Below are 67,408 nucleotides of genomic sequence, written 5' to 3'. Positions count from 1 at the left end.
AACCAGAATATGTGAGACTACGAAATCATACATAGATATATTCATGTCAACACCAGGGCTATGGATCCAGGATAGACCAAAAACTTTAGACTTCGAGTCTGACCACAGAGCCATAATGTTACAATTATCGGCAGTAACAGAAAATCAACAGATAAATAAAATTTTTGATTACAATAGCCTAAATAAAAGACTATTTATCAACACTCTAACTAGGCAGCTACAAAACTTAACACTTCCTATTGATATGAACATTAATAGGGAGCAAATAGACACAGCAATAGAAACATTGACAGATGCAATAAATATAGCAATGGAAACGGCTATGACTCAATTCGTCCCATCTGGAGACACCTTATCAAAACTTCCGCATGATATTTTGCATTTAATTGCCCAAAAAAAGACAACTCGAAGGAGACTTCACAGAATAGTTGAGCCACAGGAAGCAATGACGCTGAAAGCAGTTATGAAGACCATGAGCCAATTGATTGGACAAAAAATAAAGCTATTTGAGCAACAAAAATTAGTTGAAAAAACTAGAAAAAATAAAGCCGAATAATGATATGTTCAAACAAATAAAAGGGCTAATTGGGAAACTATATACAAATAAAGTAGACTACCTAGATGGAAGACAAATAACTTCAGAGACGGACAAGGCTAAAGTCATGGCAAAATCATTCGCTAATATCCAAAGCTCTAATTCATGTAATATAATTACTCCAGATTTACTTGTTTCAAATGAGCCCATGACGCAGTTTGGAATAAATTATATGGCAGATGGAAGAAATCTGAATTCCAACAATAGTCTACCTATAAGACTCACTAATTCAAATGAAATAGGAAATATTTTAAAATACATGAATAATAAAAAGTCGACAGGAGACGACAAGATCTCAAATTACATTTTAAGAAAGCTGGACCATAGGACTTGTATGATAATAGCCATATTGTTTAACCAATGACTAAACATTGGCTATTACCCAAGGAAATGGAAAACTTCAAAGGTTATCCCTATTCTAAAACCAGGAAAAGATCCCACAAAAACTTCAAATTATAGACCCATTTCGCTATTATCCTCCTTAGGTAAATTATTTGAAATAATAATATTAGACGGATTGAATGAACATATCATGCATTGTAATATTCTAAAAGCCAATAAATTTGGCTTTCGAAAGCGATAAAATTATAAATGTGTTAAACAGCAGAAGTGCAACCATTGCAGTTAGCTTAGATTTTAATAAGGCATTTGATACGGTATCCAGAGAGGGCATAACCAAAAAAAATGCAAAATAAGTATAAATTCTGCCCATTGCTTACAAAAATTATCCAAGACTACCTACAAGATAGACAATTTTATGTATGTTTTGAGGGAGCAAAATCTCAAACTCAATCTGTAAGAAGTGGAGTTCCTCAGGGTTCGGCACTGGGTCCAGTCCTCTATAATTTATACTTGGCTGATATTCCACAACCCCCAAATGATATGCTGCTATTACTCATGCTAGAGCTAGAATAGCCAATAACAAATTAAATTAATATCTTGAAGTACTAAAGCAAAACTTTGATAAATGGAATTTATCAATTAATACTGAGAAAAGTATGAAGAAAAGAAAAGTAGTTAGACCAACAATGAGTACGCCTTCCCTGTGTGGGCATTTATATCCTCTCATCAAATGGAGAGGATTAGAATTTTTGAAACAAAAATATTAGCCCACTGCCTTGGTCTGGGCAGACAGCTCTCAGAGCAGCGATATTACAAAAGCCCATCAATTAAATAAAATTATAAATTAAGCAAAATGGATAGATTCGATAGGTTCACTGTAAAAATTGCAATAGAATTTCTAAAAAAAATGCATAAGTCACAGCAATCACTTAGTAACAAATTTAACAATAAGTAACATAATAAGTAATAAGTAAACAAAACTTTGCTGTGAAAAAGATCTGCCAATAGAACTTGAGTCGAACCTGGAGAGTTTCTAGTGTATAATTCGCATATGCTAATTTGCAATAAGTTCGAAATATATACTACTTTCCAGAGAACGGCCCTTGTAAGCCATCATCCACACCAAATATGCCTGATGAGCCGCTTAACCAACGGCGAAACGCGTCGCATAGTGGTGAGTGTGTGATAGTGTCTATCTGGCTTTCCTTTTCACTGCAAATTTCAGATCATTAAGCTCGTCTCGAAAGAGAAAACAAACACATAATAAGTAACGAAGATTTTATAAGACTTAACGAATCAAATAAATACCTCCCACCTCTGACTTTATTACATTTGCATAACTCTGGTGGATTATATAATACAACAGGACAGCTAATGTTCTACCATAGACGACATAAATCATATAATATCAATGATATGGTATATCGTTATGACCAATAAAATAAAAATATATGTCAATTAAAAACTGTACATATTTTATTCTTATTTTGTTTATTTGTTATCTTAGTTTTAAGTATTCGTATAACTTGTGCTTTCCCATTTTCACAAGAAAAATAAATAAAAAACTATAATTAAAAAACTTAATATTGAACGGGCTGGCCTTCCACGTAGCTTATTCCATACTTTAATTAAAATTAAAAAATCTAGATACGTGTGAAAACACGTTAGATATAAGATATATAGAAATACGACTAGAATAAGAAATAAATGTAAATGAATTTATTGGGAAATAAATAAATTGCTAAACAAAATGGCAGGCAACGTTATTACAGTGTTAACAGTGTTTGTGTGCATATCTCTAGTGAAGTGAAAAATTAAACTGAAAAATGGCTCGTACTAAGCAAACTGCCCGTAAATCGACCGGTGGAAAGGCTCTCCGTAAACAACTAGCAACCAAAGCTGCTCGTAAGAGCGCCCCAGCCACCGGCGGTGTATAGCCCCCATATAACGGTACCTCCCGATATTCGGTATTTTGATGATTTTATCGACATTATTCACGGGAATTGTTTCAAATTTGGTATTTGAAGTTCAAAATGGATACTACACCCTAAGATAGAAAATTGTCTGTGCAGGTCCACGTCTTCGTATAGCCCCCATATAACGGTACCTCCCTATATTCGGTATTTTGATGATTTTAGCGACATTATTCACCGGAATTGTTTCAAAATTGGTATTTGAAGTTCGTAATGAATACTACAGTCTAAGATAGAAAATTGTCTGTGCAAGTCCATGTCTTCGTATAGCCCCCATATAACGGTACCTCCCGATATTCGGTATTTTGATGATTTTAACGACATTATTTACGGGAATTGTTTCAAATTTGGTACTTGAAGTTCAAAATGGATACTACACCCTAAGAAAGAAAATTGTCTGTGCAGGTCCACGTCTTCGTATAGCCCCAATATAGCGGTACCCCCTATATTCGGTATTTTGATGATTTTAGCGACATTATTCACCGGAATTGTTTCAAAATTGGTATTTGAAGTTCGTTATGGGAACTACAGTCTGTGGCAGAAAATTGTCTGTGCGGGCCCAGGTCTTCGTATAGTCCCCATATATCAGTACCTCCCTATATTCGGTATTTTGACGATTTTAGGTACAATACCCACCGAAATTGTTTGAGATGTGGTATTTGAAGTTTGTAATGGATGCTACAGTCTGTGACAGAAGATTGTCTATGCTGGTCCAGGTCTTCGCACAGCTCCAATTTAACGGCACCTCCTTATATACGATATTTCGATGATTTTAGCTACAATATTCACCGTTTATTTCAAGTTTCGAATTTGAATATGGTAATGGCTTATGACAAACAATGCCTATGTATGTCCACGTCGCATAGACCCCAATATAACGGCTATATTCAGTATTTTTAAAATTTTAACAGAATTTTTTAATTTCCAAATTCGTTGCAAATTGTGGATGGTATTAAAAAAGCCGGACTTACTGCTTTTTAACTTGTTCACTTTAGTTTATTTCACTTATCACTTCACGAACTGTTTGAGCACTAATGTTGTTTCCGGATGATTTCGCTCGTATTTATACAAAATTTGAGACTATCTCCAGCATTGAACACACATGTAAAGTATGTACAGTTATATGTGTGTGTGTGTACATTTGCCGTTAGTATTGTATGTTCTCTTTTATGTATGCGTGTACATTTGGTATACCGATAGGTAAGAATTCACTAACATATCAACCCCGAAAGTTGATGCTAACACCACAATTTTCTATAAATACCCGCTATAGTCAGCTAGGCAACGTTATTCTATTTTGTGGTATCGTGAAGTGAACATATAACAGTGAAGTGAAATAATAAGTGCCTAAAAGTGAAGATATTCATTAAACTTAGAAAAATATTGAAACTGTGCCATAATTCTTGTGTTGTGTGCCTTGAATATAAACAGAAGCAATTTAAAGAGATAAAATTTTGTTTTAAACTTGGGCAAGGCATTTTTGCCAAGGTCCCTGAAAACAAAAGAAGGCATAAAAGGCTGCAAAATGGAAAAATCTGAAATCAATACCGACAATGGTAGCGCTACTACTACCGAAGATATGATAAGTGAAACCGGTAAAAAGAAACATAGAACCAAAAGAAAAAAGGACAAAAATGGTATTAAAGATAGTGACACGGAAGCACAATACGAAATTATAAAACTCAAGACATTCGTAGATGAAATAATGAAAGATAGCGAAAGGTGTTACGCCCGCATTAATGAACTTGAAAAAACTCTAAAAGCAAAGAAAGATAATTGCCAACAACAAAAAGAAAATAACCAAAACGATGAAAGCAAGTTGATAACAGTGAAATCAATAAAAGAAATAAATGAAAATAAGAACAATCAAAAACAAGAAACGAAATATAATAACGATGAAAGTAAACAAATCAAAGGAAATAATCAACAACTAAATAAAACAACATTTAACAACAACAACGTATCAACACATAACAACGAAGTGGACACTGATGACTGGATTGCAGAAGTAAGCCGTGAGGAAACCGCAACAACCCCTGGGACTCAACTATATATACTATAAGACTCACTAATTCAAATGAAATAGGAAATATTTTAAAATACATGAATAATAAAAAGTCGACAGGAGACGACAAGATCCCAAATTACATTTTAAGAAAGCTGGACCATAGGACTTGTACGATAATAGCCATATTGTTTAACCAATGCCTAAACATTGGCTATTACCAAAGGAAATGGAAAACTTCAAAAGTTATCCCTATCATAAAACCAGGAAAAGATTCCACAAAAGCTTCAAATTATAGACCAATTTCGCTATTATCCTGCTTAGGTAAATTATTTGAAATAATAATATTAGACAGATTGAATGAACATATTATGAATGATAATATTCTGAAAGCCAATAAATTTGGCTTTCGAAAGCAACACATGCACTCTTATCCCTTAACGATAAAATTATAAACGGGTTAAATAGCAGAAGTGCAACTATTGCAGTTAGCTTGAATTTTAATAAGGCATTTGATACGGTATCCAGAGTGGACATAAGCAACAAAATGCAAAACACGTATAAATTCTGCCCATTTCTTACAAAAATTATCCAAGACTACCTACAAGATAGACAATTTTATGTATGTTTTGAGGGAGCAAAATCTCAAACTCAATCTGTAAGAAGTGGAGTTCCTCAGGGTTCGGAACTGGGAGCAGTCCTCTATAATTTATACTTGGCTGATATTCCACAACCCTCAAATTATATGCTGCTATTAATATACGCAGATGATATACTGATAGCAGCAACTCATGCTAGAGCTAGAATAGCCAATAAAATGAAATAGGAAATATTTTAAAATACATGAATAATAAAAAGTCGACAGGAGACGACAAGATCCCAAATTACATTTTAAGAAAGCTGGACCATAGGACTTGTACGATAATAGCCATATTGTTTAACCAATGCCTAAACATTGGCTATTACCAAAGGAAATGGAAAACTTCAAAAGTTATCCCTATCATAAAACCAGGAAAAGATCCCACAAAAGCTTCAAATTATAGACCAATTTCGCTATTATCCTGCTTAGGTAAATTATTTGAAATAATAATATTAGACAGATTGAATGAACATATTATGAATGATAATATTCTGAAAGCCAATCAATTTGGCTTTCGAAAGCAACACATGCACTCTTATCCCTTAACGATAAAATTATAAACGGGTTAAATAGCAGAAGTGCAACTATTGCAGTTAGCTTGAATTTTAATAAGGCATTTGATACGGTATCCAGAGTGGACATAAGCAACAAAATGCAAAACACGTATAAATTCTGCCCATTTCTTACAAAAATTATCCAAGACTACCTACAAGATAGACAATTTTATGTATGTTTTGAGGGAGCAAAATCTCAAACTCAATCTGTAAGAAGTGGAGTTCCTCAGGGTTCGGTACTGGGAGCAGTCCTCTATAATTTATACTTGGCTGATATTCCACAATCCCCAAATTATATGCTGCTATTAATATACGCAGATGATATACTGATAGTAGCAACTCATGCTAGAGCTAGAATAGCCAATAACAAAATAAATCAATATCTTGAAGTACTAAAGCAATACTTTGATAAATGGAATTTATCGACATGGAATTTTAGCGACATTATTCACCAGAATTGGACTTACTGCTTTTTAACTTGTTCACTTTAGTTTATTTCACTTATCACTTCACGAACTGTTTGAGCACTAATGTTGTTTCCCGATGATTTCGCTCGTATTTATACAAAATTTGAGACTATCTCCAGCATTGAACACACATGTAAAGTATGTACAGTTATATGTGTGTGTGTGTACATTTGCCGTTAGTATTGTATGTTCTCTTTTATGTATGCGTGTACATTTGGTATACCGATAGGTAAGAATTCACTAACATATCAACCCCGAAAGTTGATGCTAACACCACAATTTTCTATAAATACCCGCTATAGTCAGCTAGGCAACGTTATTCTATTTTGTGGTATCGTGAAGTGAACATATAACAGTGAAGTGAAATAATAAGAGCCTAAAAGTGAAGATATTCATTAAACTTAGAAAAATATAGAAACTGTGCCATAATTCTTGTGTTGTGTGCCTTGAATATAAACAGAAGCAATTTAAAGAGATAAAATTTTGTTTTAAACTTGGGCAAGGCATTTTTGCCAAGGTCCCTGAAAACAAAAGAAGGCATAAAAGGCTGCAAAATGGAAAAATCTGAAATCAATACCGACAATGGTAGCGCTACTACTACCGAAGATATGATAAGTGAAACCGGTAAAAAGAAACATAGAACCAAAAGAAAAAAGGACAAAAATGGTATTAAAGATAGTGACACGGAAGCACAATACGAAATTATAAAACTCAAGACATTCGTAGATGAAATAATGAAAGATAGCGAAAGGTGTTACGCCCGCATTAATGAACTTGAAAAAACTCTAAAAGCAAAGAAAGATAATTGCCAACAACAAAAAGAAAATAACCAAAACGATGAAAGCAAGTTGATAACAGTGAAATCAATAAAAGAAATAAATGAAAATAAGAACAATCAAAAACAAGAAACGAAATATAATAACGATGAAAGTAAACAAATCAAAGGAAATAATCAACAACTAAATAAAACAACATTTAACAACAACAACGTATCAACACATAACAACGAAGTGGACACTGATGACTGGATTGCAGAAGTAAGCCGTGAGGAAACCGCAACAACCCCTGGGACTCAACTATATATACTATAAGACTCACTAATTCAAATGAAATAGGAAATATTTTAAAATACATGAATAATAAAAAGTCGACAGGAGACGACAAGATCCCAAATTACATTTTAAGAAAGCTGGACCATAGGACTTGTACGATAATAGCCATATTGTTTAACCAATGCCTAAACATTGGCTATTACCAAAGGAAATGGAAAACTTCAAAAGTTATCCCTATCATAAAACCAGGAAAAGATTCCACAAAAGCTTCAAATTATAGACCAATTTCGCTATTATCCTGCTTAGGTAAATTATTTGAAATAATAATATTAGACAGATTGAATGAACATATTATGAATGATAATATTCTGAAAGCCAATAAATTTGGCTTTCGAAAGCAACACATGCACTCTTATCCCTTAACGATAAAATTATAAACGGGTTAAATAGCAGAAGTGCAACTATTGCAGTTAGCTTGAATTTTAATAAGGCATTTGATACGGTATCCAGAGTGGACATAAGCAACAAAATGCAAAACACGTATAAATTCTGCCCATTTCTTACAAAAATTATCCAAGACTACCTACAAGATAGACAATTTTATGTATGTTTTGAGGGAGCAAAATCTCAAACTCAATCTGTAAGAAGTGGAGTTCCTCAGGGTTCGGAACTGGGAGCAGTCCTCTATAATTTATACTTGGCTGATATTCCACAACCCTCAAATTATATGCTGCTATTAATATACGCAGATGATATACTGATAGCAGCAACTCATGCTAGAGCTAGAATAGCCAATAAAATGAAATAGGAAATATTTTAAAATACATGAATAATAAAAAGTGGACAGGAGACGACAAGATCCCAAATTACATTTTAAGAAAGCTGGACCATAGGACTTGTACGATAATAGCCATATTGTTTAACCAATGCCTAAACATTGGCTATTACCAAAGGAAATGGAAAACTTCAAAAGTTATCCCTATCATAAAACCAGGAAAAGATCCCACAAAAGCTTCAAATTATAGACCAATTTCGCTATTATCCTGCTTAGGTAAATTATTTGAAATAATAATATTAGACAGATTGAATGAACATATTATGAATGATAATATTCTGAAAGCCAATCAATTTGGCTTTCGAAAGCAACACATGCACTCTTATCCCTTAACGATAAAATTATAAACGGGTTAAATAGCAGAAGTGCAACTATTGCAGTTAGCTTGAATTTTAATAAGGCATTTGATACGGTATCCAGAGTGGACATAAGCAACAAAATGCAAAACACGTATAAATTCTGCCCATTTCTTACAAAAATTATCCAAGACTACCTACAAGATAGACAATTTTATGTATGTTTTGAGGGAGCAAAATCTCAAACTCAATCTGTAAGAAGTGGAGTTCCTCAGGGTTCGGTACTGGGAGCAGTCCTCTATAATTTATACTTGGCTGATATTCCACAATCCCCAAATTATATGCTGCTATTAATATACGCAGATGATATACTGATAGTAGCAACTCATGCTAGAGCTAGAATAGCCAATAACAAAATAAATCAATATCTTGAAGTACTAAAGCAATACTTTGATAAATGGAATTTATCGACATGGAATTTTAGCGACATTATTCACCAGAATTGGACTTACTGCTTTTTAACTTGTTCACTTTAGTTTATTTCACTTATCACTTCACGAACTGTTTGAGCACTAATGTTGTTTCCCGATGATTTCGCTCGTATTTATTCAAAATTTGAGACTATCTCCAGCATTGAACACACATGTAAAGTATGTACAGTTATATGTGTGTGTGTGTACATTTGCCGTTAGTATTGTATGTTCTCTTTTATGTATGCGTGTACATTTGGTATACCGATAGGTAAGAATTCACTAACATATCAACCCCGAAAGTTGATGCTAACACCACAATTTTCTATAAATACCCGCTATAGTCAGCTAGGCAACGTTATTCTATTTTGTGGTATCGTGAAGTGAACATATAACAGTGAAGTGAAATAATAAGAGCCTAAAAGTGAAGATATTCATTAAACTTAGAAAAATATAGAAACTGTGCCATAATTCTTGTGTTGTGTGCCTTGAATATAAACAGAAGCAATTTAAAGAGATAAAATTTTGTTTTAAACTTGGGCAAGGCATTTTTGCCAAGGTCCCTGAAAACAAAAGAAGGCATAAAAGGCTGCAAAATGGAAAAATCTGAAATCAATACCGACAATGGTAGCGCTACTACTACCGAAGATATGATAAGTGAAACCGGTAAAAAGAAACATAGAACCAAAAGAAAAAAGGACAAAAATGGTATTAAAGATAGTGACACGGAAGCACAATACGAAATTATAAAACTCAAGACATTCGTAGATGAAATAATGAAAGATAGCGAAAGGTGTTACGCCCGCATTAATGAACTTGAAAAAACTCTAAAAGCAAAGAAAGATAATTGCCAACAACAAAAAGAAAATAACCAAAACGATGAAAGCAAGTTGATAACAGTGAAATCAATAAAAGAAATAAATGAAAATAAGAACAATCAAAAACAAGAAACGAAATATAATAACGATGAAAGTAAACAAATCAAAGGAAATAATCAACAACTAAATAAAACAACATTTAACAACAACAACGTATCAACACATAACAACGAAGTGGACACTGATGACTGGATTGCAGAAGTAAGCCGTGAGGAAACCGCAACAACCCCTGGGACTCAACTATATATACTATAAGACTCACTAATTCAAATGAAATAGGAAATATTTTAAAATACATGAATAATAAAAAGTCGACAGGAGACGACAAGATCCCAAATTACATTTTAAGAAAGCTGGACCATAGGACTTGTACGATAATAGCCATATTGTTTAACCAATGCCTAAACATTGGCTATTACCAAAGGAAATGGAAAACTTCAAAAGTTATCCCTATCATAAAACCAGGAAAAGATCCCACAAAAGCTTCAAATTATAGACCAATTTCGCTATTATCCTGCTTAGGTAAATTATTTGAAATAATAATATTAGACAGATTGAATGAACATATTATGAATGATAATATTCTGAAAGCCAATCAATTTGGCTTTCGAAAGCAACACATGCACTCTTATCCCTTAACGATAAAATTATAAACGGGTTAAATAGCAGAAGTGCAACTATTGCAGTTAGCTTGAATTTTAATAAGGCATTTGATACGGTATCCAGAGTGGACATAAGCAACAAAATGCAAAACACGTATAAATTCTGCCCATTTCTTACAAAAATTATCCAAGACTACCTACAAGATAGACAATTTTATGTATGTTTTGAGGGAGCAAAATCTCAAACTCAATCTGTAAGAAGTGGAGTTCCTCAGGGTTCGGTACTGGGAGCAGTCCTCTATAATTTATACTTGGCTGATATTCCACAACCCCCAAATTATATGCTGCTATTAATATACGCAGATGATATACTGATAGCAGCAACTCATGCTAGAGCTAGAATAGCCAATAACAAAATAAATCAATATCTTGAAGTACTAAAGCAATACTTTGATAAATGGAATTTATCGACATGGAATTTTAGCGACATTATTCACCGGAATTGTTTCAAAATTGGTATTTGAAGTTCGTTATGGGAACTACAGTCTGTGGCAGAAAATTGTCTGTGCGGGTCCAGGTCTTCGTATAGTCCCCATATATCAGTACCTCCCTATATTCGGTATTTTGACGATTTTAGGTACAATACCCACCGAAATTGTTTGAGATGTGGTATTTGAAGTTTGTAATGGATGCTACAGTCTGTGACAGAAGATTGTCTATGCTGGTCCAGGTCTTCGCACAGCTCCAATTTAACGGCACCTCCTTATATACGATATTTCGATGATTTTAGATACAATATTCACCGTTTATTTCAAGTTTCGAATTTGAATATGGTAATGGCTTATGACAAACAATGCCTATGTATGTCCACGTCGCATAGACCCCAATATAACGGCTATATTCGGTATTTTTAAAATTTTAACAGAATTTTTTAATTTCCAATTTCGTTGCAAATTGTGGATGGTATTAAAAAAGCCGGACTTACTGTTTTTTAACTTGTTCACTTTAGTTTATTTCACTTATCACTTCACGAACTGTTTGAGCACTAATGTTGTTTCCGGATGATTTCGCTCGTATTTATACAAAATTTGAGACTATCTCCAGCATTGAACACACATGTAAAGTATGTACAGTTATATGTGTGTGTGTGTACATTTGCCGTTAGTATTGTATGTTCTCTTTTATGTATGCGTGTACATTTGGTATACCGATAGGTAAGAATTCACTAACATATTAACCCCGAAAGTTGATGCTAACACCACAATTTTCTATAAATACCCGCTATAGTCAGCTAGGCAACGTTATTCTATTTTGTGGTATCGTGAAGTGAACATATAACAGTGAAGTGAAATAATAAGTGCCTAAAAGTGAAGATATTCATTAAACTTAGAAAAATATAGAAACTGTGCCATAATCTTGTGTTGTGTGCCTTGAATATAAACAGAAGCAATTTAAAGAGATAAAATTTTGTTTTAAACTTGGGCAAGGCATTTTTGCCAAGGTCCCTGAAAACAAAAGAAGGCATAAAAGGCTGCAAAATGGAAAAATCTGAAATCAATACCGACAATGGTAGCGCTACTACTACCGAAGATATGATAAGTGAAACCGGTAAAAAGAAACATAGAACCAAAAGAAAAAAGGACAAAAATGGTATTAAAGATAGTGACACGGAAGCACAATACGAAATTATAAAACTCAAGACATTCGTAGATGAAATAATGAAAGATAGCGAAAGGTGTTACGCCCGCATTAATGAACTTGAAAAAACTCTAAAAGCAAAGAAAGATAATTGCCAACAACAAAAAGAAAATAACCAAAACGATGAAAGCAAGTTGATAACAGTGAAATCAATAAAAGAAATAAATGAAAATAAGAACAATCAAAAACAAGAAACGAAATATAATAACGATGAAAGTAAACAAATCAAAGGAAATAATCAACAACTAAATAAAACAACATTTAACAACAACAACGTATCAACACATAACAACGAAATGGACACTGATGACTGGATTGCAGAAGTAAGCCGTGAGGAAACCGCAACAACCCCTGGGACTCAACTAAATCCTAATCTGGAAAACATCAACACGCAGCTAAACAAAAATACCAACAAAGCTAATACAGGTAAGGCCATCCCACCTATTATTAAAATATCAAAAACTAATATTAGGGAATTAGCACTAAATCTCAAAAAAATCTAAAAAATTACCATTTCACTATAAATACTTTACAAAAGAAAATGATCGAACTTAAAGTAACTAAAATAGAGGATTTTTATACTGCAAAAGAATTTCTTGAAAAAGAGAAGATACCGTACTTCACGTACACACCTAAAGATTTAAAACCAAGAACATTAATATTAAAAGGTATATCTGAGAACTGGAAAAAGGAAGATATAGAAGGATTCATATTTGACAAAAAACTCAATATTGATATAAAATCAATAATTAAATTAAATGGTGATCGATGGCTTGTGCAGGTAGATAATTCTACGGACTTGGCAGTGTTTAAAAAACTTCAATATTTTCTGTACCAGAATATTACAATTGAAAAATATAAAAAGAGGGTCTTATTCAGTGCCGTAATTGCCAGGGACATGGACATATTTCTACGAATTGTAGAATGCCGCACAGGTGTGTCGAATGTCCTGGTAATCACGGACCAGGGGAATGTCCAATTCTCCCAAAAGAACTCAATAAAAAGGAGAAAAAAAATTTTGACCGAGTAACAGGGGAAATATCAAAAACTTATGGCATTCCTGTATACTGCTGCAATTGCAAACAGACAGGACATTTTGCAAGCTCATAAGTGTGCCCTGTAAAGGGCTATTAGAAAAGTTAAAAGAGAAAAACGGTATCCCGAACAAACAAGCCACACTGTTCTAGAGAAAAAAATGTTTAAATGTCAACCAACAATAAATCAACAGGCAAGTGTGAAAATAACTTCACCAAAAGTAAATAAATATGTATTGTATTGCAGCATTGCAAAGACGGGTACAAGAGTACCTACAAACACACCGTCACAGAATACAAAATCGGACGAATTTATGAAAATGTTGGATTCAGACTGCAAACGGCTACTTGTCTTTACTTCTTTACCTGCCTTCAAAAAGTAGGTTCGCATGTACAACACTATAAAAAATTAAATACGGACGAAGAAAGGACAAGATCTCTTTACCAACTTTTTACAAGCCTTAAATTAGATGACTAATCTAAAAATAATTTTTTTAAATGCAAATGGAATAGTGTCTACGATAAAAAGACACTATTTAAATATTTTTGTGCTAAAACATAAACCAGACATTCTCATGCTGGTTGAACATCGTCTCTTAGCCAAATATAAATTAAGCATTAATTAAATTACCAAGGGTGGGACAGCTATTTGTATTAAAAATAAACTAAAATGTGAAAGAATTTCTATAAACTTCACTAAAATGGAGGGCACTGTGGCCAAGGTAAGGGACATAAATGGAAGGAATATTATCTTCATGTCACTTTACCAACGGCCTCGAGGATTAAACTTATTAGACTTAGAAACCATTAGCGGAGTAATAGCGGCAAATGAAGCAGTTATTGGGAAAGACCTAAACGCAAAACATATAGAATGGGGTGGTAATGAAACTAATGCTAGTGGTAGATTATTAAGGGAATGGCTAGAAAATAATCCAAGCTTAAGTATTAGAGCAACAAATGAACCAACCAGAATATGTGAGACTACGAAATCATACATAGATATATTCATGTCAACACCAGGGCTATGGATCCAGGATAGACCAAAAACTTTAGACTTCGAGTCTGACCACAGAGCCATAATGTTACAATTATCGGCAGTAACAGAAAATCAACAGATAAATAAAATTGTTGATTACAATAGCCTAAATACAAGACTATTTATCAACACTCTAACTAGGCAGCTACAAAACTTAACACTTCCTATTGATATGAACATTAATAGGGAGCAAATAGACACAGCAATAGAAACATTGACAGATGCAATAAATATAGCAATGGAAACGGCTATGACTCAATTCGTCCCATCTGGAGACACTTTATCAAAACTTCCGCATGATATTTTGCATTTAATTGCCCAAAAAAAGACAACTCGAAGGAGACTTCACAGAATAGTTGAGTCACAGGAAGCAATGACGCTGAAAGCAGTTATGAAGACCATGAGCCAATTGATTGGACAAAAAATAAAGCTATTTGAGCAACAAAAATTAGTTGAAAAAACTAGAAAAAATAAAGCCGAATAATGATATGTTCAAACAAATAAAAGGGCTAAGTGGGAAACTATATACAAATAAAGTAGACTACCTAGATGGAAGACAAATAACTTCAGAGACGGACAAGGCTAAAGTCATGGCAAAATCATTCGCTAATATCCAAAGCTCTAATTCATGTAATATAATTACGCCAGATTTAATTGTTTCAAATGAGCCCATGACGCAGTTTGGAATAAATTATCTGGCAGATGGATGAAATCTGAATTCCAACAATAGTCTACCTATAAGACTCACTAATTCAAATGAAATAGGAAATATTTTAAAATACATGAATAATAAAAAGTCGACAGGAGACGACAAGATCCCAAATTACATTTTAAGAAAGCTGGACCATAGGACTTGTACGATAATAGCCATATTGTTTAACCAATGCCTAAACATTGGCTATTACCAAAGGAAATGGAAAACTTCAAAAGTTATCCCTATCATAAAACCACGAAAAGATCCCACAAAAGCTTCAAATTATAGACCAATTTCGCTATTATCCTGCTTAGGTAAATTATTTGAAATAATAATATTAGACAGATTGAATGAACATATTATGAATGATAATATTCTGAAAGCCAATCAATTTGGCTTTCGAAAGCAACACATGCACTCTTATCCCTTAAACATATGAGGCGTGATATTGTCCAATACTGAAAAATTAAAGTATCTGAAGAAGATATGAGTTACATCAGGCATGTAGACTTAGTAAATAAAAAGCGAAGGATGGCTTATCAAGGCTATCAATGGCTATTAGGCAAAAAAAGAGGATTAAGTACTAAAATTAAACTACAGTTAGTTAGACCAACAATGAGTACGCCTTCCCTGTGTGGGCATTTATACCTTCTCATCAAAAGGAGAGGATTAGAATTTTTGAAAGAAAAATATTAGCCACTGCCTTGGTCTGGGCAGACAGCTCTCAGAGCAGCGATATTACAAAAGCCCATCAATTAAATAAAATTATAAATTAAGCAAAATGGATAGATTCGATAGGTTCACTGTAAAAATTGCAACAGAATTTCTAAAAAAAAATGCATAAGTCACAGCAATCACTTAGTAACAAATTTAACAATAAGTAACGAAGATTTTATAAGACTTAAAGAATCAAATAAATACCTCCCACCTCTGAGTTTATTACATTTGCATAACTCTGGTGGATTATATAATACAACAGGACAGCTAATGTTCTACCATAGACGACATAAATCATATAATATCAATGATATAGTATATCGTTATGACCAATAAAATAAAAATATATGTCAATTAAAAACTGTACATATTTGATTCTTATTTTGTTTATTTGTTATCTTAGTTTTAAGTATTCGTATAACTTGTGTTTTCCCATTTTCACAAGAAAAATAAATAAAAAACTATAATTAAAAAACTTAATATTGAACGGGCTGGCCTTCCACGTAGCTTATTCCATACTTTAATTAAAATTAAAAAATCTAGATACGTGTGAAAACACGTTAGATATAAGATATATAGAAATACGACTAGAATAAGAAATAAATGTAAATGAATTTTTTGGGAAATAAATAAATTGCTAAACAAAATGGCAGGCAACGTTAAACAACTAGCCACCAAAGCTGCTCGTAAGAGCGCCCCAGCCACCGGCGGTGTTAAGAAGCCTCATCGTTTCCGTCTGGTACAGTTGCTTTGCGTGAAATCCATCGTTACCAGAAGAGTACTGAGTTGTTGATCCGCAAATTGCCCTTCCAACGTTTGGTTCGTGAAATCGCTCAAGATTTCAAAACTGACTTGCGTTTCCAGAGCTCTGCTGTTATGGCCTTGCAAGAAGCCAGTGAAGCCTACTTGGTTGGTCTTTTCGAAAATACTAACTTGTGCGCCATCCATGCTAAGCGTGTCACCATCATGCCTAAGGATATCCAATTGGCCAGACGTATTCCTGGAGAACGAGCTTAAATTCTTGACGTTTTAAAAGCAACAATTTTACAACAAAACAATCGGTCCTTTTCAGGACCACAAATATTTTACAAAAAAGAGATAATTTTTACTCAATCTACAATTTTTAGTATTTTTTTTTTTTTGAAATAAATAAAAATAGTTTAGGGCTTTGATTATTTTTTTCAACAATTATTAACATTTTTTAAAATAAAGACGTATTCCTGGAGAACGAGCTTAAATTCTTGACGTTTTAAAAGCAACAATTTTACAACAAAACAATCGGTCCTTTTCAGGACCACAAATATTTTACAAAAAAGAGATAATTTTTACTCAATCTACAATTTTTAGTATTTTTTTTTTTTGAAATAAATAAAAATAGTTTAGGGCTTTGATTATTTTTTTCAACAATTATTAACATTTTTTAAAATAAAGATATATTTTTTGATGTTGTTTTTTTTTTCGTTGATGATTTTTCGACACTTTATTTTTTTATAATTTTTTTGATTAATTTTAATTTCTTTTCTTAATTTTATTTAAAATTTTTCTTATTTATTTTTTTTTTTTCAGGAATGATGTATGAAATATATATTTTTTTCTTTTTCAGCAAAATTTTTTAATTGTTTTTACGCATTTTAAAACATTTGAGTATAAATTTTCTCCGTATGGAATCACAAAATTATTTTTGCATTTAGAGAAATTGGTATTAATTTATTATTTTCAAAAATTGAACAAGAAAATAATTGATTGGTTGAGAATTTTGATGTAAAATATAATTAAAAGTATTATAAAAAGAAGTGCCAATAATATCTGCATTTTTATAAAACGCAATTAATTTCATGACATTTCCAAGTGTTCTGGGTGATATTTGGCTGTAAAGAGGAATTTCTTTTTGGGAATATTTTTTAAAGAAATTAAAAAAATATTGACAAAATAACGTAGAAAATTGCTTTTAAAAAAAATTAAGAACAAAATATGTTAAATTTCATAAAAAAAATATTGCAAAATTAAATACATAACCGTTTGTCACTGAAAGCCTGTACATTGGTAGTATGAAGTATTCTGGGGATTTTGTAACTTTTCCCCGTAAATTATGACTTTTTGTGAATAATGTTATATTTTGATGTAAATATACAAATTCCGAAATGTTTTTTAAGAAATTTTTATAAAACTTATTAAGATTTGAGCTTTCAAATTTATTTCAAGAAAAACTTTTTTTCATTGAAATTATGCCAACAAGAGGATTTCTGCTGCCATAGACCACATAATAATTTCAATTTTTTCACATAGTAAAATATCAAATTCCATCGATATTTTTCTTTGATCCTAAAGTAAACATATCAGGCAATATTTTCAAAAAGAAGTTTAAATTAATTTTTCATAAAAAAATTGATTTTTTAAATTTTAGTTGGAAATTTGTGATCACATTTTTATAATCACATTTTTATAATTCACAAACGGCAAGTGATAATTACACCAAACATTCTTTAAAACATAGCCTGAAATCTATACTTTAAAGGTATAAAACATTTTTAGTGAAAATTATCAAAGCTTCTTCAGGAAAATTTAATTTCTCCGAAAACTTTTGTAAAAAATTAAACACGCCTCCACACAATCTTTCCAAAAATTTACCAATTGACTACTACACTTTAGCCCGCCGCTAACAAAATAATAGTACACATAAATTTGTGAGTGTATTTGTGTTAACAGTGAAATATAAACCAAACAGTGAATGACCATGTCTGACGCCGCCGTTGTTGAAGCCACCGCCTCCCCAGTTGCCGCTGTTGGGAAAAAAGGCACCAAAAAAGCCGCTGCCAGAGCAAAGAAGTCATAAGCCTCTCTCCAACCCAGCAAATGGTTGATGCCGCCATCAAGACCCGGAAGGAACGTGGAGGTTCATCATTGCCCGCCATCAAGAAATACTTGGCCAGCACCTACAAAGTAGATGCCCAAAAATTGGCCCCCTTCATCAAGAAGTACTTGAAAGGTGCCGTTGTCAGTGGAAAATTGATCCAAGGTAAAGGTAAGGGTGCTTCTGGTTCATTCAAATTGTCTGCTTCGGCCTCCAAGGAACTCAAAGCCAAGACTGCTGAAAGAAGAAGAAGGCCCCAGCCTCTGGTGACAAAAAGAAACAGTCTGCCGCCCCATAAAAGGCTGCTGGTGAGAAAAAGGCAGCTGCCAAAAAACCCTCTGCCGCCAAGAAGACCGCTGAAAAGAAGAAGACCGACAAAACAAAGGTAAAGGCTGCCAAGAAAACCGGTACAGTTAAAGCTAAACCAGCAAAGACCGCCGCCAAAGCATCTGCCACTAAACCAAAGGCACCCAAGGCAAAAACTGCAGCTGCTAAGCCCAAAAAGGCCACAGCAGCAAAGAAGCCAGCTGCTAAGAAAACCGCCGCCAAGAAGTAATTTTTCCCAGAAAGATTAATTTTTCCACAATATTTTCGATATTCGAAAACATACTATCTAAAAGCCCTTTTCAGGGCTACAAATTAAATTAAAAAAGAGAAAAATATTTATGTTCAACATCTATCGTATATATTAATTACCTAAATACATAAAAAATACTATCGCTAGTTACTGTTCTTATTAGGTAATTTTATTGAGCCAATATAATCGTGGACGCCACTGAATTATTTCTTAACCCAGGTCATAAAAGATAATAAAATATTTAAAATTTTTCCTAATTACCCACAGGTCATAATTCTCGAAAATCCCCATAATTTGGTCATTTTTATAATTTCTACTTAATTTTGAAAAATTTGCCATTTTCATATTCTTTGTCAAATTTCACAAATTTCATCCAAAAATGACATTTTGGCAAAATATTAACATTTTCCATCAATACATATTTTCCTTTGAAAGTTTCTGCCTCAGCCTTATATTTCGTTGCTTTGCCGTTGTGCTGAAATAAAATGCTCACACATACATGATGCCCATTCGATGTTGATCAACGACGGCAAGGCAAAACATCACTAACACACGCACACATATACGACGACGATGGCTGTTATAGCATATCGCACAAGCAAGCATAGAACCCAAGCAAGCAAATGCTAAACATGGGTACATAAGCGAGATAGCTAAATGCATGAAATAATCTTTGTATAGAGAAAAATATATATCCTATGGAATTTTATTTGTTTATTACTAAATATCAGCAAATAAGGGGTTTCAACAAAAATATGATCTCTCTTGAAATGTTTTTTTTGGCCCTGAAAAGGGCCTCTTAAGGTAGTATTTCGAAGCAAAATGAAAAATATCAAGATATTTACTTGGAGCTGGTGTATTTAGTAACAGCCTTGGTCCCTTCACTGACGGCGTACTTAGCCAATTCACCGGGCAACAATAGACGGAGGGCGGTCTGGATTTTCCGACTAGTGATGATTGAGAGCTTGTTGTTCTGCGCCAAACGAGAGGCTTCGGCGGCAATACGTTCGAAGATATCGTTGACGAAACTGTTCATGACACTCATGGCCTTGGAGGATATACCGGTGTCGGGATGGACTTGCTTCAACAGTTTTTAAATGTAGACAGCGTAACTCTCCTTACACTTGGTACGTCTCTTCGACTTATCGCCCTTGATAATGTTCTTTTGGGCTTTGCCGGCCTTTTTTGCTGCTTTACTACTGGTTTTAGGAGGCATTTCCACTTATCATTTATTTATTTATTTTATTTTTTGAATCACACAAATGATAAACAAAACGGCAAGCTATACAGAATTTGTAGATTGTAGTTGACAAGAATTTCAGGTAGTCACAACTGCTAGGCACACAGAAGCCAAACCACCCCATTATTGAAGAAATGTGTGTGTGAGAAAAGTATAAATAGCACATTGCGTCGGTCAATTTTTCATAAGCCAGATATTTTACTATTGGCAGAACATAAAATGTCACATAGGCATAAGCTGCAAGTTGAGGGATATGCACTTCGTGGACAATGTAGGGTAGACAAAAAGGGAGGTGGAACAGCCATTATGATAAGAAGTTCATATAAGTATGAAGAAATTACAATAAATACAGGTAACATAGAATCTTGTGCAATTAAATAATACAAGACAGAAGGCCTGCCTATAATATTTATATCTATGTATCTTGCTCCTAAAACTTCTTTTAGACCCTCCGGTCTCGATGAAATTTCAAACTTGGGTGCAAACAATGATATTGTCATTGAATGTGACCGAAATGCGAAACACAGAGACTGGGGAATAAGAATAAACAATGTAAATGGTTGTGAACTTAGGGATTGTCTATTATGTTGCCCCACATCAGTCCCTCAAGGCTCAATAGAGTTGAAGACTCTTACATAGATTTCTTCATCATAACACCTGGTGTTGTAAGAACAGAACATGGTCTATTAGCAACGAAGGATTTTGAATCGGATCATAAGGCCGTCGAAATAATAATCAATATTAATAATATCCAAGCAAAAGAGATCATGACCCACTATGATTATGATAAAATTAATATAGAAAGGTATAAGGGAAGATTAGAAGCAAGATTATTAGAACATGAGTTGCCAATATATAGAAATGCAACAATATCAGAAATAGACATTTCCATAGAAAGACTAAATATCGTTTTTTAAAGAGACAATAGAAGAATGTGTCCCAAAAAAGTATGTAAGAATTATACCTTAGGAAAATTACCAAATAACATCATAAATCTAATGAAAGAAAGAAAAAGATTAAAGAAAATTTTAAAAAAGACACCAGACCCAGAGAGATATAATATAATTAGCGCTGATATTAGAAATCTCGGCACAATATTAAAAGAACTAATAACAAATTTCGAAAATAACAGGTACATATCGCATATAGGCAAAATAAAAGTAAACCCTACCACTTTTTCTAAAGTAAAAACTGCGGCAGGCCTATCTCTAAAGGGACCAATAAGTAGTCTATTCAACGATAGAGGTGATCCTATAAACAATAATGAGGAAAAAGCCAATTTATTTGCTAACCATCTCCAAAACATACAACAAATAAGGGAGGGTGAAACAAACTCCACCTTCCACAATTTTGTAGTTGAAGCTGTGGAGGGAATTGAGGAACATAATCTCCTGCTAAATTTTGGAGAAGAAATTGCAGCTGATGGCTCAATTATAGGGGATGAAGCTAAATGGAATGAGGGTTGATTTGTTAATCCTGCAGCAGTCTTAGATGCCATTAAAAAAAGATCGTCTAGAAAATCTAGTGGAATAGATGGAATTCCGGATATAGCCATAAAGAAAGCCGGAAGTGCAATATGCACTTTCCTGGTAATTCTATTTAACCAGGCTTTTAACCTTGGTTACTTTCCAAGAGAATGGAAAAAGGCCTTGGTAATACCAATTAAAACAAGTAAAAAAGCTTTAATATCGGCCGGGCCGAACTTTGAATACCCTCCACCATTTGGTACAAATTTAACAATTTTCAAAAAAATAAAATCCATTAAAAATCTGTTAAAATCTTGAAAATACCTAATGTAGCCGTATATTAGAGTCTACGACGATGTGGACATGCATAGGCAATTTTTGTCACAAGCTATTACAATATTGAAATGCGAAACTTGAAAAAAAAATCTGTTTATAATGCACAGGCAATTTTCTGTCATAGGCTGTAATATCGAACTTCACGAACTTTAAATGCGATATTTGAAACAATTCCGGTAAATATTGTCGCTAAAATCATGAACATACCGAAGATCGGGGGGTACCGTTATATGGGGGCTATACGAAGGCGTGGACCTGCACAGACAACTTTCTGTGATAGGCGGTAGCATCCATTATGAACTTCAAATGCAAAATGTGAAACAATTCCGGTAAATAATGCCGCTAAAATCATCAAAATACCGAATATCGGGAGGTACCGATATGTGGGGGCTATACGAAGACGTGGACCTACATGGCCCAGTTTCTGTCTTAAGCCGTAGTATTTATTATGAACTTTAAATATTAATTTTGAAACAATTCCCGTAAAAAATGTCGCTAGAATCATCAAAATACCGCATATCGGGAGGTACCGTTATATGGGGGCTATACAAAGACGTGGACCTACATGGCCCATTTTCAATACCAAAAGTCCTGCAGATATAGTACACATTTGAGAAAAATTTTATCAACCTACATCATTTCGTTCGGAAGCTAGAGTGATTTCCGCAGACGGACAGACGGACAGACATTGATAAATCGACATAGAATTTTATGCTGATCAAGAATTTATATACTTTGTGGGGTCTAAAATGTATATTTCGAGGTGTTACAAACGGAATGACAAACTTAATAACAAACGGAATGACAAACTTAATATACCTTCCATACTATGGTGGACGGTATAAAAACCGAATACAAATGGCAAATATTGTGAGGACTACAGACCCATTTCTCTCCTGTCCCCATTTAGTAAACTTTTGGAATATTTTATTCTTGAAAGAATTAAAAACACCATTGAAGAGCACAAAATATTAAGAGATTGTCAATTTGGCTTTAGACCACAGCATTGTACTTCTCATGCTCTTGTAGCATTCACTAATTATGTTACAGATGGGTACAGGAGAAAAATGGGTACCATGGCAGTGGAACTAGACTTTAAAAAAGCCTTTGATAAAGTGTGGCAAAAGGGTATACTCTATAAATTGCAATCCTTTGGTTTTGAAAGGCAAACCTGTAGGATGGTAGCAGACTTCCTAAAGGATAGGTATTTCAGGATTAAAGTTGGTGAGGATATGTCTGAACAACGCCCGGTTTTTTCAGGTGTCCCACAGGGATCACTTTTGGGGCCGGTGTTGTATAATATATTCTTCAGCGATATTCCTGGGCAATTAGAAGGGGGTCTGTTATTAACATATGCAGATGACGTCATTATAGCAATGAGCGGACGTTATGCACATACCGTTGAGAGGAAAATAAATAAGTATCTCGAAAAGCTATGTGAATATTTTAAAAAATGGGAACTAAAATTGAATGTCACAAAATGCCTTGCTACAATATTGAGTGGTAAAACTAGAGAAAGCTACCCCAGCTTTAGAATACACATACCCAATGTTAAAATTGATGGTCAAATTATAGGACATTCAGATAAAATTAAGTATTTAGGGGTTGTATTTAACAAAAATTTTGACTTTTGCAGGCATGTAGACCATGTTCTTGTTAAAGCAAAAAAAAAATTACTTCATGTATCAAAAGATATTTAGGATGAGAGGAGGTCTTACTACAGACATTAAACTATCACTGTACAGACAGGCCCACAATTGGGTATGCCTTTCCGTCTTGGGCTGACGTCTCCGCAGCACAGATGGAAAGGTTACGTAGATTTGAAAGAAAGGCTATAAGTGCAGCTGTTGGACTAAGAGCCGACATAAATAGCCAGGGTGAAATTAGAAGGCCATCGAATAGGAACATTTACAATGCCATAAACTTTGGCAGAATAGATGTTTTTATGATGGAGATGGCACTTATATTTCTTGAGAAATGTAGAGAAGGTGAAAGCTTTATAGTGCAAAACTTCATTAACAACGAAGAAGACTTAGAGGTACTTCGTACTAGAAAGCATCTACCACCAGTTGCACTATTTAAATTAAAAGAGGCTGGTATCCTTTATCAAAATGACAAATAAATATATTATCATAGAATATATTCAAGATTTGATGCTAGTACTGACACTGTATATAATATGGAGCAGTAAAACAAAATTTGTATATATTGTATATAGTTATTTGTAAGTATTTAGAATAAGAAATATGTATAAGTTTAGTTATAAGATTTTATATAATATTTAATAAACTTTTAAAAAATGGCCTTTTTTGAACTTTTTGGGCATAAAACAATACAAATGTGATCAAAATAAATTTAAAAAAATAAAATTTAAAGTGTACCACAAAATGAATGTAAATACCGTAGATTCAAGTGCCCCTGAACACAACGAATATGTTTAATTACTATCTAAATATTACTTTAGTCATTTAAGTACACATTGTAACGATATGAATTAATAAATAAATGACAAATTGAAAAAAGTCGAAAAAAAAAAGCCGGTCAGTTTTTTATCATTTGTGTTTTTCAGTACTTAAGTGAAGTGTTCAAAACTAAAATAAAGTGAAAATGTCTGGTCGTGGTAAAGGTGGCAAAGTTAAGGGAAAGGCAAAGTCCCGTTCCAATCGTGCTGGTCTTCAATTCCCCGTCGATCGTATCCATTGTGCCGGTGCTCCCGTCTATTTAGCCGCTGCCATGGAATATTTGGCTGCTGAAGTCTTTTAATTGGCTGGCAATGCTGCCCGTGACAACAAGAAGACTCGTATCATTCCCCGTCACTTGCAATTGGCCATCCGTAACGACGAAGAATTGAACAAATAGCTGTCTGGCGTTACCATTGCCCAAGGTGGTGTATGGCCCAACATCCAAGCTGTTCTCTTGCCCAAGAAGACCGAAAAGAAATCCTAAATTATCTCGGAAGAAGGTATTATAGAATGAAGGAGAAGAAGAATACAGACCATCGTATAATTCCATACAAAACTTAACCAATCCGTCCTTTTGAGGACGACAAAAAATATTTCAAAAGAGAAAGAATGCCCTCAAACTACATTTGTATGAAAAAAAAATTCTCAATAATTTTCTATGAGACGTTGGCAGAATAACTGTTTTTCGTTCTCAGTTGCATATTTGTGTTGTTGTTGTCTCTTATGATTTCAGAAATAGAGCGAGAGAGAGATCGCGGCGTCACCAAATGAGTATGTATACTATGAAGAAGAAGAAGAAGGATGTGGCAGTTGGTGGTGGCTCGCAGTAGTTTTATGTGAAAAAATCTGTTCCCGGCGCATTCTTCGGGAAGGCATAAAGTAGATGATTTGCACGGGAATTTTGGCGGCAGAATAGTGTTGTGGTGGAAATAAATCGACGCATGCATGAAAATAAAAGTACATTGTGGTGCTATGGAAAATTTTTAGCATAAAAAATAGAATAAAAGTAACATAATGAAATTAAAATTAACCAAAATAATTACAAAGAAAAATAAAATAACGTAAATTAATAATTAAATTAAAATAAAATAAGAACGTTTTTAAAAATTAAGGCAAATATTAATGAAAATTTAGAGAAATTTATATGAAAATATTTGCAAATAAATTAAAGGAATTTAGAATAATAAATAGATTTTATGAAAATGAAGAATGCTTTTGACGAAATCGAAAATTTTTAAATTAATAATAAGGAAATAAATAAAATAATATTAAATAAAAGGAAATAGTGATTTTAAAAAATAATATAATGAAAAATTAAATACAAATTAATTGAAAATTGAATAAGATAATTTAACATAAATAAAATAAAGTTCATTTAATGAAGAATTTTTAAATTAAATTCAATTTTTAAATAAATTTTAAAGGAAATTATTAGTGAATAATTAACAATTTTTTAATGAAATTTTTTGAGATACTATGTATCAACGATCTATTTAATAAATATTTTCAACGACTTTAAATTAAATTTTGGAAAAAATTCATTTAAAAAAAGTCCAAAATCACAACGAAATTCCTTTATGCTGTACCATGCTGTGGCAACATGGTTGTTCTTAAGTAATATTGACTAAATAATACCAATACATACATAAAGCGACGCTTTGTTATACTCATATTATACGAAAAAGAAGAAGAGCAACTAAATGTGTTTAGCGATGTGAGTTGCCGACGGCATGTTTAAGATCGGGAATAAAATACGAGACATCAGTAAAACAATATTTTCGGTGAAAATATTATTGAGAAAATTGAAACGAGTAAGTATTTATATTTACATTTTTTACGAATTGTGAGAAAAAAAATACGAGAAAGCTGGAAATGAAATTTAAAAAAATTTTAAAATTTCTTTATTTCCTAAGATAAGTGTTTATTTTTTCTTTATTTTAATTAAAAAATAAATATCAACAAGATAGTATCTCTTTTTTGATATATTTTATGGTACTGAAAAGGGCCGATTGTTTTGTTGTAAAAAAATATTTCTCCAAATTGTGTCAAGAATTTTTTAACCGCCGAAACCGTACAAGGTACGGCCTTGTCTCTTCAAAGCATATACGACGTCCATAGCGGTGACTGTTTTACGCTTAGCATGTTCGGTGTAGGTGACAGCATCACGAATAATGTTTTCCAAAAACACCTTCAGAACACCACGAGTTTCTTCGTAAGTCAGGCCAGAAATACGTTTTACACCGCCACGACGAGCCAAACCTCTAATAGTTGGCTTGGTAATACCTTGGATGTTATCACGGAGCACTTTCCCGTTACGTTTAGCGCCACCTTTTCCCAAGCCTTTACCACCTTTACCACGACCAGTCATTTTTTCACTTTAGTTTATTTCACTTAACACTTCACGAACTGTTTGAGCACTAATGTTTATACAAAATTTGAGGCTCTCTCCAACTTTTGAACACACAAGTAAAGTATGTACAGTTATATGTGTGTGTGTACATTTGCCGTTAGTATTGTATGTTCTCTTTTGTGTGTGCGTGTACATTTGGTATACCGATAGGTAAGAATTCATTAGCATATCAACCCCGAAAGTTGATGCTAAAAGCACAGTTTTTAATAAGTATCCGCTATAGTCAGCCAGGCAACGTTATTACAGTGTTAACAGTGTTTGTGTGCATATCTCTAGTGAAGTGAAAAAATTCAAGTGAAAAATGGCTCGTACTAAGCAAATTGCCCGTAAATCGAGAGGTGGAAAGGCTCTCCGTAAACAACTAGCCACCAAAGCTTCCCGTAAGAGTGCCCCAGCCACCCCAGCGGTGTTAAGAAGCCTCATCGATTCCGTCCTGGTACAGTTGCTTTGCGTGGAATCTTTCGTTTCCAGAAGAGTACTGAATTGTTGATCCGCAAATTGTCCTTCCAACGTTTGAAGCCTACTTGGTTGGTCTTTTCGAAAATACTAACTTGTGCGCCATCCATGCCAAGCGTGTCACCATCATGCCTAAGGATATCCAATTGGCCAGACGTATTCGTGGAGAACGTGCTTAAATTCTTGACGTTTTAAAAGCAACAATTTTACAACAAAACTATCGGTCCTTTTCAGGACCACAAATACTTTACAAAAAAGATATATTTATTTACTCAATCTACAATTTTTAGTATTTTTTTGAAATAAATAAAAATAATTTGGCCTTTGATTATTTTTCAACAATTATTAACATTTTTTTAAAATAAAGATATATCTTTTGATGTTGTTTTTTTTCGTTGATGATTTTTCGACAGAATTTTTGTTTTTGATTTTGACTTTATTTTAATTTTTTTTAATTTTATTTTAATTTTTTCAACTATCCATATTGATAATTTCCTTTAATTTGCAAAATTATTATCATTTTTGTACTCCCTCTTGGAAAAAAAATGCTATGACTCATGAAAACAACCCCCACATACATTTTGCTAACGGGATTTCTTTGTCCATTTTGTTTTTTTTCCTTTTCCCGTTAAACAAAAAATTTCTCTCTTCTTGATTTTTGGCGCGAAATTTGTCTATTTCTCTCATTTTATGCCCCTTCGATCATTTTTTTCTGTTGTGGACTATTCAATTTAGCGGAAAAAATTTCTCTGCCATTAATTTCTACGAATTATTCATGTGAATTTTAAAAATTTCCAGCTAAAATGTTGCCCCATCTTTTTAATTTGTTTCAGGAATGATGTATGAAATATACTTTATTCTTTTTCAGCAAAATTTTGAAATGTTTTAAACGCCTTTTAAGAGATTTGAATATGATATTTCTCCGTATGGAATTAAATAATTAGTTTTGCCCGATGTATTTGAAGAAATTGCTAATAATTTATTATTTTTAAAAATTGAAGAAGAAAATAACTGGTTTGTTGAGAATTTTGATGTAAAATATAATTACAAGTATTATAAAAAGAAGTGCCAATAATATCTGCATTTTTATAAAACGCAATTAATTTCATGACATTTCCAAGTGTTCTAGGTGATATTTGCCTGTAAAGAGGAATTTCTTTTTGGGAATATTTTTTAAAGCAATTAAAAAAATATTGACAAAATAACGTAGAAAATTGCTTTTAACAATGCTTTTAAAAAAATTAAAAACAAAATATGTTAAATTTCATAAAAAAATATTGCAAAATTAAATACATAACCGTTTGTCACTGAATGCCTGTACATTGGTAGTATGAAGTATTCTGGGGATTTTGTAACTTTTCCCCGTAAATTATGACTTTTTGTGAATAATGTTATATATTGATGTAAATATACAAATTCCGAAATGTTTTTTAAGAAATTTTTATAAAACTTATTAAGATTTGAGCTTTCAAATTTATTTCAAGAAAAACTTTTTTTCATTGAAATTATGCCAACAAGAGGATTTCTGCTGCCATAGACCACATAATAATTTCAATTTTTTCACATAGTAAAATATCAAATTCCATCAATATTTTTCTTTGATCCTAAATTAAACATATCAGGCAATATTTTCAAACAGAAGTTTAAATTAATTTTTCATAAAAAGTTTGATTTTTTTAAATTTTAGTTGGAAATTTGTGATCACATTTTTATAATCACATTTTTATAATTCACAAACGGCAAGTGATAATTACACCAAACATTCTTTAAAACATAGCCTGAAATCTATACTTTAAAGGTATAAAACATTTTTAGTGAAAATTATCAAAGCTTCTTCAGGAAAATTTAATTTCTCCGAAAACTTTTGTAAAAAACTAAACACGCCTCTACACAATCTTTCCAAAAATTTACCAATTGACTACTACACTTTAGCCCGCCGCTAACAAAAATAATAGTACACATAAATTTGTGAGTGTATTTGTGTTAACAGTGAAATATAAACCAAACAGTGAATGACCATGTCTGACGCCGCCGTTGTTGAAGCCACCGCCTCCCCAGTTGCCGCTGTTGGGAAAAAAGGCACCAAAAAAAGCCGCTGCCAGAGCAAAGAAGTCATCAGCCTCCCTCCAACCCAGCAAATGGTTGATGCCGCCATCAAGACCCTGAAGGAACGTGGAGGTTCATCATTGCCCGCCATCAAGAAATACTTGGCCAGCACCTACAAAGTAGATGCCCAAAAATTGGCCCCCTTCATCAAGAAGTACTTGAGAGGTGCCGTTGTCAGTGGAAAATTGATCCAAAGTAAAGGTAAGGTTGCTTCTGGTTCATTCAAATTGTCTGCTTCGGCCTCCAAGGAACTCAAAGCCAAGACTGCTGAAAGAAGAAGAAGGCCCCAGCCTCTGGTGACAAAAAGAAGAAGTCTGCCGCCCCAAAAAAAGGCCGCTGGTGAGAAAAAGGCAGCTGCCAAAAAACTCTCTGCCGCCAAGAAGACCGCTGAAAAGAAGAAGGCCGACAAAACAAAGGTAAATCCTGCCGAGAAAACCGGTACAGTTAAAGCTAAACCAGCAAAGACCGCCGCCAAAGCATCTGCCACTAAACCAAAGGCACCCAAGGCAAAAACTGCAGCTGCTAAGCCCAAAAAGGCCGCAGTAGCAAAGAAGCCAGCTGCTAAGAAAACCGCCGCCACGAAGTAATTTTTCCCAGAAAGATTACTTTTTCCACAATATTTTCGATATTCGAAAACATACTATCTAAAAGCCCTTTTCAGGGCTACAAATTAAATTAAAAAAGAGAAAAATATTTATGTTCAACATCTATCATATATATTAATTACCTAAATACATAAAAAATACTATCGCTAATTACTGTTCTTATTAGGTAATTTTATTGAGCCAATATCATCGTGGAAGCCACTGAATTATTTTTTAACCCAGGTCATAAAAGATAATAATTCGTTTTTATAATTTCTACATTTTTATAATTTCTACTTAATTTTGAAAAAATTGCCAGTTTCATATTCTCTGTCAAATTTCAGAAAATTCATCCAAAAATGACATTTTGGCAAAATATTTACATTTTCCATCAATAAATTTTTAACTTTGAAAATTTCTGCCTCAGCATTATATTTCGTTGCTTTGCCGTTGTGCAGAAACAAAATGCTCACACATACATGATGCCCATTCGATGTTGATCAACGATGGCAAGGCAAATCACAACTAACACACGCACACATATACGATGACGATGGCTGTTATAGCATATCGCACAAGCAAGCATAGAACCCAAGCAAGCAAAGGCTAAACAGAGGTACATATGCGAGTTAGCTAAATGCATGAAAAAATCACTGTATAGAGAAAAATATATTTCCTATGGAATTTTATTCGTTTATTACTAAATATCAGCAAATAAGGGGTTTCAACAAAAATATGATCTCTTTTGACCCTGAAAAGGGCATTTTAAGGTAGTATTTCGACGCAAAATGAAAAATATCAAGACATTTACTTTACTATTTAAAAAAAGATCGTCTAGAAAATCTAGTGGAATAGATGGAATTCCGGATATAGCCATAAAGAAAGCCGGAAGTGCAATATGCACTTTCCTGGTAATTCTATTTAACCAGGCTTTTAACCTTGGTTACTTTCCAAGAGAATGGAAAAAGGCCTTGGTAATACCAATTAAAACAAGTAAAAAAGCTGTAATATCGGCCGGGCCGAACTTTGAGTACCCTCCACCAATTGGTACAAATTTAACAATTTTCAAAAAAATAAAATCCATTAAAAATCTGTTAAAATCTTGAAAATACCTAATGTAGCCGTATATTAGAGTCTATACGACGATGTGGACATGCATAGGCAATTTTTGTCGCAAGCTATTACAATATTGAAATGCGAAACTTGAAAAAAAAAACTGTTTATAATGCACAGGCAATTTTCTGTCATAGGCTGTAATATCGAACTTCACGAACTTTAAATGCGATATTTGAAACAATTCCGGTAAATATTGTCGCTAAAATTATGAACATACCGAAGATCGGGGGTACCGTTATATGGGGGCTATACGAAGGCGTGGACCTGCACAGACAACTTTCTGTGATAGGCTGTAGCATCCATTATGAACTTCAAATGCAAAATGTGAAACAATTCCGGTAAATAATGCCGCTAAAATCATCAAAATACCGAATATCGGGAGGTACCGATATGTGGGGGCTATACGAAGACGTGGACCTACATGGCCCATTTTCAACACCAAAAATCCTGCAGACATAGTACATATTTGAGTAAAATTTTATCAACCTACATCATTTCGTTCGGAAGCTAGAGTGATTTCCGCAGACGGACAGACATTAATAAATCGACATAGAATTTTATGCTGATCAAGAATTTATATACTTTGTGGGGTCTAAAATGTATATTTCGAGGTGTTACAAACGGAATGACAAACTTAATATACCTTCCATACTATGGTGGACGGTATAAAAACCGAATACAAATGACAAATATTGTGAGGACTATAGACCCATTTCTCTCCTTTCCCCATTTAGTAAACTTTTTGAATATTTTATTCTTGAAAGAATTAAAAACACCATTGAAGAGCACAAAATATTAAGAGATTGTCAATTTGGCTTTAGACCACAGCATTGTACTTCTCATGCTCTTGTAGCATTCACTAATTATGTTACAGATGGGTACAGGAGAAAAATGGGTACCATGGCAGTGGAACTAGACTTTAAAAAAGCCTTTGATAAAGTGTGGCAAAAGGGTATACTCTATAAATTGCAATCCTTTGGTTTTGAAAGGCAAACCTGTAGGATGGTAGCAGACTTCCTAAAGGATAGGCATTTCAGGATTAAAGTTAGTGAGGATATGTCTGAACAACGCCCGGTTTCTTCAGGTGTCCCACAGGGATCACTTTTGGGGCCGGTGTTGTATAATATATTCTTCATCGATATTCCTGGGCAATTAGAAGGGGGTCTGTTATTAACATATGCAGATGACGTCATTATAGCAATGAGCGGACGTTATGCACATACCGTTGAGAGGAAAATAAATAAGTATCTCGAAAAGCTATATGAATATTTTAAAAAATGGGAACTAAAATTGAATGCCACAAAATGCCTTGCTACAATATTGAGTGGTAAAACTAGAGAAAGCTACCCCAGCTTTAGAATACACATACCCAATGTTAAAATTGATGGTCAAATTATAGGACATTCAGATAAAATTAAGTATTTAGGGGTTGTATTTAACAAAAATTTTGACTTTTGCAGGCATGTAGACCATGTTCTTGTTAAAGCAAAAAAAAAATTACTTCATGTATCAAAAGATATTTAGGATGAGATGAGGTCTTACTACAGACATTAAACTATCACTGTACAGACAGGCCCACAATTGGGTATGCCTTTCCGTCTTGGGCTGACGTCTCCGCAGCACAGATGGAAAGGTTAAGTAGATTTGAAAGAAAGGCTATAAGTGCAGCTGTTGGACTAAGAGCCGACATAAATAGCCAGGGTGAAATTAGAAGGCCATCGAATAGGAACATTTACAATGCCATAAACTTTGGCAGAATAGATGTTTTTATGATGGAGATGGCACTTATATTTCATGAGAAATGTAGAGAAGGTGAAAGCTTTATAGTGCAAAACGTCATTAACAACGAAGAAGACTTAGAGGTACTTCGTACTAGAAAGCATCTACCATCAGTTGCACTATTTAAATTAAAAGAGGCTGGTATCCTTTATCAAAATGACAAATAAATATATTATCATAGAATATATTCAAGATTTGATGCTAGTACTGACACTGTATACAATATGGAGCAGTAAATCAAAATTTGTATATATTGTATATAGTTATTTGTAAGTATTTAGAATAAGAAATATGTATAAGTTTAGTTATAAGATTTTTATATAATATTTAATAAACTTTTAAAAAATGGCCTTTTTTGAACTTTTTGGGCATAAAACAATACAAATGTGATCAAAATAAATTTAAAAAAATAAAATTTAAAGTGTAACACAAAATGAATGTAAATACCGTAGATTCAAGTGCCCCTGAACACAACGAATATGTTTAATTACTATCTAAATATTACTTTAGTCATTTAAGTACACATTGTAACGATATGAATTAATAAATAAATGACAAATTGAAAAAAGTCGAAAAAAAAGCCGGTCAGTTTTTTATCATTTGTGTTTTTCAGTACTTAAGTGAAATGTTCAAAACTAAAATAAAGTGAAAATGTCTGGTCGTGGTAAAGGTGGCAAAGTTAAGGGAAAGGCAAAGTCCCGTTCCAATCGTGCTGGTCTTCAATTCCTCGTCGGTCGTATCCATTGTGCCGGTGCTCCCGTCTATTTAGCCGCTGCCATGGAATATTTGGCTGCTGAAGTCTTGGAATTGGCTGGCAATGCTGCCCGTGACAACAAGAAGACTCGTATCATTCCCCATCACTTGCAATTGGCCATCAGTAACGACGAAGAATTGAACAAATTGCTGTCTGGCGTTACCATTGCCCAAGGTGGTGTATTGCCAAACATCCAAGCTGTTCTCTTGCCCAAGAAGACCGAAAAGAAAGCCTAAATTATCTCGAAAGAAGGTATTATAGAATGAAGGAGAAGAAGAATACAGACCATCGTATAATTCCATACAAAGCTTAACCAATTGAGGACGACAAAAAATATTTCAAAAGAGAAAGAATGCCCTCAAACTACATTTGTATGAAAAAAAAAATTCTCAATAATTTTCTATGAGACGTTGGCAGAATAACTGTTTTTCGTTCTCAGTCGCATATTTGTGTTGTTGTTGTCTCTTATGATTTCAGAAATAGAGCGAGAGAGAGATCGCGGCGTCACCAAATGAGTATGTATACTATGAAGAAGAAGAAGAAGGATGTGGCAGTTGGTGGTGGCTCGCAGTAGTTTTATGTGAAAAAATCTGTTCCCGGCGCATTCTTCGGGAAGGCATAAAGTAGATGATTTGCAAGGGAATTTTGGCGGCAGAATAGTGTTGTGGTGGAAATAAATCGACGCATGCATGAAAATAAAAGTACATTGTGGTGCTATGGAAAATTTTTAGCATAAAAAATAGAATAAAAGTAACATATTGAAATTAAAATTAACCAAAATAATTACAAAGAAAAATAAAATAACGTAAATTAATAATTAAAATAAAATAAGAACGTTTTTAAAAATTAAGGCAAATATTAATGAAAATTTAGAGAAATTTATATGAAAATATTTGCAAAAAAATTAAAGGAATTTAGAATAATAAATAGATTTTATGAAAATGAAGAATGCTTTTGACGAAATCGAAAATTTTTAAATTAATAATAAGGAAATAATATTAAATAAAAGGAAATAGTGATTTTAAAAAATAATATAATGAAAAATTAAATACAAATTAATTGAAAATTGAATAAGATAATTTAACATAAATAAAATAAAGTTCATTTAATGAAGAATTTTTAATTAAAATTCAATTTTTAAATAAATTTTCGGCAAAATTTTAAAGGAAATTATTAGTGAACAATTAACAAATTTTTAATGAAATTTTTTGAGATACTTTGTATCAACGATCTATTTAATAAATATTTTCAACGACTTTAAATTAAATTTTGGAAAAAAAAAATCATTTAAAAAAAGTCCAAAATCACAACGAAATTCCTTTATGCTGTACCATGCTGTGGCAACATGGTTGTTCTTAAGTAATATTGACTAAATAATACCAATACATACATAAAGCGACGCTTTGTTATACTCATATTATACGAAAAAGAAGAAGAAGAACTAAATGTGTTTAGCGATGTGAGTTGCCGACGGCATGTTTAAGATCGGGAATAAAATACGAGACATCAGTAAAACAATGTTTTCGGTGAAAATATTATTGAGAAAATTGAAACGAGTAAGTATTTATATTTACATTTTTTACGAATTGTGAGAAAAAAAATACGAGAAAGTTTTCTTTATTTCCTAAGGTAAGTGTTTATTTTTTCTTTATTTTAATTAAAAAATAGATATCAACAAGATAGTATCTCTTTTTTGATGTATTTTGTGGTACTGAAAAGGGCAGATTGTTTTGTTGTAAAAAAATATTTCTCCAAATTGTGTCAAGAATTTTTTAACCGCCGAAACCGTATCGTAAGTCAGGCCAGAAATACGTTTTACACCGCCACGACGAGCCAAACCTCTAATAGCTGGTTTGGTAATACCTTGGATGTTATCACGGAGCACTTTCCTGTGACGTTTAGCGCCACATTTTCCCAAGCCTTTACCACGACCAGTCATTTTTTCACTTTAGTTTATTTCACTTATCACTTCAAGAACATTTTAGGACTAATGTTGTTTCCGTTTTTTTTTTTCGCTTTTTGCCTCAAGGCCATATTTATTGATTAGAAATCTTAAAACTATACAGCATGACTTACTACTAAACAACTATTAAATAAACTTATGGCTATTCGCTATATACTAAAGTATGGGTACTATTATACGCTGCAGAAAAATAGCATGCGACTCTCGTATTCTCTTAAATCTATATTATCATTCATAAAACGCCCCAAAAAAATCACATAAAAAGGGCTAAATTCAGGTTATATTAATGAAATACTTATGACTAGGGACTAAAACCTAAATATTATAACTATGGAACTAAAGATATATTTACAAATCTACTGTGTAGTTAAATATACAGTATCATCCAAATTCATGGTATTATACCTTCTGTGGTAGAATAACAAATCCTCTCCATTATACAATAGACCTTGGTCTAATAATATTACTAAGGAACCGGGAGGGAGATGTTTTTTAGAACGTATGGCCTCCGTGTCATACGAACAATGTAGGGAATCCTCAACCAAACTATTCTCCAGGTGTTGCGCTCCATTTATAAAATTCAGGGTCCCCCTCATGAGGAAACGATCAATACGTTCTATACTTGCCGCATCATATGTTGCCCTACATGATGGATTTCTAATAGTCCCATCCCATCTCACTGTCGGCCTCAGTCCCAAACAGTAGTTTAGGACAGATCTTTCCCATTTCCTAAGTCTCTCCATCTGACTCGAAGATATAAGAAACCAGATGGGAAAGGCGTAAGAGATAACAGGTCTGACTACTTGTCTATAAATGAGTAGTTTTATATTTTTAGACAGGCCACCACTGTGTTTAAGGACACCTTGGTAGGCAAAGTATATTTTCTTTGCTCTATCGAGTATGAAGTCAATATGTCTTATAAATTCAAACTTCTCGCATAAGATAACCCCTAAATACCTCATCTTATCCCTTACCTGTATGGTTTCCTCTCCTAATTTTAAAACAGGGTGGAAAGAGCGAAAATTTGGATAAGTTACACGTGGTTTGCCTCGAAATACTACCGCTGTGCATTTTCCAACATTCAGCTTAAGGCCCCACATAGAGAAATATCTATGAAGGTCCTCGAGCCAAGCGTTAAGTCTGGATGCCAGAGAGCTAGCCCTCGGACCAGACATAGCTAGGAAGACGTCGTCAGCATAAAGAAGAAGCAAGCCTCGCTCGGGGGGTTCAGGCATGACGCTTACAAAAATATTGTAGAGCATAGGAAGTGAGCCCTGTGGAACACCAGATCGGATCGGTCTTGTGGTCGAAAGATGATCGCCAACCTTCATCTTAAAGCTCCTGTCTCGGAGAAAGCTCGCTACTAGCCTACATGTAAGGGCATCGCATCCATACTGTTTTAATTTAAATAATATCCCGTCATGCCAAACAGAATCGAATGCCCTGGCGAAGTCAAGGCCTACAGCTATTGTTCCATATCTACGGTCAAACTCTTTTATGACAAAAGATGAAAGAACAGTTAGAGCATGGGAAGTCGAGTGTCCCGGTCTGAAGCCAAACTGACAGTCCTTTAGAATTCTTTTGTCTTCAACCAGTTTCTTAAGTCTCTTGAGCGCGAACGATTTATAGAGCTTACCAAATGCTGATAGCATAGAAATGGGACGGTAGCTACCACAGTCACGCGGTGGGGAACCCTTTTTAAGTATGGGAACAACCATCGCCTCCTTCCAGGCTTTTCGAAAGTATCCCAGATTTAGTGAGTGGTTAAAAAGAATAGAAAGGAAACGAAATAGAACTTCCCCTGCCTTTTTCAAGGCAGTGTCTGGTATCCTATCTGAACCACTTGACTTACGGGCTGGTCTGTTCGCAAGAGCCTTGCCGACGCAACTGGGTAAGACAAATCCAGCTTGCCTCCATCTATGAAAGTTATCAATAACTGAACCATCTGCTGTAAGAGAACTGGAAAAGGTTTCCACGGGAGACTGGTCATCCATTTCCCTCACAGAGTCAGTAACTAAACTGTGAAGAGTGGAATCGAAAGGTCTATCCGTAGAAACCAATGTGTTCTGCAAACGGTCGGCTAAGACCTCTGCTTTAAGCCTATCTTCGACGATGAGCGTTCCATCAGAGTCCAACAGTTCTCTTACAGGGTCTCGGTGCGAAAGACCTGCCGCGGCCTTGACTTTACCAAAGGTTCTGTTATCTATTGTAATGTCTTCTAGAAAGTTATGAAAGCGTTCTTGTTCAAAGATGCGAATAGAGTCTGCTATTATTCGGTCTAGGTTCCTAACATCCGCCTTTAGGATGTTTATACGCGAGGGATCTATAGACCTGCGTATGGAGCGGCAAATTCTTCTTCGTTCTTGCATGAACCTCATGATCCTTGGGGGAAGGTCACCTAGAGTATTATTTTTAGCTTTCATTTTAGGGACTGAAGCGTCAATAGCGTTTCTAAACACAATTTCTAGATTTTTAACCGTCGAATCGATCTCTTGCTGAGAAACATTTCTGTTCACAGGCAAACAGATTTCAGCAAGCCCCTGTCTTACTATTCCCTGGAAACGGTTTATATTAATTTTGTCAAAATTAAAAAAGGTTTTGGTTTCCCTTTTCCTAAATCCACCCAAGTCGAGGACTATTTCCAATGCCTTGCGGTCAGACTCCAAATCTAGGGTTGCAGATTTGTGTTGCCATCGATCAAAGCCAGTCCTGGAGTACGTATAAAAATATCGATAAATGAGCCCTGACCTTCGTTGGGTCTTGAGGGATGTTCAGAAGAAAATATATGAAGATTCGGACAATCAAGTAAGTACGAGGCGAGGGCTCTACCTCTGGTATTAGTTTCGATTCCTCCCCAGGAAGGGTGTTTGGCGTTAAGATCGCCTCCAATTATAACTTCACCCATTAAGCTTAGGTCGAATAGGGGTTGTAGGTCGGGAACTTGAAAGTTACTTTGGGGTCGACAATATAGAGGTGCTAAAAAAACAGTGGAACCATCTTCTTTGGAAGTTCGAATAATGCAAGATTCGATCTCACCAGTGGAGATGGCGATACGATCGCAGTGATAATTATCTTTGATAAACACCGCAGTACCGCCACCCCCACCAATCTCTCTGAATTGCAAAAAACATTTGAAGCCATTAAGAGTAAATCTATGAGTCGGCCGTAGCTTATGCTCGGCCACCAAGAGAACATCAGGGTTTCTTTCTTATGAAGTTCGTGAGGTAATGTCGCTTGGATAAAGAGACAAGTGAGTTGACATTTAAAAATACAACTTTAAAATTGGACATCCCCAGCTATACAGAGAAGACATGCGGACATTGCCGCATCTAAACCAGCTTTATTTTAAATTTCAGTGAAAATGGGCCCAAAGTTCCTTGCTTTTTCACATTTTTTATCAAAATCTTGCCCAAAGAACTGAATAACCAGAACTTACTCCAGCCTTAATTATACCAGACGCTGTTGGTGTGGTTTGACCACTCCTGCTTAGCAGGGTGGGGTTTGTGGCAGCATTCTTACCCAAAGCCTCCGCAAAAGTTACCCCAGAGTGGATGAGGGATAAACGTTGGGAGCGTGCCTCTACCTTAGGCTGAGCATCAGCTCTGTTTTTAGCTTTTCCATCAATAATCGCCAATCGCCGCGGGCACTGGCGGGAGGAAGCAGTGTGACCGACTACTTTGCAGTTCACGCAGCTAACGGGGTGTAAAGGAGTTTTAATAGTATTCCCAGTAACGGGATCAACGTCATATACAAAAACTTCGTTATCCTTAGATGGAATGGGACATTTATATGAGGGATGACTATCAAGACATGGTGCAATTGCTGGAGACATGACCCGGACGTTGGCAATTGAAACAAAGAATAAAGTCACGACCTTTATCTTTCTTTATTTTAATATTGCAATCTAAAATTTTATATAGCGTGTACAGGCTCTTTATATCCGATTGCTTTGATACTCTGAGCAGCCATTTGTTAGGGGACACACTATTTAAACCAATGACTTCTATAGGGAATGGAACCTTTGTGTGGAGGAAGTCCCTAACCTCCTCAATGGTAAATTCGTTAGTGAGATTTTCAATTACCAACATATAGGGCAACAAAGCTTTCGGCGTGTGAGTGTGGAATTTATAACCACGCTCAACAAGTAAAGACCTAATTTCCTCATAAATTTTAAGGCCTTTGACCTTGAGTGAGAGAACAGATGGGCGTATATAAACTATAGAAAACTCACCTGATCGATATTTTTAGTTGAGGATTCCCGAAATTTCCTTGACACCTACATCGTAAAGAGTAAAAGCTGGCATTGATTTGCCAGCTGGCTGCTTCATATCCAGAGTAGGCAAGTTAGCACCCACATCGGTTTTAGTGGGTCCATTCCTAGCGACAGGCTGCTTCTTCGTCTTCATTTGAGGGAATGTTTCATTTGACAGGGTTTTTGGTTTAGGGATTTCACCTAAGGAAGCTCCATTATCAACTGTCTGGGGTGCAACATCTATCGCCATACCGAGGTCTTCGGCTACCTCGGCAGCCCAATCTTCCTTCTGCTGAAGACTGGCATCTTCTACGGCTGGCAATTTTTCAGCTATGTCCATCCCTAGCATTTTACTAGTGGGGTTAGTGTGTTTAGGTCGTATAACACCCATTTGAACATCGAGCTTATGTTGTAAGTCAGCAATTGTTCTATGAAAAGCCATTTCACGACCGTGAGCTAAGGCTAATTTTCTCGCAGTGTCCTCCTGAGTTTTGATGACAGCGTCAAGTTTTGTCATCAAAGAACGATTATCCTCATGTGCTCTTGATAAATCTTTTTGGAGCTGTTGAATCAAGGCATTCATTTTCTCAGGTTCAAAGGTTGGATCGCTGCTGCGCTTCTTCTTTCGTTTTCTATGTCTGTTCGAAATAACGACTTGATAACTGCCACTCGTTGTACCAATATCAGAACCATCAGTCATTTCGGTGCTATTGTGAATGATCTTAGCAGACACACAATCCATCGGCGTATTTGTGTCATTAGCAGAGGGACACACTTTTTTTGTAGTACCGACCTTAGGCATAGCTTCACAAAAAGTTCTCACAGCATCGACCTTTGTTATAGGCTCACAAAAGGTTTTCACAGCATCGACCTTTGTTATAAGCTCACAAAAGATTTTCACAGCATCTACCTTTTGTATATCACAATCTTTTTTAGGCATTGCCACATCAATAACAGAGGTGGAGTTGCCAGGTATCGTCAGGGCTCCCTCGGCCGGCATAGTGATATGTGGTTACCACTAGATGGCGGGCCGACGGGCAAACAAACTTCGTATTCGTCGACAGAGGTATAGGAGTAGCTATTGAGAGCCGAACACACAGGAGAACGACGGGCACTGTGGTGGTTGTTTTTCAAGTTCAAACACACAGACACACAATCACAAAGGCACAATTTAATTTTCTCCGCTTAACAACCGCACTGTTCAAGAACACAACACAGAATGAACGTGATGTTGTTTCCGGACGATTCCGCTCGTATTTATACAAACTTTGTGGCTCTCTCCAACTTTTGAACACACAAGTAAAGTATGTACAGTTATATGTGTGTGTGTGTACATTTGCCGTTAGTATTGTATGTTCTCTTTTGTGAATTCACTAACATATCAACCCCGAAAGTTGATGCTAACAGCACAATTTTCTATAAATACTCGTTTTAGTGGCGGTGGCAACGTTATTACAGTGTTAACAGTGTTTGTGTGCTTATCTCTAGTGAAGTGAAAAAAATCAAGTGAAAAATGGCTCGTACTAAGCAAACTGCCCGTAAATCGACCGGTGGAAAGGCTCCCCGTAAACAACTAGCTACCAAAGCTGCCCGTAAGAGTGCCCCAGCCACCCCAGCGGTGTTAAGAAGCCTCATCGATTCCGTACTGGTACAGTTGCTTTGCGTGGAATCTTTCGTTTCCAGAAGAGTACTGAATTGTTGATCCGCAAATTGCCCTTTCAACGTTTGGTTCGTGAAATCGCTCAAGATTTCAAAACTGACTTGCGTTTCCAGAGCTCTGCTGTTATGGGATTGCAAGAAGCCAGTGAAGCCTACTTGGTTGGTCTTTTCGAAAATACTAACTTGTGCGCCATCCATGCCAAGCGTGTCACCATCATGCCTAAGGATATCCAATTGGCCAGACGTATTCGTGGAGAACGTGCTTAAATTCTTGACGTTTTAAAAGCAACAATTTTACAACAAAACTATCGGTCCTTTTCAGGACCACAAATATTTTACAAAAAAGATATATTTATTTACTCAATCTACAATTTTTAGTATTTTTTTGAAATAAATAAAAAGAATTTGGGCTTTGATTATTTTTCAACAATTATTAACATTTTTTTAAAATAAAGATATATCTTTTGATGTTGTTTTTTTTTCGTTGATGATTTTTCGACAGAATTTTTGTTTTTGATTTTGACTTTATTTTAAATTTTTTTTAATTTTATTTTAATTTTTTCAACTATCCATATTGATAATTTCCTTTAATTTGCAAAATTATTATCATTTTTGTACTCCCTCTTGGAAAAAAAATGCTATGACTCATGAAAACAACCCCCACATACATTTTGCTAACGGGATTTCTTTGTCCATTTTGTTTTTTTCCTTTTCCCGTTAAACAAAAAATTTCTCTCTTCTTGATTTTTGGCGCGAAATTTGTCTATTTCTCTCATTTTATGCCCCTTCGATCATTTTTTTCTGTTGTGGACTATTCAATTTAGCCGAAAAAATTTCTCTGCCATTAATTTCTACGAATTATTCATGTGAATTTTAAAAATTTCCTGCTAAAATGTTGCCCCATCTTTTTAATTTGTTTCAGGAATGATGTATGAAATATACTTTATTCTTTTTCAGCAAAATTTTTAAATGTTTTAAACGCCTTTTAAGAGATTTGAATATGATATTTCTCCGTATGGAATTAAATAATTAGTTTTGCCCGATGTATTTGAAGAAATTGCTAATAATTTATTATTTTTAAAAATTGAAGAAGAAAATAACTGGTTTGTTGAGAATTTTGATGTAAAATATAATTACAAGTATTATAAAAAGAAGTGCCAATAATATCTGCATTTTTATAAAACGCAATTAATTTCATGACATTTCCAAGTGTTCTAGGTGATATTTGCCTGTAAAGAGGAATTTCTTTTTGGGAATATTTTTTAAAGAAATTAAAAAAATATTGACAAAATAACGTAGAAAATTGCTTTTAACAATGCTTTTAAAAAAATTAAGAACAAAATATGTTAAATTTCATAAAAAAATATTGCAAAATTAAATACATAACCGTTTGTCACTGAAAGCCTGTACATTGGTAGTATGAAGTATTCTGGGGATTTTGTAACTTTTCCCCGTAAATTATGACTTTTTGTGAATAATGTTATATTTTGATGTAAATATACAAATTCCGAAATGTTTTTTAAGAAATTTTTATAAAACTTATTAAGATTTGAGCTTTCAAATTTATTTCAAGAAAAACTTTTTTTCATTGAAATTATGCCAACAAGAGGATTTCTGCTGCCATAGACCACATAATAATTTCAATTTTTTCACATAGTAAAATATCAAATTCCATCGATATTTTTCTTTGATCCTAAAGTAAACATATCAGGCAATATTTTCAAAAAGAAGTTTAAATTAATTTTTCATAAAAAAAATTGATTTTTTTAAATTTTAGTTGGAAATTTGTGATCACATTTTTATAATCACATTTTTATAATTCACAAACGGCAAGTGATAATTACACCAAACATTCTTTAAAACATAGCCTGAAATCTATACTTTAAAGGTATAAAACATTTTTAGTGAAAATTATCAAAGCTTCTTCAGGAAAATTTAATTTCTCCGAAAACTTTTGTAAAAAATTAAACACGCCTCCACACAATCTTTCCAAAAATTTACCAATTGACTACTACACTTTAGCCCGCCGCTAACAAAAATAATAGTACACATAAATTTGTGAGTGTATTTGTGTTAACAGTGAAATATAAACCAAACAGTGAATGACCATGTCTGACGCCGCCGTTGTTGAAGCCACCGCCTCCCCAGTTGCCGCTGTTGGGAAAAAAGGCACCAAAAAAAGCCGCTGCCAGAGCAAAGAAGTCATAAGCCTTCCTCCAACCCAGCAAATGGTTGATGCCGCCATCAAGACCCTGAAGGAACGTGGAGGTTCATCATTGCCCGCCATCAAGAAATACTTGGCCAGCACCTACAAAGTAGATGCCCAAAAATTGGCCCCCTTCATCAAGAAGTACATGAAAGGTGCCGTTGTCAGTGGAAAATTGATCCAAAGTAAAGGTAAGGGTGCTTCTGGTTCATTCAAATTGTCTGCTTCGGCCTCCAAGGAACTCAAAGCCAAGACTGCTGAAAGAAGAAGAAGGCCCCAGCCTCTGGTGACAAAAAGAAGAAGTCTGCCGCCCCATAAAAGGCCGCTGGTGAGAAAAAGGCAGCTGCCAAAAAACCCTCTGCCGCCAAGAAGACCGCTGAAAAGAAGAAGGCCGACAAAACAAAGGTAAAGGCTGCCGAGAAAACCGGTACAGTTAAAGCTAAACCAGCAAAGACCGCCGCCAAAGCATCTGCCACTAAACCAAAGGCACCCAAGGCAAAAACTGCAGCTGCTAAGCCCAAAAAGGCCGCAGTAGCAAAGAAGCCAGCTGCTAAGAAAGCCGCCGCCAAGAAGTAATTTTTCCCAGAAAGATTACTTTTTCCACAATATTTTCGATATTCGAAAACATACTATCTAAAAGCCCTTTTCAGGGCTACAAATTAAATTAAAAAAGAGAAAAATATTTATGTTCAACATCTATCGTATATATTAATTACCTAAATACATAAAAAAATACTATCGCTAATTACTGTTCTTATTAGGCAATTTTATTGAGCCAATGTCATCGTGGACGCCACTGAATTAGTTTTTAACCCAGGTCATAAAAGATAATAAAATATTTAAAATTTTTCCTAAAAACCCACAGGTCATAATTCTCGAAAATCACCATAATTTGGTCATTTTTATAATTTCTACTTAATTTTGAAAAAATTGCCAGTTTCATATTCTCTGTCAAATTTCAGAAAATTCATCCAAAAATGACATTTTGGCAAAATATTTACATTTTCCATCAATACATTTTTTCCTTTGAAAATTTCTGCCTCAGCATTATATTTCGTTGCTTTGCCGTTGTGCAGAAACAAAATGCTCACACATACATGATGCCCATTCGATGTTGATCAACGACGGCAAGGCAAATCACCACTAACACACGCACACATATACGATGACGATGGCTGTTATAGCATATCGCACAAGCAAGCATAGAACCCAAGCAAGCAAATGCTAAACAGAGGTACATATGCGAGTTAGCATGAAAAAATCACTGTATAGAGAAAAATATATTTGTTATGGAATTTTATTTGTTTATTACTAAATATTAGCAAATAAGGGGTTTCAACAAAAATATGATCTCTTTTGAAATGTTTTTTGTGGTCCTGAAAAGGTCCTTTTAAGGTAGTATTTCGACGCAAAATGAAAAATATCAAGACATTTACTTGGAGCTGGTGTATTTAGTAACAGCCTTGTTACCTTCACTGACGGCGTGCTTAGCGGTGTGGATTTCCCGACTGGTGATGATTGAGCGCTTGTTGTAGTGGGCCAAACGAGAGGCTTCGACGGCAATACGTTCGAAGATATCGTTGACGAAACTGTTCATGATGCTCATGGCCTTGGAGGAGATACCGGTGTCGGGATGGACTTGCTTCAATACTTTGTAAATGTAGATAGCGTAACTCTCCTTACGCTTAATACGTCTCTTCGACTTATCGCCCTTGGTAATGTTCGTTTGGGCTTTGCCGGCCTTTTTTGCTGCTTTACTGGTTTTAGGAGTCATTTTCACTTATTATTATTATTATTATTATTATTATTATTATTATTTTTTTTTTTTTTTTGAATCACACAAACACTTTTAACATTGTTCACAAGTGATAAACAAAACGGCAGGCTATACAGAATTGGTAGATTGTAGTCGACAAGAATTTCAGGTAGTCACAACTGCTAGGCACACACAAGCCAAACCACCCCATTATTGAAGAAATGTGCGTGTGAGAAAAGTATAAATAGCACATTGCGTCAGTCAATTTTTCATAAGCCAGATATTTTACTACTGGCGAACATAAAATGTCACATAGGCATAAGCTGCAAGTTGAGGGATATGCACTTCATCGACAATCGTATTTAGGACGTTTATCAGCCTTTTTTGAAACATGGAAATTGAGCCTTAACGTCAATAAATGTGAAGGAATTGTGTTTAAAGGTCTAAAAAAACATCTTTTCAACAGCGCCAGAGGGTTTGAGGCAGTACTCACAATCTCGGGACAACAAATTAGAGTTTCTGACCAAATTAAATACTTGGGAGTAATATTTCACTCCAAATTTGACTTCATAAAACATGTAGACTTTGTTTAAGCGAAGGCAAAGAAAATGTTTTGGGCTTATCAGCGGATAATCCGGCAATCTAGTGGCCTAAATCAAGAGGTTAAATTATTGATATAAAAACAAACCATTAGAACAATAATTTCCTAGGCATTTCCCGTATGGTTCGGCATTTCTTCTCATCAAATGGAAAGAATTAGACAATGGGAAAGAATGATATTAAGATCTTGTCTTGGTATGAGGCCTCAAATGGACGAAAACGGGATATGGATGCAGCCTCATAACAGTGAAGTGTACAGAAACACCCCCTTTGACAGAAAAGATGTATTTTTAGTGAAATCTTCTTCAAAAATTTCTAGAAAATGCACGTTTCTTGAATGATAATAATATAATAAGTAAGAGTTTAGTAGAATATAGTAGTATAGAAGAGCTTGTTGAATCAAACTACCATGTTCCTAGTAGCCTTGGCTCCGTAAAACTAGTATTACGGATATGTTTGTATACCTGATACAACTTATGTATGTATAATAGACATAGACTTAGAAAAATACTAATATGATAAGTAATATAAAGTTATTGAAATATTGTTGATGGATTTTGGAATCAATAAGTTTGAAGCAATTTGAATTTGAAACCGCCGCTAACAAAAATAATAGTACACATAAATTTGTAAGTTTATTTGTGTTAACATTGAAATATAAACCAAACAGTGAATAACCATATCTGACGCCGCCGTTGTTAAAGCCACCGCCTCCCCAGTTGCCGCTGTTGAGAAAAAGGCACCAAAAAAGCCGCTGCCAAAGCAAAGAAGCCATCAGCCTCCCTCCAACCCAGCAAATGGTTGATGCCGTCATCAAGACCCTGAAGAAACGTGGAGGTTCATCTTTGCCCGCCATCAAGATATACTTGGCCAGCACCTACAAAGTAGATGCCCAAAAATTGGCCCCCTTCATCAAGAAGTACTTGAAAGGTGCCGTTGCCAGTGGAAAATTGATCCAAACTAAAGGTAAGGGTGCTTCTGGTTCATTCAAATTGTCTGCTTCGGCCTCCAAGGAACCCAAAGCCAAGACTGCTGAAAAGAAGAAGAAGGCCCCAGCCGTTGGTGACAAAAAGAAGAAGGCTGCCGCCCCTTAAAAGGCCGCTGGTGAGAAAAAGGCAGCTGCCAAAAAACCCTCTGCCACCAAGAAGACCGCTTAAAAGAAGAAGGCCGACAAAACAAAGGCAAAGGCTGCCAAGAAAACCGGTACAGTTAAAGCTAAACCAGCAAAGACCGCCGCCAAATCATCTGCCACTAAAACATAGGCACCCAAGGCAAAAACTGCAGCTGCTAAGCCCAAAAAGGCCGCAGCAGCAAAGAAGCCAGCTGCTATGAAAGCCGCCGCCAAGAAGTAATTTTTCCCAGAAAGATTACTTTTTCCACAATATTTTCGATATTCGAAAACATACTATCTAACAGCCCTTTTCAGGGCTACAAATTAAATTAAAAAAGAGAAAAATATTTATGTTCAACATCTATCGTATATATTAATTACCTAAATACATAAAAAATACTATCGCTAATTACTGTTCTTATTAGGTAATTTTATTGAGCCAATATCATCGTGGACGCCACTGAATTATTTTTTAACCCAGGTCATAAAAGATAATAAAATATTTAAAATTTTTCCTAATTACCCACAGGTCATAATTCTCGAAAATCCCCATCATTTGGTCATTTTTATAATATCTACTTAATTTTGAAAAATTTGCCATTTTCATATTCTTTGTCAAATTTCACAAATTTCATCCAAAAATGACATTTTGGCAAAATATTAACATTTTCCATAAATACATATTTTCCTTTGAAAATTTTTGCCTCAGCCTTATATTTCGTTGCTTTGCCGTTGTGCTGAAATAAAATGCTCACACATACATGATGCCCATTCGATGTTGATCAACGACGGCAAGGCAAAACATCACTAACACACGCACACATATACGACGACGATGGCTGTTATAGCATATCGCACAAGCAAGCATAGAACCCAAGCAAGCAAATGCTAAACATGGGTACATATGCGAGATAACTAAATGCATGAAAAAATCTTTGTATAGAGAAAAATATATTTCCTATGGAATTTTATTTGTTTATTACTAAATATCAGCAAATAAGGGGTTTCAACAAAAATATGGTCTCTTGTGAATTTTTTTTTTTTTTTTTGGCCCTGAAAAGGGCCTCTTAAGGTAGTATTTCGACTAGTGATGATTGAGAGCTTGTTGTAGTGCGCCAAACGAGAGGCTTCGGCGGCAATACGTTCGAAGATATCGTTGATGAAACTGTTCATGACACTCATGGCCTTGGAGGAGATACCGGTGTCGGGATGGACTTGCTTCAACACTTTTTAAATGTAGACAGCGTAACTCTCCTTACACTTGGTACGTCTCTTCGACTTATCGCCCTTGGTAATGTTCTTTTGGGCTTTTGGTTTTAGGAGGCATTTTCACTTATTATTTATTTATTTATTTTATGTTTTGAATCACACAAACACTTTTAACACTGTTCACAAATGATTAACAAAACGGCAAGCTATACAGAATTTGTAGATTGTAGTCGACAAGAATTTCAGGTAGTCACAACTGCTAGTCACACACAAGCCAAACCACCCCATTATTGAAGAAATGTGTGTGTGAGAAAAGAATAAATAGCACATTGCGTCAGTCAATTTTTCATAAGCCAGATATTTTACTACTGGCAGAACATAAATTGTCACATGGGCATAAGCTGCAAGTTGAGGGATATGCACTTCATCGACAATGTAGGGTAGGCAAAAAGGGAGGTGGAACAGCCATTATGATAAGAAGTTCATATAAGTGTGAAGAAATTACAATAAATACAGGTAACATAGAATCTTGTGCAATTAAATAATACAAGACAGAAGGCCTGCCTATAATATTTATATCTATGTATCTTTCTCCTAAAACTTCTTTTAGACCCTCCAGTCTCGATGAAATTTCAAACTTGGGTGCAAACAATGATATTGTCATTGGATGTGACCTAAATGCGAAACACAGAGAATGGGGAATAAGAATAAACAATGAAAATGGTTGTGAACTTAGGGATTGTCTATTATGTTGCCCCACATCAGTCCCACAAGGCTCAATAGAGTTGAAGACTCTTACATAGATTTCTTCATCATAACACCTGGTGTTGTAAGAACAGAACATGGTCTATTAGCAACGAAGGATTTTGAATCGGATCATAAGGCCGTCGAAATAATAATTAGTATTAATATTATTCAAGCAAAAGAGATCAAGACCTGCTATGATTATGATCAAATTAATATAGAAAGGTATAAGGGAAGATTAGAAGCAAGATTATTAGAACTTGAGTTGCCAATATATAGAAATGCAACAATATCAGAAATAGACATTTCCATAGAAAGACTAAATAACGTTTTTTAAAGAAACAATAGAAGAATGTGTCCCAATAAAAGTATGTAAGAATTATACCTTAGGAAAATTACCAAATAACATCATAAATCTAATGAAAAAAAGAAAAAGAAAATTTTAAAGAGGACACCATACCCGGAGAGATATAATCTAATTTGAGCTAATATTAGAAATCTCGGCACAATATTAAAAGAACTAATAACAAATTTCGAAAATAACAGGTACATATCGCATATAGAAAAAATAAAAGTAAACCCTACCACTTTTTCTAAAGTGAAAACTGCTGCAGGCCTATCTCTAAAGGGACCAATAAGTAGTCTATTCAACGATAGAGGTGATCCTATAAACAATAATGAGGAAAAAGCCAATTTATTGACTAACCATCTCCAAAACATACAACAAATAAGGGAGGGTGAAACAAACTCCACCTTCCACAATCTTGTAGTTGAAGCTGTGGAGGGAATTGAGGAACATAATCCCCTGCTAAGTTTTGGAGACGAAATTGCAGCTGATGGCTCAATTATAGGGGATGAAGCTAAATGGAATGAGGGTGGATTTGTTAATCCTGCAGCAGTCTTAAATGCCATTAAAAAAGATCGTCTAAAAAATCTAGTGGAATAGATGGAATTCCGGATATAGCCATAAAGAAAGCCGGAAGTGCAATATGCACTTTCCTGGCAATTCTATTTAACCAAGGCTTTTAACCTTGGTTACTTTCCAAGAGAATGGAAAAAGGCCTTGGTAATACCAATTAAAACAAGTAAAATAATTACCCTCCACCATTCGGTACAAATTTAACAATTTTCAAAAAAAAATCCCTTAAAAATCTGTTAAAATCTTGAAAATACCTAATGTAGGCGTATATTAGAGTCTATACGACGATGTGGACCTGCATAGGCAACTTTTGTCACCAGCTATTACAATATTGAAATGCGAAACTTGAAAAAAAATCAGTTTATAATGCACAGGCAATTTTCTGTCATAGGCTGTAATATCGAACTTCACGAACTTTAAATGCGATATTTGAAACAATTCCGGTAAATATTGTCGCTAAAATCATGAACATACCGAAGTGCGGGGGGTACCGATATATGGGGGCTATACGAAGGCGTGGACCTGCACAGACAACTTTCTGTGATAGGCTGTAGCATCCATTATGAACTTCAAATGCAAAATGTGAAACAATTCCGGTAAAGAATGCCGCTAAAATCATCAAAATACCGAATATTGGGAGGTACCAATATGTGGGGGCTATACGAAGACGTGGACCTACATGGCCCAGTTTCTGTCTTAAGCCGTAGCATCTATTATGAACTTTAAATATTAATTTTGAAACAATTCCAGTAAAAAATGTCGCTAGAATCATCAAAATACCGAATATCGGGAGGTACCGTTATATGGGGGCTATACGCAGACGTGGACCTACATGGCCCATTTTCAATGCCAAAAGTCCTGCAGACATAGTACACATTTGAGTAAAATTTTATCAACCTACATCATTTCGTTCAGAAGCTAGAGTGATTTCCGCAGACGGATAGACGGACAGACATTGATAAATCGACATAGAATTTTATGCTGATCAAGAATTTATATACTTTGTGGGGTCTAAAATGTATATTTCGAGGTGTTACAAACGGAATGACAAACTTAATATACCTTCCATACTATGGTGGACGGTATAAAAACCGAATACAAATGGCAAATATTGTGAGGACTACAGACCCATTTCTCTCCTGTCCCCATTTAGTAAACTTTTTGAATATTTTATTCTTGAAAGAATTAAAAACACCATTGAAGAGCACAAAATATTAAGAGATTGTCAATTTGGCTTTAGAATACAGCAATGTACTTCTCATGATCTTGTAGCATTCACTAATTATGTTACAGATGGGTACAGGAGAAAAATGGGTACCATGGCAGTGGAACTAGACTTTAAAAAAGTCTTTGATAAAGTGTGGCAAAAGGGTATACTCTATAAATTGCAATCCTTTGGTTTTGAAAGGCAAACCTGTAGGATGGTAGCAGTCTTCCTAAAGGATAGGCATTTCAGGATTAAAGTTGGTGAGGATATGTCTGAACAACGCCCGGTTTTTTCAGGTGTCCCACAGGGATCACTTTTGGGGCCGGTGTTGTATAATATATTCTTCAGCGATATTCCTGGGCAATTAGAAGGGGGTCTGTTATTAACATATGCAGATGACGTCATTATAGCAATGAGCGGACGTTATGCACATACCGTTGAGAGGAAAATAAATAAGTATCTCGAAAAGCTATGTGAATATTTTAAAAAATGGGAACTAAAATTGAATGTCACAAAATGCCTTGCTACAATATTGAGTGGTAAAACTGGAGAAAGCTACCCCAGCTTTAGAATACACATACCCAATGTTAAAATTGATGGTCAAATTATAGGACATTCAGATAAAATTAAGTATTAAAGGGTTGTATTTAAAAAAAATTTTGACTTTTGCAGGCATGTAGACCATGTTCTTGTTAAAGCAAAAAAAAAAAATACTTCATGTATCAAAAGATATTTAGGATGAGAGGAGGTCTTACTACAGACATTAAACTATTACTGCACAGACAGGCCCACAATGTGGTATGCCTTTCCGTCTTGGGCTGACGTCTCCGCAGCACAAATGGAAAGGTTACGTAGATTTGAAAGAAAGGCTATAAGTGCAGCTGTTGGACTAAGAGCCGACATAAATAGCCAGGGTGAAATTAGAAGGCCATCGAATAGGAACATTTACAATGCCATAAACTTTGGCAGAATAGATGTTTTTATGATGGAGATGGCACTTATATTTCTTGAGAAATGTAGAGAAGGTGAAAGCTTTATAGTGCAAAACTTCATTAACAACGAAGAAGACTTAGAGGTACTTCGTACTAGAAAGCATCTACCACCAGTTGCACTATTTAAATTAAAAGAGGCTGGTATCCTTTATCAAAATGACAAATAAATATATTATCATAGAATATATTCAAGATTTGATGCTAGTACTGACACTGTATATAATATGGAGCAGTAAAACAAAATTTGTATATATTGTATATAGTTATTTGTAAGTATTTAGAATAAGAAATATGTATAAGTTTAGTTATAAGATTTTTATATAATATTTAATAAACTTTTAAAAAATGGCCTTTTTTGAACTTTTTGGGCATAAAACAATACAAATGTGATCAAAATAAATTTAAAAAAATAAAATTTAAAGTGTACCACAAAATGAATGTAAATACCGTAGATTCAAGTGCCCCTGAACACAACGAATATGTTTAATTACTATCTAAATATTACTTTAGTCATTTAAGTACACATTGTAACGATATGAATTAATAAATAAATGACAAATTGAAAAAAGTCGAAAAAAAAAGCCGGTCAGTTTTTTATCATTTGTGTTTTTCAGTACTTAAGTGAAGTGTTCAAAACTAAAATAAAGTGAAAATGTCTGGTCGTGGTAAAGGTGGCAAAGTTAAGGGAAAGGCAAAGTCCCGTTCCAATCGTGCTGGTCTTCAATTCCCCGTCGATCGTATCCATTGTGCCGGTGCTCCCGTCTATTTAGCCGCTGCCATGGAATATTTGGCTGCTGAAGTCTTGGAATTGGCTGGCAATGCTGCCCGTGACAACAAGAAGACTCGTATCATTCCCCGTCACTTGCAATTGGCCATCCGTAACGACGAAGAATTGAACAAATTGCTGTCTGGCGTTACCATTGCCCAAGGTGGTGTATTGCCAAACATCCAAGCTGTTCTCTTGCCCAAGAAGACCGAAAAGAAAGCCTAAATTATCTCGAAAGAAGGTATTATAGAATGAAGGAGAAGAAGAATACAGACCATCGTATAATTCCATACAAAACTTAACCAATCCGTCCTTTTGAGGACGACAAAAAATATTTCAAAAGAGAAAGAATGCCCTCAAACTACATTTGTATGAAAAAAAAATTCTTAATAATTTTCTATGAGACGTTGGCAGAATAACTGTTTTTCGTTCTCAGTTGCATATTTGTGTTGTTGTTGTTGTCTCTTATGATTTCAGAAATAGAGCGAGAGAGAGATCGCGGCGTCACCAAATGAGTATGTATACTATGAAGAAGAAGAAGAAGCATGTGGCAGTTGGTGGTGGCTCGCAGTAATTTTATGTGAAAAAATCTGTTCCCGGCGCATTCTTCGGGAAGGCATAAAGTAGATGATTTGCAAGGGAATTTTGGCGGCAGAATAGTGTTGTGGTGGAAATAAATCGACGCATGCATGCAAATAAAAGTACATTGTGGTGCTATGGAAAATTTTTAGCATAAAAAATAGAATAAAAGTAACATAATGAAATTAAAATTAACCAAAATAATTACAAAGAAAAATAAAATAACGTAAATTAATAATTAAATTAAAATAAAATAAGAACATTTTTAAAAATTAAGGCAAATATTAATGAAAATTTAGAGAAATTTATATAAAAATATTTGCAAATAAATATGAAAATGAAGAATGCTTTTGACGAAATCGAAAATTTTTAAATTAATAATAAGGAAATAAATAAAATAATATTAAATAAAAGGAAATAGTGATTTTAAAAATAATATAATGAAAAATTAAATACAAATTAATTGAAAATTGAATAAGATAATTTAACATAAATAAAATAAAGTTCATTTAAGAATTTTTAAATAAAATTCATTTAAATAAATTTTCGGCAAAATTTTAAAGGAAATTATTAGTGAATAATTAACAAATTTTTAATGAATTTTTTTGAGATACTATGTATCAACGATCTATTTAATAAATATTTTCAACGACTTTAAATTAAATTTTGGAAAAAAATCATTTAAAAAAAGTCCAAAATCACAACGAAATTCCTTTATGCTGTACCATGCTGTGGCAACATGGTTGTTCTTTAGTAATATTGACTAAATAATACCAATACATACATAAAGCGACGCTTTGTTATACTCATATTATACGAAAAAGAAGAAGAGCAACTAAATGTGTTTAGCGATGTGAGTTGCCGACGGCATGTTTAAGATCGGGAATAAAATACGAGACATCAGTAAAACAATGTTTTCGGTGAAAATATTCTTGAGAAAATTGAAACGAGTAAGTATTTATATTTACATTTTTTACGAATTGTGAGAAAAAAATACGGGAAAGCTGGAAACGAAATTTAATAAAAATTTTAAAATTTCTTTATTTCCTAAGATAAGTGTTTATTTTTTCTTTATTTTAATTAAAAAATAGATATCAACAAGATTTTATCTCTTTTTTGATATATTTTGTGGTACTGAAAAGGGCCGATTGTTTTGTTGTAAAAAAATATTTCTCCAAATTGTGTCAAGAATTTTTTAACCGCCGAAACCGTACAAGGTACGGCCTTGTCTCTTCAAAGCATATACGACGTCCATAGCGGTGACTGTTTTACGCTTAGCATGTTCGGTGTAAGTGACAGCATCACGAATAATGTTTTCCAAAAACACCTTCAGAACACCACGAGTTTCTTCGTAAGTCAGGCCAGAAATACGTTTTACACCGCCACGACGAGCCAAACCTCTAATAGTTGGCTTGGTAATACCTTGGATGTTATCACGGAGCACTTTCCCGTGACGTTTAGCGCCACCTTTTCCCAAGCCTTAACCACCTTTACCACGACCAGTCATTTTTTCACGTTAGTTTATTTCACTTATCACTTCAAGAACTTTTTGAGGACTAATGTTGTTTCCGAACGATTCCGCTCGTATTTATACAAACTTTGAGGCTCTCTCCAAATTTTTGAAAACACTAGTAAAGTATGTACAGTTATATGTGTGTGTGTTTACATTTGCCGATAGTATCCCTGCAGAAAACGGTGGAGGTATTGATGAACTGCGAGTGGTGCTACACTGATGAAAAAGTCAGTAGTATCAATGGTTGTAGGCGGCGAGTACTGCTTGACTACTCGCAAGTGCTGCACTGTTTTTTTTTTTTTATAATCGCATATATTGGTAACACTGTCAGCATCTGATTATGCTTATTTGTGATTTGTGTTTTGTGCATTGTGTGGACTTCCAAGTAAAATATTTGTTTTTTTTAAGTGAAAAAGAAAAGAAAGTGTATTTAAAAAATGAATAAGCGTACCTGAGAGACTGAGACTTAAGTTTTCCTTTTTAACATAAATGCCAACGAAGTACAAATTTTTTTATTAATATTATTTAGTTTTTTAATACTTTACTATTAAAACCAAATAAGTGCCTTTTTTTGAAATTATATATTTTACTTAATTTCTATTTTGTAATTTAATATTGTTTTGAAATAAAAATAGCTGAATGAAAACAAAATCTGTCTTTCGTTCTTTTAATTATTTGCAATGGCAATGCGAATAATTACGTTCGTGCAGTATGTTCAGTTACTTTCTTTCAATGGCGACTGATACAAAATTCAGCAGTCGCTCACCCCTCACAGAGCGCTGCAAAAGCGAGTACTGATTTTCACACGACAGTCCAGTGTAAAAGTCAGCAGCTCTTACCGTTAACGGGGAAATGAAGAGCGAGTGGTCGGTATCGCTTGGCGAGTACTCGAGCAGCACTGCGGTACTACTCTTTTTTTCTGAAGGGATTGTATGTTCTCTTTTGTGTGTGCGTTTACATTTGGTGTACCGATAGGTAAGAATTCACTAACATATCAACCCCGAAAGTTGATGCTAAAAGCACAGTTTTTAATAAGTATCCGCTATAGTCAGCCAGGCAACGTTATTACAGTGTTAACAGTGTTTGTGTGCATATCTCTAGTGAAGTGAAAAAATTCAGGTGAAAAATGGCTCGTACTAAGCAAACTGCCCGTAAATCGACAGGTGGAAAGGCTCCCCGTAAACAACTAGCCACCAAACCTGCCCGTAAGAGTGTCCCAGCCACCCCAGCGGTGTTAAGAAGCCTCATCGTTTCCCTCCTGGTACAGTTGCTTTGCGTGGAATCCTTCGTTTCCAGAAGAGTACTGAATTGTTGATCCGCAAATTGCCCTTCCAACGTTTGGTTCGTGAAATCGATCAAGATTTCAAAACTGACTTGCGTTTCCAGAGCTCTGCTGTTATGGCCTTGCAAGAAGCCAGTGAAGCCTACTTGGTTGGTCTTTTCGAAAATACTAACTTGTGCGCTATCTATGCTAAGCGTGTCACCATCATGCCTAAGGATATCCAATTGGCCAGACGTATTCGTGGTGAACGTGCTTAAATTCTTGACATTTTAAAAGCAACAATTTTACAACAAAACTATCGGTCCTTTTCAGGACCACAAATATTTTACAAAAAAGAGATATTTATTTATTCAATCTACAATTTTTAGAATTTTTTTGAAATAAATAAAAAGAATTTGGCCTTTGATTATTTTTCAACAATTATTAACACTTTTTTAAAATAAAGATATATCTTTTGATGTTGTTTTTTTTTCGTTGATGATTTTTCGACAGATTTTTTTTTTTTTTTTTTTTTGATTTTGACTTTATTTTAATTTTTTTAATTTTATTTTAATTTTTTCAACTATCCATATTGATAATTTCCTTTAATTTGCAAAATTATTATCATTTTTGTACTCCCTCTTGGAAAAAAAAATGCTATGACTCATGAAAACAACCATCACATACATTTTGCTAACGGGATTTCTTTGTCCATTTTGTTTTTTTCCTTTTCCCGCTAAACAAAAAATTTCTCTCTTCATGATTTTGGCGCGAAATTTGTCTTTTTCTCTCATTTTATGCCCTTTCGATCATTTTTTTCTGTTGTGGACTATTCAATTTAGCGGAAAAAATTTCTCTGCCATTAATTTCTACGAATTATTTCATGTGAATTTTAAAAATTTCCAGCTAAAATGTTGCCCCATCTTTTTTATTTGTTTCGGGAATGATGTATGAATTATGTTTTATTCTTTTTCAGCAAAATTTTTAAATGTTTTAAACGCCTTTTAAGAGATTTGAATATGATATTTCTCCGTATGGAATTAAATAACTATTTTTGCCCGATGTATTAGAAGAAATTGCTAATAATTGATTATTTTTAAAAATTGAAGAAGAAAATAACTGGTTTGTTGAGAATTTTGATGTAAAATATAATTACAAGTATTATAAAAAGAAATGCCAATATCAACCTTTGAAGTTGATCGAAAATCATTTTGGTAAAACGCAATTAATTTCATGACATTTCCAAGTGTTCTAGGTGATAATTGCCTGTAAAGAGGAATTTCTTTTTAGGAATATTTTGTCATAAAATTAACAAACATTTGACAAAATAGCGTAGAAAAAGGCTTTTAACACTGCTTTTAAAAAATTTTAGAACAAATTGTGTTAAATTTCATAAAAAATATTGCAAAATGAAAATACATAACCGTTTGTCACTGAGTGCCTGTACATTGTTAGTATGAAGTATTCTGGGGATTTTATAACGTTTCCCCGTAAATTATCACTTTTTTTGAATAATGTTATATTTTGATGTAAATATACAAATTCTGAATTGTTTATTAAGAAATTTTTATAAAACCTATTAAGATTTGAGCTTTCAAATTTATTTCAAGAAAAACTTTTCTTCATTGAAATTATGCCAACAAGAGGATATCTTCTGTCATAGACCACATAATAATTTCAATATTTTCACATAGTAAAATATGAAATATCATCGATATTTTTCTTTGATCCTAATGTAAACATATCAGGCTACATTTTCAAAAAGAATTTTCAATTAATTTTTCATAAAAAATTGATTTTTTTTAAAATTTTATTTGGAAATTTGTGATTACATTTTTATAATCTGCCAAGTTAAACGTTTATAAATCACAAACGGCAAGTGATAATTACACCAAACATTCTTTAAAACATAGCCTGAAATCTATACTTTAAAGGTATAAGACATTTTTAGTGAAAATTATCAAAGCTTCTTCAGGAAAATTAACACGTTTCCACACAATCTTTCGAAAAATTTACCAAATGACTACTATGCACATCTCATCTTTTCGATGTACCTACACTTTAGCCCGCCGCTAACAAAACCAACTTCCTGAATAATATAAAAATGGACAATAGGGTCTACAGCAAGGTAAAATCTGCAGCAGGTTGTAAACGTAACCCAATTCCAGATCTTGTGGACGAAAATGGCTTCATCTTTACGGCTGAAGAACAAAAAGCTAATTTTATTGCTGACGGCATACAAGGCAACATGTTACATTCTAGTCCACAAGACTCTGCAATCAAGACTCTGCAAGAGAGGGAATTTATGACAAAGACACCAATAGTCAATTTTTCACAAAATTTACTAGCGGACGGTTCAAATGGTGGCTCATTAAATAATCTGAGGCTTATATCTCCTGCAGATATAGGTTCTGCAGTAAAAGCCAGACCTAATCGCAAATCCAGTGGTGTTGACAGTGTTCCTGAAATCGTCTTGAGGAACACTGACAACTCTACATGGATAAATCTTGCGATAATTTTCAACCAATGTATAAATTTGGGATATTTTCCTAGGGCATGGAAAATAGCCATAACTGTCCCAATTTTAAAGCCTGGTAAGGACCCGACCAATAGGAATAGCTATAGGCCCATCAGTTTGATTTCGGTCTTTGGAAAATTACTGGAATATTTCATTTTAAGAAATATTTCTAATGAAATTGAAGACAAGGACATACTCTCTGATTGCCAATTTGGCTTCAGAAAAGGATTATCTACGTCTCATGCTCTCTCTGTTTTAGGTGATCATGTTTCTAGAGCACTAAATCGCAGGCATATAACCATAGGGGTTAGTTTAGACTTCTCTAGAGCGTTCGACAATGTCTGGCATAATGCCATAGTCTACAAAATGAAGAGTTTAAATTTTTCTCACCTTATCTGTAGACTAGTATACGACTTCCTTCAGTCTAGGAAATTTAAAGTAAGGATAGGTGATTCGCATTCATCCGCCAGAGAAATATACACGGGAGTCCCTCAAGGATCCTTGTTGGGCCCCGTTCTATTCAATATATTTCTGTGCGACATCCCTCTGCCCCCCGTGAGTGACTTACTTCTCATCTATGCAGATGATATTTTTATAGCCGCCTCGGGGGCACATGCATACAACACAAACATACGTCTGAACGAATATCTAGAGAACCTCTCTGTATATTTCTACAGATGGAAAATGTGTCTAAATATTGGCAAATGCGAGGCCATTGTTTTCAAAGGCCTAAAAAAATATCTGTACCCCAGCTCTAGAGGGTTTGAGGCAACCCCATGCATTGGCGGACAGTTGGTACATGTGTCTGAGGAGCTCAAATGCCTTGGAGTGGTATTCCACTCTAATTTTGAGTTCGTCAGACATGTTAACCATATTCTAGAAAAAGCCAAAAAACTATTCTGGGCTTTTCAAAGAATAATATGCCGAACTGGCGGTCTATCCCTCCCGGTGAAATTGTTAATTTATAAGCAGATAATAAGACCAATAGTGGCCTATGCGTTCCCGGTTTGGTACGGAATATCTTCCCATCAGATGAAGAGAATTCGAATCTGGGAAAGGGGTATCTTAAGGTCTTGCCTTAATCTAAAACATTATTTGGGTCAGGATGGGATATGGCGATCGCCCCCAAATTATTTAATATAAAGATCTCCCATTCAAAAGGATTGATGTCTTTTTGGTGAAGAGTGCTCTCAACTTTCTACACAAAGCAACTTACTGCGAAAACGCTTTGGTCGCAAGAAGTCTTGAAAACAGCTTCCCATATGTTGATGGACTATTGGAGGCAAATTACCATCCTCCAAATAGCCTTGAAATCCTCAATAATGAAGGCATTTTATTTAATGAAGACCAATTAGTGTTCTACCATCGCCAGTACAAAACATTCGACTTATACAACACCGTCTACCAATTGGAACAATAGCCGATGATACGTCCTCAGTATATATGTATATAATTATTATTTTAAGTGCCTAGTTTTTAAGTAGTATGTAAGAATCTAAAACAAAAATTGATAAGATACTCCTTTTTTAAGATTATTTTTTTGGGAGAAAAAGAAATAAAATTCTTGTTGAAATTATTCAAAGATAAATTAATAATATTAATTTTTAGACTTAAGTATAGGTTGCATACCTGCTGCAACCTATGTATGTATATACGTAATTATAAGATAGACTTAGATAAATACTAGTATGCTAAGTACAAATATTATTTTTAATATTACTTAAGGTTAGGCGAAAGCCAAAAAATCTCAATAAATTGAACTTGAACGCCGCTAACAAAAATAATAGTATACATAAATTTGTGAGTGCATTTGTGTTAACAGTGAAATATAAACCAAACAGTGAATAACCATGTCTGACGCCGCCGTTGTTGAAGCCACCGCCTCCCCAGTTGTCGCTGTTGAGAAAAAGGCACCAAAAAAGGCCGCTGCCAAAGCAAAGAAGCCATCAGCTGCACCTACCCACCCTCCAACCCAGCAAATGGTTGATGCCGCCATCAAGACCCTGAAGGAACGTGGAGGTTCATCATTGCCCGAGATCAAGAAATACTTGGCCAGCACCTACAAAGTAGATGCCCAAAAATTGGCCTCTTTAATCAAGAAGAACTTGAAAGGTGCCATTGCCAGCGGAAAATTGATCCAAACTAAAGGTAAGGTTGCTTCTGGTTCATTCAAATTGTCTGCTTCAGTCCGCTGGTGAGAAAAAGGCAGCTGCTAAACCAGCAAATACCGCCGCCAAAAGCCGCAGCAGCAAAGAAGCCAGCTGCTAAGAAAGCCGCCGCCAAGAAGTAATTTTTCCCAGAAAGATTACTTTTTCCAAAATGTTTTCGATATTCGAAAACATACTATCTAACAGCCCTTTTCAGGGCTACAAATTAAATTAAAAAAGAGACAAATAGTCATTTTCAACATCTATCGTATATATTTATTACCTAAATACATAAGTTAATTTGTACACGTGTTTGATTTTGGGGAAAAAAATATTACTGTTCTTATTAGGTAATTTTATTGAACCAATATAATCGTGGACGCCACTGGATTATTTTTTAACCCAGGTCATAAAAGAAAATAAAATTTTTAACATTTTTCCTAATTACCCACAGATCATAATTCTCGAAAATCCCTATAATTTGGTCATTTTTATAATTTCTACTTAATTTTGAAAATTTTGCCATTTTCACATTCTCTGTCAAATTTCATCCAAAAATGACAAATTTTTTTTTTCAACGTAGTTTCAACGAAAATATGATATCTTTTGAAATGTTTTTTGTGGCCCTGAAAAGGGCCTTTTAAGGTAGTATTTCGACGCAAAATGAAAAATATCAAGACATTTACTTGGAGCTGGTGTATTTAGTAACAGCCTTGGTACCTTCACTGACGGCGTGCTTAGTCAATTCATCGGGCAACAATAGACGGACGGCGGTCTGGATTTCCCGACTGGTGATGGTCGAGCGCTTGTTGTAGTGGGCCAAACGAAAGGCTTCGGCGGCAATACGTTCGAAGATATCGTTGACGAAACTGTTCCTTGGAGGAGATACCGGTGTCGGGATGGACTTGCTTCAACACTTTGTAAATGTAGATAGCGTAACTCTCCTTACGCTTGGTACGTCTCTTCGACTTATCGCCCTTGATAATGTTTTTTGGGCTTTGCCGGCCTTCTTTGCTGCTTTTCTACTGGTTTTAGGAGACATTTTCACTTATTATTTTTTTTTTAATTACACAAACACTTTTAACACTGTTCACAAATGATAAACAAAACGTTTCAGTTTCAGAAGTGTATTTTGTTTTGTGTATTTTCAGTTTTAGCCTATGGCCGTTTTATTAATTCAAAAACTTACTACTAACATAGGTAAAATGTCTTAAACCTAGCTATACGACAAATAAGCATGCATTTGTACAACGCCTACTTTACATTAACTAAAAGTGCCACAACATGTTTGTGTACATAACTTGCTACATTAAGCCTTAAGGGTACTACTTAAATTATGCCCCGAAAAGTAGAATCATACAAAAAAGGGCTGATTGAAACTTACGAACTTACGATAATAAAAATTAAAATTAAATATTTACAATACGCTTATAACTACTTAAACTTACTTAATCTATCTTAAGTGAGCTGGGCAGTGTTATACACCAGTCTACTCAAATCCGGGTCTAAAAACCTCCTATGAAAGAATAGAAGACCTTCATCAATATAGAGCAGGCCCAGCATGTTCAGCATGGCAAAGGCCGCAGGAGGCGAAGCTGGTCCGCTGGTCCTCAAAGCACCTAAACATTCCCTCATTCTAAGAACTGGCATTTGTCTAAAAATGCTAGTCCAGTCTTCATCATGAAGACATCTATCCTGTCTATTTTCGCCCTATCGTAGATCGCCCTACAGGAATAGGATCTATAGGAGCCATCTGCCCCAAGGATGGGGCGTAGACCCAGACAAGAGGAGAGTATTTTTCTTTCCCACACCCTTAGCCTTTCCATATGGTGAGACGAAATGTCAAATCAGACGGGAAAGGCATAGGCGACGATAGGTCTGATCACCTGCCGGTAGATCAGAAGCCTAACATCGTGGGAAAGACCACCCCTCATGCCTAAGATTCGACTATATCCGAAATATAGATCCTATAGACCCTATGAACGAATAGAAGACCTTCATCAACATAGAGCAGGCCCAGCACGTTCAGCATGGCAAGGGCCGCAGGAGGCGAAGCTGGTCCGCTGGTCCTCAAAGCACCTAAACATTCCCTCATTCTAAGAACTGGCATTTGTCTAAAAATGCTAGTCCAGTCTTCATCATGAAGACATCTATCCTGTCTATTTTCGCCCTATCGTAGATCGCCCTACAGGAATAGGATCTATAGGAGCCATCTGCTCTAAGGATGGGGCGTAGACCCAGACAAGAGAAGAGTATTTTTCTTTCCCACACCCTTAGCCTTTCCATCTGGTGAGACGAAATGTCAAACCAGACGGGGAAAGCATAGGCGACGATAGGTCTGATTACCTGCCGGTAGATCAGAAGCCTAACATCGTGGGAAAGACCACCCCTCATGCCTAAGATTCGACTATATCCGAAATATAGACCCTATAGACCCTATGAAAGAATAGAAGACCTTCATCAACATAGAGCAGGCCCAGCACGTTCAGCATGGCAAGGGCCGCAGGAAGCGAAGCTGGTCCGCTGGTCCTCAAAGCACCTAAACATTCCCTCATTCTAAGAACTGGCATTTGTCTAAAAATGCTAGTCCAGTCTTCATCATGAAGACATCTATCCTGTCTATATTCGCCCTATCGTAGATCGCCCTACAGGAATAGGATCTATAGGAGCCATCTGCCCTAAGGATGGGGCGTAGACCCAGACAAGAGAAGAGTATTCTTCTTTCCCTGGCAATATCTAAGGAGACGGCTATAGTTCCTTACTTCCTGTCGAAAACTTTTCCAACAAGCCATTAAGGCATGGGTCGTAGAGAGGCAAGACCTAAAACCGAACAGACAGTCCCGCAGAATTCTCCTATTTTCTGCGGTTCTTCTAATCCTTGCCAGAATAAAGGATTCAAATAACTTTCCAAACGGCGATAGAAAGGAAATAGGCCAGTAGTTGCCACACTGAGAGGTATCAGGACCCCGTTTCAGAATGGTAACCATCTTGGCCTCCTTCCAAGCCGTCGGAAAGTATCCTAGATTCAGACAATGGTTGAAGAGGATTGTCAAAAAGGACAGAATTACATTTCCTGCCCTTTTCACAGCTACATCGGGAATTTGGTCCATACCCCAGGCTTTACGGGCTGGTTGGCGTGAAAGCGCGAAACCAACCTTCCTGGGATAGACAAACCCGCCGTCTTCCCAAAGAGAGAAGTTGTCCACAGAGAAGCCATTAGCAGTGAATGAACTGCTAAACGACACAATAGGAGAATGGTCTCTAATCCCTTCCACCGCCAAGTTGACTTGACGCTGAAAAGGATCGTCGACCGAAGCTCCCTCATGTCGAAGCGTTCCCTGCACCTGATCCGCCAACATATCTGCCCTAAGTTCATCCGATCTGATCCTAACACCAGAGTAGTCTACAAGGAGACTGACTGGATCTGGAGAGGCAAGGCCAGCCATTCGATTGACCTTGCCATAGGTCTTGGAATTGACCGTAATTCCCTCGAGAAAGCCTTTATACCTATCGTTTTCGAATAGGCGAATATTGCCTTCTATAATCTGGTCGAGGTTGCGGATATCGGCCGTGAGGACTAGTCGTCGCTCAGGATCACCAGATCTACGCAACATTCGACAGAGCCGTCTACGTTCCCTAATAAAGCTTGCGATCCTAGGAGGAAGATTGCCCAGGATAGAACTTCTTGCCCTATATTTGGGCACTGAAGCATCTATGGCGAGGACTAGTCGTCGCTCAGGATCACCAGATCTACGCAACACTCGACATAGCCGTCTACGTTCCCTAATAAAGCTTGCGATCCTAGGAGGAAGATTGCCCAGGATAGAACTTCTTGCCCTATATTTGGGCACTGAAGCATCTATGGCATCTCGGAAGGCGGAGCCTAAATCCTCAACGCAGCTATCAATATCCGAAATGGATACGTTGCGGTCGGCTGGCAGAGTTACCTCCTCCAAGCCGCTGCGCAAGCGCTGCCTATATCGACGGATATTCATCCGGTCGAAGTTGTGAAACTACCTGACTTCTTCATTTTGTAAGGAGTCTGACTCTATTTCTATGAGAATCGTCCTATGGTCGGATTCAAAGTAGTGGTTCGTTGAGGTCGATCTATCCGCTATCAGATGGAATGGCTGCTACATCCGGACAATCGAGAAGGAAGGCAGAGATTGCTCTTCCCCTGGTGTCGACCTCTGCACCACCAAATAAGGGATGTTTCGCGTTCAGGTCTCTACCAACTACAAGGTCGCCACTGTCGCGTAAAGCGTGTATCTGGTCCAGATCCAAAATTTGGAAGGGACCAACACGGCGCTGATAAACAGACGCGAAGGCGTCCATCATCACTCCAAACCCTAGCGACACAAGATTCTATATCCCCTGAGAAAATGGGGATTTTTTCTAAACGAAACCTATCTTTTACTTAGACTGCAGTGCCCCCTCTTGGGCCTGTCAGTCTATCCTGCCTATAGATTTTAAATCCTTGGCAGTAAAACTTTTGGCTGGGAGGGAGCCAAGTTTCTGCCAGCATAATAATGTCCGGCTGATGCTCTAGGACAAAATTCCGCAAGAAGTGCCCCCTAGTTTTAGAAACTATGGAGCTGACGTTTAGAAAAACGCACTTCAACATACCTATTCTAAGGCTATATGGACCATTAGGGCCCTCCAAGCTTCCGCGTCTCCCCCTTCTTCGCGGATACGCCTAAAACTGGTACCGAACGACCTAACCTTGGCTAATGTCGATAGGTGTCTGAACTCCTTGGGCATGCTGCTCATCAGTCCTCCAATGTCTTGGGTTGGTCCGAATGGGCGAGCGGCGGCAGCAGGAGATTTGGGGGTAGTAGATGGCCGGGTGGGTTTCTGGGGCTGTCCAGATTTTCTTCCCGCAACACCAGCATAAGTCAGCTTGGCCTTCTCATCAGCGATGCGGCCAGACCTGGCTTTTTGTTTGGACTCAGCTTCCTTCCTCCTTTGGATCCCTGTCTCCAGTATTGCCTTCCGTTTAGGGCAGGATGGGGAGCCCGCGGAGTGGCCTTCCACTTTGCAGTTGACGCACTTGGGGATTGCGTCCGTCTCCTTGCCCGCTTCAAACGTGGGGCACAGATGGGTGGGGTGTCCTTCGCTGCACTTCTCGCAATTTGGCGGCATCCCACAGTTTGCGGCGATGTGTCCATGACGCTGGCATTTGTAGCACCGCGTTGACTTTATCGCCCTATACTTTCGGATAAATACACTAAGGCTGAACAACCTATTGACCTTATACAGCTTGTGTATGTCAGTCTTCCTATCAACCCTAACGAACCATTTATCTGGCGCGATGTTGACTAGGCTCTGCACGAAGACTGGGAAGTCAAGCGTGCAGAGTTCTTCCTTTATTTCATCGGCGGTAAAATCGCCGGAAAGCCTATCTACCACAACGGTATACGGCAACCTATCCTTAGGAGTGTGCGTATGAAATTTGAACGCCCTCTGAACTAACAACTCCCTAACCTTATCGTAGGTACTTAAACTACTTAGTCTAAGGGAAATAACTCCCTTCCCAAGCATTTTGATGGTGAAATCGCGGGGGTTGAGCGACGATGCCAGGACAGTCCTGATTTCCTTGACTCCCGCCTCATAGATGGTGATGGGGAGAGCCGCCTTCTTCGTTTGGCCATCCTTCGTGGGGGCGGCCGATGCTGCTGGCGAGCCATTTGCCAGCACGGGTTTGGGGGAAGCAGCCTTGGCTGATGCTGCAGAAGCCTTGGAGCCAGGCTTCGTCACGGCCTTTGGTGAAGGACCGTCCGACCTTTTCGAGGATGTTGCAGGCCGAGCAGCATTCTTCATCGGAGCGGCCTTCAGTGCTGCCATGCAGGCAGCGGACGTTGAAGGACCGTCCGTCCTCTTACAGCCAGGGCCGTCCGTTCCATTGATGGTAGGACCGTCCGTCCTAGCTTGAGTGGTTGCTGGCAGTGCAACACACTCCACTTCCATCATCAGCCAAGGCA

The 67,408-nt window shown here is 35.4% G+C and overlaps 5 protein-coding genes, 1 long non-coding RNA gene and 8 pseudogenes across 6 annotated transcripts; 9 read left to right on the top strand and 5 right to left on the bottom strand.

Moving 5' to 3' along the window:
* The first annotated feature begins 16,469 nt into the window (after positions 1–16,469).
* LOC131804815 (histone H3-like) lies at positions 16,470–16,919 on the top strand (annotated as a pseudogene).
* A 2,144-nt stretch (positions 16,920–19,063) lies between these two features.
* On the top strand, positions 19,064–47,747 carry LOC131804824 (uncharacterized). Its single transcript, XR_009343300.1, has 4 exons — positions 19,064–19,124; positions 30,143–30,208; positions 44,445–44,510; positions 47,643–47,747. It is a non-coding gene; the product is annotated as an uncharacterized LOC131804824 (long non-coding RNA).
* Positions 20,158–20,532, bottom strand: LOC131804814 (histone H2B-like; annotated as a pseudogene).
* Positions 24,936–25,249, top strand: LOC131804823 (histone H2A-like; annotated as a pseudogene).
* LOC131804821 (histone H4-like) lies at positions 26,818–27,239 on the bottom strand. Its single transcript, XM_059128053.1, has one exon. The coding sequence runs from the start codon at positions 27,186–27,188 to the stop codon at positions 26,877–26,879; it is 312 nt and encodes a 103-aa protein (XP_058984036.1). The 5' UTR covers positions 27,189–27,239; the 3' UTR covers positions 26,818–26,876.
* LOC131804820 (uncharacterized) lies at positions 27,532–27,899 on the top strand (annotated as a pseudogene).
* LOC131804819 (histone H2A-like) lies at positions 33,874–34,336 on the top strand. The gene has a single exon (XM_059128052.1). The coding sequence runs from the start codon at positions 33,923–33,925 to the stop codon at positions 34,259–34,261; it is 339 nt and encodes a 112-aa protein (XP_058984035.1). The 5' UTR covers positions 33,874–33,922; the 3' UTR covers positions 34,262–34,336.
* LOC131804810 (uncharacterized) lies at positions 41,749–42,199 on the top strand (annotated as a pseudogene).
* LOC131804817 (histone H2B-like) lies at positions 45,538–45,879 on the bottom strand. Its single transcript, XM_059128050.1, has one exon. It carries the CDS (start codon positions 45,877–45,879, stop codon positions 45,538–45,540), a length of 342 nt encoding a protein of 113 aa, XP_058984033.1.
* Positions 47,748–53,235: 5,488 nt separating the features above from the next.
* LOC131804818 (histone H2A-like) lies at positions 53,236–53,636 on the top strand. The gene has a single exon (XM_059128051.1). It carries the CDS (start codon positions 53,296–53,298, stop codon positions 53,632–53,634), a length of 339 nt encoding a protein of 112 aa, XP_058984034.1. The 5' UTR covers positions 53,236–53,295; the 3' UTR covers positions 53,635–53,636.
* Positions 53,637–55,142: 1,506 nt separating this feature from the next.
* On the bottom strand, positions 55,143–55,495 carry LOC131804822 (histone H4-like; annotated as a pseudogene).
* A 1,132-nt stretch (positions 55,496–56,627) lies between these two features.
* Positions 56,628–57,040, top strand: LOC131804811 (uncharacterized; annotated as a pseudogene).
* Positions 57,041–61,130: 4,090 nt separating this feature from the next.
* On the top strand, positions 61,131–61,907 carry LOC131805095 (histone H1-like). Its single transcript, XM_059128342.1, has 2 exons — positions 61,131–61,428; positions 61,882–61,907. The coding sequence occupies exons 1-2, from the start codon at positions 61,131–61,133 to the stop codon at positions 61,905–61,907; spliced, it is 324 nt and encodes a 107-aa protein (XP_058984325.1).
* Positions 61,908–62,071: 164 nt separating this feature from the next.
* Positions 62,072–62,469, bottom strand: LOC131804816 (histone H2B-like; annotated as a pseudogene).
* Positions 62,470–67,408: the final 4,939 nt, after the last annotated feature.

Source organism: Musca domestica, unplaced genomic scaffold (assembly GCF_030504385.1).
Source record: "Musca domestica strain aabys unplaced genomic scaffold, Musca_domestica.polishedcontigs.V.1.1 5, whole genome shotgun sequence".
Lineage (NCBI taxonomy): Eukaryota > Metazoa > Arthropoda > Insecta > Diptera > Muscidae > Musca > Musca domestica.
This window is presented reverse-complemented; position numbering and strand designations above follow the sequence as displayed.

Excerpts from the sequence above, each read along its gene's own strand:
- LOC131804818 (XM_059128051.1), top strand. The coding sequence starts at position 53,296 with ATGTCTGGTCGTGGTAAAGGTGGCAAAGTTAAGGGAAAGGCAAAGTCC.
- LOC131804819 (XM_059128052.1), top strand. The coding sequence starts at position 33,923 with ATGTCTGGTCGTGGTAAAGGTGGCAAAGTTAAGGGAAAGGCAAAGTCC.
- LOC131804821 (XM_059128053.1), bottom strand. The coding sequence starts at position 27,188 with ATGACTGGTCGTGGTAAAGGTGGTAAAGGCTTGGGAAAAGGTGGCGCT.
- LOC131805095 (XM_059128342.1), top strand. The coding sequence starts at position 61,131 with ATGTCTGACGCCGCCGTTGTTGAAGCCACCGCCTCCCCAGTTGTCGCT. Across the intron at positions 61,429-61,881 it reads AAAATTGATCCAAACTAAAG|ATCATAATTCTCGAAAATCC; the intron begins GTAAGGTTGCTT and ends AATTACCCACAG.
- LOC131804817 (XM_059128050.1), bottom strand. The coding sequence starts at position 45,879 with ATGACTCCTAAAACCAGTAAAGCAGCAAAAAAGGCCGGCAAAGCCCAA.